This window comes from Pseudophryne corroboree, chromosome 1 (genome assembly GCF_028390025.1).
Source record: "Pseudophryne corroboree isolate aPseCor3 chromosome 1, aPseCor3.hap2, whole genome shotgun sequence".
Lineage (NCBI taxonomy): Eukaryota > Metazoa > Chordata > Amphibia > Anura > Myobatrachidae > Pseudophryne > Pseudophryne corroboree.
This window is the reverse complement of record NC_086444.1, coordinates 648,789,275-648,861,363: the sequence shown is the minus strand read 5'-3', so window position 1 is coordinate 648,861,363 and position 72,089 is coordinate 648,789,275. Positions and strand designations below refer to the sequence as shown.

Here is a 72,089-nt window from a genome sequence, read left to right as displayed (position 1 = left end):
CACGTTGGTGGCTAATTCCACAAATCGACGTGATGGCCTCTCGTCTGAACAAGAAGCTCAGGCGGTATTGTTCCAAGTCGAGAGACCCACAGGCAGGCCTTTACAGGAGGTTGACGTGAAGTTTCTTACATGGAAGACCGTCACACTGTTGGCCTTGGCTTCTGCAAGACGTGTGTCATAATTGGGGGAGTTGTCTCACAAGAGCCCCTTTTTGATTTTTCATGAAGTTAGAGCTGAACTCTGAACTCGTCAGCAATTTCTTCCAAAGGTGGTGTCTGCGTTTCATATCAACCAACCTATTGTGGTCCCAGTGGTTACAGACACCTCTACTACTTCAAAGTCCCTGGCTGTTGTAAGGTCTTTGAAAATCTATGTGAAGCGGACAGTGCGTCACAGAAAATCGGACTCACTGTTTGTGCTCTATGATCCCAATACAATTGGGTGTCCTGCAGTCTATTGCTCGCTGAATCAGACTTTCTATGCAGCATGCTTACTCTATGGCAGGCCCACTCTACTAGGTTGGTGGGTTCTTCCTGGGCAGCTGCCCGGGGTGTTTCGGCTTTACAGCCCTGCCGAGCGGCTACTTGGTCAGGTACGAACACGTTTGCTAAGTTCTACAAGTTCAATACTTTGACCAAACTGAAGGTCCTCAAAGGCCAATCAGTTCTGCAGGAGCCTCAGCACTCTCCCACCCGGTTTGGGTGCTTTGGTATGTCCCCATGGTACTAAATGGACCCCAGTATCCTCTAGGACAGGCCTGGCCAACCTGTGGCTCTCCAGCTGTTGCAAAACTACAAGTCCCATCATGCCTTGCCACAGTTTTGCTATTAGGGAATGCTAAAACGGTGGCAGGGCATGCTGGGATGTGTAGTTTCACAACATCTGGAGAGCCACAGGTTGGCCAGGCCTGCTCTAGGACGTAAGAGAAAATAGGTTTTTAATTACCTACTGATAAATCCTTTTAACGTAGTCCGTAGAGGATTCTGGGAGCCCGCCCAGTGCTTTGTTCTTCCTGCAATGTTACTTGGTTAATTATTGTTGTTGGTTCAGCTGTTGCTGTTCCTCGTCAAGTTTGGTTAGCATGTCTTTCCTCTTGTTTGTGTGTGCTGGTTCGATTCTCACCACTGTCCTTTAAATCCTTCTTTCAAGGTATGTCTGTCTCCTCGGGCACAGTTTCTAGACTGAGTCTGGTAGGAGGGGCATAGAGGGAGGAGCCAGCGCACACTATTGATTTCTTAAAGTGCCCAAGGCTCATAGTGGACCCGTCTATACCCCATGGTACTTAATGGACCCCAGTATCCTCTATGGACTACGAGAAAAAGATTTATCGGTAGGTAATTAAAATCCTATTATTTGTGGTACCGGTGGCAATGTCGCACGGTAATTCAGTGCTTCGCCTTCTGGTGACTAAAAAAATTGATAAATCACACTGAACCCAATTTAAAGGCAAATGAGATTGAATAACAGTATAGAAGGTGTTTAGTGGCCATAAGCAAAGTATCACTGGCGTATCGATAATGGGTGCAGTGTGTGAGGTGCACATGGGCCCCTCACCCATTTCTTCTATACTTACCTTTCCGGCGTCCATCGATGACTGTGTGTGGGCCCCCTCCTCTCCCGTAGCAGTCACTGCCGCTGCTAGCGCACTGAGCACTAGAGACTCTAGCACAGTGCCAGAGTCTACAGCGCATGCGCAGGGCTCCGGAAAAATGGTGTGGCGGCCATTTCTCGGAGTCCTGAGTCCTCCTAACTGGCCTCCCTGACAATTACCTCTCTCCACTCCAATCTATCCTCAATGCTGCTGCCCGGCTCATCTTCCTCACCAAACGCACTACGTCTACTTCCCCTCTCCTACAGGCCCTCCACTGGCTTCCCTTCCCTTTCAGAATCCAATTCAAACATCTCACACTCACTTACAAAGCTCTCACCCACTCCTCTCCCATCTACATCTCTGACCTTATCTCCCTTTACTCTCCCACCCGTCCTCTTCGCTCTGCTAATGCACGCCGACTCTCCTGTCTTCTGATTACTTCCTCCCACTCCTATCTCCAAGATTTTTCACGTGCTGCTCCCTTTCTCTGGAATTCTTTACCTCTCCCCCTCAGACTCTCCACCTCTCCACAAAACTTCAAACGGGCTCTTAAGACCCATTTCTTTACCAAACCTAGCCAAATCTCAACCTAACCCTCTGTTCCACGCTCTCTATGTACCCCATCTGTGTCACCCCTGCCTGTCTACCCCTCCCCTTAGAATGTAAGCTCTCACGAGTAGGGCCCTCTTCCCTCATGTGCTTATACGTTTCTTACTTTAATAATCCTCAACTGCCCAGATCCCGCAGTTTTTTGGCCACCTGGAACTTATCTCTATGTTTACTGGTGTAGTTATGCTTAGTTGCCCTGTACTTGTCCTATATTGTCTTCAACTGTAAGTCACTGTTTTCCTGTTTTGATTATGTGCCACTGTGCCAGAATCTCAGCGCTGAGAGCGCTAGCAGCGGCGGTGACTGCTACAGGAGAGGAGGGGGCCCACACACGGAGTCTGCACTCGGGTTCCCTTTCTAGAAATGCCGCTGCAAAGTATTCTAGGTTCTTAAAAGGTAGAAATCTGCCATCTTACACCTTTTATTAACCATGGAATAATAAAGCCTCTAGATCTTTTTGTGGAGTACAGATAAATACAGTGCTGTAACTATGGGTGTGTGAATGGTTGCCACTACACGGCATCTGCTTGCAGGCTGTCTGGCATGGTAACCCGCAGCCTATGTGCATGGATACTCTGAGCAGACAGCCTGTGAAGCTCCAAGCTAAGCACTAGTATCTATAGCCAGTGGACTCTAAGCACAAGGTTACGGATTCAGTGGGTGCTGCTGGCACAGGGTGCTCTGTCGCCCTGTTGTGGTGCTGAGAAAATGTAATGTGATTTTTAATTGTTTAAGAAAGTTTCAAAAATATTGGGGAAAAACACTCTTGACTCACATCTGCTAGTTTAAAAATCTAATTTACCATCTATGCAATGTCCCAAATAATTGAACCTTTTTTTTGAGCTACTGAAATCACCTGAAAATTACATATCATTATTGACCAAATGTATCTATTTTAAATGCCTTCAAGTGCATGTGTATTCATTGGGATGAATGTACCAGAGGTTCTGCACTGAGGGTCTGGTTCATGTTTGTAAGTAAAGCAAGTAACTTTGAGCCTAATTCAGAGTTGATGGCAGCAGCAAATTTGTTAGCAGTTGGGCAGAACCATGTGCACTGCAGGGGGGGGGGGGGGGGGCAGATATAACATGTGCAGAGAGAGTTAGAATTGGGAGGGGTGTGTTCAAACTGAAATCTAAGTTGCAGTGTAAAAATAAAGCAGCCAGTATTTACTCTGCACAGAAACAAGACACCCCACCCAAATCTAAATCACTTTGTAAATGTTATATCTGCCACACCTGCCCTGAACATGGTTTTGCCCAACTGCTAACAAAATTGCTGCTGCGATCAACTCTGAATTAACCCCTTTGTCTCTAGAAAAAACCTTGTTGCCATCCAAGGGGATCAAATACATTTATATATTTTCTGTGCAGGGTAAATACTTGCTGCTATTGCATGTAGCCCGACAACTTTATTTTTACACTGCAATTTAGATTTCCGTTTGAAAATGGCCTACTTAAATCTAAATCTCTCTGCACATTACATCTGCCCCACCTGCAGTGCAATGTGGTTTTGCCCAGTTGCTTGCTTCTTTGCTTTACTTACAAACATGAATCAGACTTATGTCCTGACATTTACTACCTTGAAATAAAGATTTTTGCCTGCTTTTCACTTCTGCTGTGAACTAAAATCCACGTTAACCTGTTAGCAGGGGTGTCAGAATGATTTCAGGCTGAGGGGGGCGAAGTTAGGATTTCATTCTGGTGCCCCTGCTGTGGTCTCCTCTTCAACCACATACATACACCCCCACCCACCCAGCGCGTACTCCGCATCTGTGTGCAGCTTCACCTGTAAAAGTAGTCTGCTGTTGCAGGGTGCGGTGGGTCCCCCCTTCTGTACTAGGCGGCTGTCACTTCACTGACTGATACATTACTGGGAGGAGGCGTGGCCATGCAAATCCTGGGATCACAGCCATGCCTCCCCCAGTAGTGCATCAGTGAAGAGACAGCTGGCCAAGCTGACTACTTTTAAGGTTGAAACCGCCTGCGGGGATTAGAAAGGCCGCACCTGCACCTAAAGCTGACCCCTTGACACACCCCCCCCCCCCCCCCCTGTTCCGTCGCCTCTGTGTGTTAGCATAACATAGATTCCTAAATAAAAAGGAAAAAGTCTCAGGTGCCTGTGTTTGACCTGTGGTAGTGCGTTATCGGAAGCTGTGGCTATTTGAATTTTTGTGTCTAAAACCCAAGGGGAGTTACAAAATGAAATAGTTGCTCAAAGTAACCAGTCAACTCTTACTGTCCATTGTTGAGCACAGTTTTTAAAATGACTGATAAAAGCAGATTGGTTGCTTTGGGCAACTACAGTACTTGTCTGTATCTGTCTCCATGGCCTGATACTGTACATCTCGTCTGCGACATGTATATATTTAATGATTATAGCTGGACAGGAGTATTTTCACCTTCCTTCTCCACATCAGTAATTCCAGCATTTTAAAAACACTAAGCTATGAAGACAATACAACTGATAATCCTGAAAGAGCCATCTAGAAAGATTACAGCTGAAGGTCCAAATCACAGGACACCACAACAAGGACTACTGACAAAATCCTTTCCCCTCTGACATCAATAGGAAGCCGGACCTGTTCTGTCAAAGATCAATTCGTTTTAGGTATTGGGAGACTGATAAAGCAAAATATTTATCTTATAACATTCACTATATATTGGTAAGAGACTCAATACGCAATGGGCGTACGGGGTACCGTAAGGGTACGCACTTAGCGTAGCAGACGCTAGGCCGTGGTCGAGACGCACGAGCGACACGTTCGCTCACGGCTTACGCTGGGTATCGAGCACGCTATAGGCGGTCCGAGTACCGTAATGCTACGCTACTAGCGTAGCAGACACTGTGCCCACAAGAGGAACACGAGCGGCGCAGACGCTCACAGGATGACACACAGTAAACCTTGTATGCAACACAATGGGGTCGATTCTATTTGGCAACTAATGAATAGCGCCGGGAATTAGCTCCCGACGCTATTCAATTCAGCAACTAGTTACGTCGGCGATGGCCCGTTCTCGCCGACAAAACAGGTTGAATTGTCGGGAGAACGGGCATTCTCCGACTTAACTCCCCGGCGCGAGGCTGATTCCCGACAGAATCAGCCTCGCGCCGGCCGCGAGGCAGCACTTTTGTTGGGTTTCTCTGCTCATCCCCCGGGGATGAGAGAAGAATTCCCGACAATTGCAGGTAATTAGTTGCTGAATTGAATAGCGTCGGGAGCTAATTCCCGGCACTATTCATTAGTTGCCGAATAGAATCGACCCCAATGAAAGGCTGAGCCTATACTGTAAACCTTGGTTTTGTAATGTGAACACAATGCAATGCTAATTAACCTCTATTATATAAAAGCCTCTTGAGCGATTGAGACGCTCTAAATACTCTCAGCAATGTAATAAACACACAATACCTTGCTAAGGTTCCAAAACCTTTACCAACGAGATTTTGTTATGTAAAAAGGGAAAATACAGTTAACATTTTATACACTACAGACTAACATCAATATCTAAACATAATAACTACACATATACAATATACAACAGAGTAACAATAACAGAGAGAGAGAGAGTATGGCAAATACAAACAGAGAACAAGTTGGTTACAGAGAAAAACTTACACACTGGGGAATGATCGCTGCACAGCCCTGGTCACCAGCTCTCAAGTTAGTCAGTGATGAAAACCTTTTGTGGAGAGTAGACTGAGCTGGCCCAAACTGGCTGCCTTATATACACTGCATACAGTACACTACAAAGGGGCCTACAATCTCATTGTTCATTGGACACAGGAATCTGTCTTCACATTATAACAAAAGGTCATAGGTTGATTCAAACAGGTGGGCTGTGACTATTTCATACTAATCAGGTGGGAGGGAATCTCAGGATTCCCGCCGCATGGATAATGAACTGCAAATATAGTAAATGTCCATAAACTTCTTATACACATACCTATTCGCAGGAGCGATTAATTTCTCTCAAACCAATACCGGAATGTTTCTAATAATATACTCTACCGTTGCATACCAAACACCACTGCTCAAAACCTGTCTGACCCTTCGTATCATGTAAAGAGGGATTTCTCTGTCCATAAACCAGTTACACTAAACAAACTTACTGATATTATTAAGGAGACCATAACCTACAAAATGCACTATTTGGATTAACTATGTGACAATTGAGTCGCCCGCCAGACGCACACAAACTCTACCGTAAATGCACATACCACGCGCTTGAGCGCATGTCCGTGGAGGCGCCGTCACGCAACTGCGAATATGCGCACGCACGGGAGAGAATGTGCACGTGCAGCGGGCAAGCGCATGGGGTTAGTACAAGGCATGAGAATAATGATATTTTTCGACTTTGACAGTCCACCCTTTGGCAGTCACCAATAACTGCCACTTCTTAAACAAAACAGAAAAATATATGTCATCATGTAAACACCTTTTTATGATTGGGTAAGGGGAGGAGAGGAGAAGGTAGGAAAAGTATGACCTAGTGAGATAGTGAAAGCATGTGTGTATGAAATCCATGTTTGAGGGGTCATGTATCATCGTGCCGTACGTGTTTTAAATCAAGCTTCGAGGTATTGCGAAGTATACATTTGAATCCTTCTTATCCCGTATCAAGGGTCTGTGGATGGGCTGTCAAACTCTACCGAGCTCTTTTCGGCTTTTGGTTGCAACAAATGGGGAGCACATTTACTTGATGATACATGAAGGGGGGAACATGTGAATGCTGATATATGTGTCTATATTACCTGTCGACTATGTGTGTCATTACCTGGAGGTTGTAGAGATGAAGATAAGAAACCATCATTATAAATGCCGATTGAGGTCTTGTCTGATGTCTTGTCTTGATGTACATGTTGTCTGATGTCTCGGTGCTTTTGCTATAAATAGCGAGCAAAAGCTTTTCCATTGTCCATAAAGTTACAGTCTCTAAAGCAGTGTTTCCCAACCGCGGTCCTCAAGGCACACTAACAGTCCTGGTTTTAGTGATATCCAGGCTTGAACACAGGTGACTTAATTAGTACCTCAGTTATTTTGATTTAACATCTGTGCTGAAGCCTGGATATCACTAAAACCTGCACTGTTGGTGTGCCTTGAGGACCGTGGTTGGAAATGCCTGCTCTAAAGTATTGGGCTATCGTAAAAGTTAAAGTCACTAGGGATATTGGGGGCTTGTAGCATAGTTCATCAATGGTCTGTATAAAAGAGGTTGTCAAAATCTTCTTCCAAGCGGATGTCTTTGTACCTTGGAGGAAAACAAAGGAGAAACAGGTGAAAGAAACGGACCGTGGAATCACATTTTCATCACAACATTGTCTCTATCGTTGGGTCATAAATCAAATTAGTTGTTGTTATTACAGTGTCCTCGCTCCTCAGACTCATCACTCTGGTACTACCTTTACACTTCGTTAAAATCCGAACGCATCTAAATATCAGGCCAACCAATATGACGACTCCCAGAATACACAAGAGAAATTTCCCTACGTCCATTATAATACCTTGGGTCCATTCTCCTAAACCAGAGAACCAATTTCGTGGGTTCAACCATGACACCCAACTGGTCAGCTCATTACCCACAGCAGCGAGTGTGAGATTGTGTTTCCTTCGAAACTCCCACTTCAATTGCAAAATGTCATCCATCTTTTGGTCTATGACCTCGGCCGGGTCCTCAGTGCTGTTTGTAATATACGTGCAGCACTTTACACCATACTGAGTTGCTAGGGTAACACAATACCCGCCTGTCACTGCTGTGAGGTAATTGAGAATCATCCTATGCTGAACCAGCTCTGTTTTGTAGGCTTGTAACTCTTTCCCAGTGTACCTGAACGTGTCGTCATACATTTCGGTGATAATGTTTAACAAGTTCGCTAGCGCAGATATATATTTATAATTTATCACTCCTCTGGCGGTACGAGTGATATCTAACGCGAGTAGGAATTGAATCCCGGTGGATTCATGGATCAGATCAGAGGCCGAGTGCTCTGTCCTCTCTATCAGGTGCCTTTTAACGACGTGCTCGTAATGAGTGTGAGTATAAGGAGCTTGGGCACCGCGGTGAATGTCTTTCATTTTGTTATGGGATACAGTCATTACTTCAGGCAGTACTTTTCCAATGTAACACAATCCCTCTGAGTTTGGGGCAAGCCACTTATACGCCTTTCTCCCGCATATGAAATATGCATCATCGGGGAGAACATATGGGACAGAGTATGACATTACCATGTTACAAGTTTTCCATGTGAAATCTCCTAACCCTAACTCTCCCATCTGTCTAGTACACGTATCAGGTTGTACGATATGTGCACAGTATCCTGGTGATACTTCTCCAACTCGCATGGTCCTACTTCCTAGAGTATACCTATACCGGAAATATTTTCCACTGTTGGCGATCTGGCGTATAAGCTCTGTGTCTATGGGCATTCTATCGGCTCTATATGAAAATGTCATGGTTTGATTACTCCATGACACTTCCCAATTTCCCGGCTTTCGGGGATTGGAAATGTTAAAGCATACTAAGGACTTATCCACGTGATACTGGTGGAGTTTCAAACTAGGAGGACTAGAGATATTAAACCTCTTGTCCACCGGCCTCCCACCACTTAACTCAAGTACCTCTCCTACAGTTAAAGGGAATGGTACTAGTCCTGATTTGCTATGACCTTGAGGTACTTGAGAGCATACCCAACAGTCTGTCTGATTTAACACTTTACCCACTAAGGAGTGATAGTCACTCAATGGAAGCCGGTCCATGTGGACATTAAAACTGGACTGACATTTCTTGATGCACCCATCCTCAACTATATTGTCACAATGCCTACAGATGCAGTTCTCTTCAGCTAACAATCCTTCACAATTCCTTCTATTGTCAATGCTACCAGATCGTTTTCTGATACTCGCCTTTACTCGGTGATTATGTTGCTCTTGGAAATCTACGCCTCCATCCTGGTCATCAGAACCCATTCCAGATCCTTTCTTGACCTCCATGGTACTCTCACCGAAACAGACTGCTCTGGTCAACATCATGGTCAACAGGAAAATCCGGATCACAGTCTCTTGGGGCAAGTCCATCTTTTAGGAGGAAAAGGAGAAAAATAAGAAGGGGGAAGGAGAATAGGAGGGAGATGGGAACTAGAGAAAATAACAAAAGAGAAAAAGAAATCTGGCTCGACAAACGCCTCCGGTCTTATTATTCTCAGCGCTCAGGTGTCGTCTCAACCTTCCCGGAACAGACACTCTAGTGATACAACCTCTACCGTCTGTTCTTTATCACGGGACCTTTCTGGGTCAGCAACCTTTTTACAATGAGACGAATGGACCCAAGTCTCTCTCTCGGCAACCTTCAATGCTGTCGTGCTGGTCAATAAGACTTGATATGGTCCTTCCCATCTGTCAATAAGGCAACCTGAGCGTAGAAAATTCCTTTCATTACATAATCCCTAGGTTCAATGTCATGACAATTACTGTCTGGCAAATCAGGAATCACCAACTTTAGATTATCATTCTGATTCCTCAATTGCTTACTCATTTTGACCAAATACTTTACAGTGACTTCATTGTTACATTTCAAATCATCCTGGGGGTTAATCATAACATGGGGTTGTCGACCAAACAGAATTTCAAAAGGAGACAGATTAAGAGGGGACCTGGGAGTGGTTCTGATGCTGTATAATACGATTGGCAAAGCTTTGGGCCACAACAATCCTGTTTCAGCCATTACCTTGCTTAATTTGTTTTTAATAGTGCTGTTTACTCTTTCCACTTTCGCACTCGCCTGGGGGCGGTACGGAGTGTGCAGCTTACTATTAATTCCCATCAACTTACACATTGCTTGAAAAACTTCACCTGTAAAATGGGTACCCCTATCACTCTCAATGATTCTAGGGATACCGTACCTACACACAAATTCCTGCACAATTTTCTTTGCAGTAAACACAGCGGTATTTGTGGCCGCGGGAAATGCTTCAACCCAATTTGAGAACACGTCAATACAAACCAATACATATTTTAAATTTCTACAAGGTGGCAATTGTATGAAATCAATTTGTATTACCTGGAAAGGACCATCTGTAGGAGGGATATGGGATGGCTCTGTTGGTATTGCCTTTCCGATATTCTTCCTCAAGCAGGTGAGACATGTCATCGCTCTTTTACCCGCATGGGAAGAAAATCCTGGGGCGCACCAATAAGCTCTTACCAACTTACACATTCCTTCTTTGCCTAGATGAGTCAGTCCATGTGCCGCTTCCGCTAGACTTGGAAGGTATGCTCTGGGTGCCACTGGCTTACCCTGTCCATCTGTCCAGAGTCCTGAGGACTCCTGGCCATATCCTTTTGACCTCCACACTGCCTTTTCTTGTGGTGAACACAAATTTTGCATTTCATATCATTTCTGTGTGTTTACAGTATTAAATACCATCAGTTGTGTGTTGTCTGTCTGTATGGGGTTACTGGCTGCTGATTTAGCAGCTTCATCTGCTCGGCTGTTACCAAGTGATACCGGGTCTTGGCTTTACGTGTGAGCTTTGCACTTGATAACAGCCACTCTGTCGGGTTCCTGTATCGCTGTTAGAAGTCTTTTGATGTGGGCTGCATGTGCTACGGGTGTGCCAGCTGCCGTCATGAAATTTCTGAGGCGCCATAGGGCCCCGAAATCATGGACTACTCCGAAGGCGTACCTAGAATCTGTGTAGTTATTGGCTGACTTGCCTTTAGCCAGTTCGCATGCTCTGGTTAGGGCAACCAGTTCAGCAACTTGTGCTGAGTGTGGTGGGCCTAGGGGTTCCGCTTCTATGGTACCTTGGTCATCTACGACTGCGTATCCAGTACACAAGTCTCCCGAGTCCGTCTGTCTGTGACAACTGCCGTCAGTGTAGAAAGTAAAATCTACATCTTCCAGTGGGTTGTCACTGATGTCGGGCCTTGCCGTGAAATTTTGGGTCAAATATTCCATACAATCATGTGTGTCATTTTTCTTACTAAATCCTCCTTCACCATCACTCTCATCCTCCACCCTTTGTGCCTGTCCAGGCACACCTGGGAGATATGTTGCAGGATTTAGTGCGCTGCATCTCCTTATGGTGATGTTTACAGGGGGCCATCAACGCCAATTCCCATCTTGTAAACCGTGCTGATGAGACGTGTCTGGTTTGGGCCGAATTTAGTAAGGCTGACACTGCATGTGGTGTATGAATTGTGAGGTTGTGTCCTAGCACTACATCTTCGCTTTTACTTACTAGCAATGCTATTGCTGCAACACCAAGCATGTGGGGAGGGATCGCGCTACCGTGTCTAGCTGAGCGCTATAGTAGGCTACCGGCCTGCTGGCATCACCATGCTTCTGGGTTAAGACACCTGCCGCGCACCCAGCACTCTCTGTTCCGTACAGCTCAAAGGGTTTTCCATAATCTGGCATGCCTAATGCTGGTGCCTGCGTTAGGCACTGTTTAAGTCTCTCAAATGCCATCTCAGACTCGTCTGTGTGCGAAATCCGATCAGGTTTGTTTGAGGAGACCATCTCCTGTAAAGGCAAGGCCAGTATGGAAAAACCTGGGATCCAGTTACGGCAATACCCACACATTCCTAAAAACGTTCTAATCTGTTGCTGGGTTTGTGGCAGGGTCATGTCACGAATTGCTTGAATTCTATCAGCGGTGAGGTGTCTCAGTCCTTGTGTCAGACAGTGTCCCAAGTATTTTACCCTGGTCTGGCATAATTGTAACTTGTCTTTGGAAACTTTGTGTCCGGTGTTTGAAAGATGAAACAGGAGTTGTTTCGTATCTCTCAGAGATGATTCCAGTGAATCTGAACACAGCAGTAGGTCATCCACGTACTGTATTAATATTGATCCACTCTCAGGTTGAAAAGACTGTAAACAATCATGCAAGGCCTGTGAGAAAATACTTGGACTGTCAATGAAACCTTGTGGTAATCGAGTCCAGGTGTACTGAACTCCTCTGTATGTAAATGCGAATAAGTATTGACTGTCAGGGTGCAGAGGTACCGAGAAGAAGGCGGAGCAGAGGTCAATCACAGTGAAAAATTTGGCAGTGGGAGGGATTTGCATAAGGATGACAGCTGGATTTGGCACTACGGGGAATTGACTCTCAACTATTTTGTTGATCCCTCTTAGATCCTGCACTAATCTGTAACCCCTCCCCCCACTCTTTTTAACAGGGAAGATGGGACTGTTGGCAGTGCTGGACGTCCTTACCAGAATGCCCTGTTGTAGCAAGCGCTCTATTACGGGGTATACTCCTAACTCCACCTCTGGCTTCAGAGGGTATTGTGGGATTTTTGGAGCTATCCTACCATCTTTTACTTGTACAACTACTGGGGCTACGTTTGCCATTAATCCAGTGTCTTGTCCATCCTTGGTCCAAAGTGATTCCGGTATCAGGGAAATCATTTCCTCTACCTTGGACGGACACCTATTTACAATAACAGTGTGTGACATTAATCTTGTTGGGGAGTCTAGCATATCCTGCGCTTCCTGAGCGTGGTTTTCGGGTATGTCCAAGAACACACCTTCAGGAGTACAATATATGACACATTCCATTTTGCACAGTAAATCTCTCGCTAGGAGATTAGTCGGAGCCGATGCAGCCAGCAGAAAAGAATGCTTGGTATGCAAAGGCCCTATCGTAATCTCTGCAGGTTTGCTTAAAGGGTAGTGTTGTACTACTCCTGTTACTCCCATGGCTGGAATTGTTTTACCAGTGGTTCTCATGCCCACGGTCGAATTTATCACTGACTTGGCCGCCCCCGTATCTACAAGGAAATTTAGAGATTTACCAGCTACATCAATTGTGACCTCGGATTCACTTCCAAGGCTCGCAATTAATTTCACTGGCTGCAGATTACAGGTGTGGCCCCACCCCTATTGTATGTGGTGACCTCCCTGCATTGCGCTGGCAGCTATTACCTGTGAAGGGGGTAAATGGGAACTATCAGAGACTTGCCAGTCTCTTCTTGGGGGATACCTTTTTGTTTCCCCTGCGTGTGGCTCATAACTCCGTCTCTGCGGTCCTTGATCCCAATTTCGTGTGTCATGTCGTTGTCTAGGGGGTTGATATGAGTTTTGTGCACTTTTAAATCTACAGTCTCTCGCAAAATGTCCCTCTTTATGACAGTAATAACAAGTTACCACATTTGACTTACCCACAGGGGTCTGAGACTTATGCTGAGTTGGCCTTGTGGTAAGGGCCTGTATACTTACAGCCATCAGCTTATCACTCTGCGACTCCCTGTGTCTGGTGATGTTCCGATCATGATCAATAGCGGCCTCTCTCAAAGTAGCCACCGACAAACCTCGCCAACATGGTTGGGTGGTCTGTACCCTCGTCCTCAATACTTCCTTTAAACCATCCATTAACACAGATACTGCTACTTCTCTATGATTCACATTTGTCTTAATGTCTTCTATCCCTGTATACTTAGCCATTTCCTGTAGTGCCCGATGAAAATAATCAGCAGCTGTTTCTCCCTCCTTTTGCTTGATGGAGAAAATTTTGTTCCATTTAGCAACAGCTGGGAAATATACTCCCAGCTGCAAGTTAATTCTTTTCACATTATCTTGATTGTACTCCTCCAGTAAGGGGTACTTCTTCGTCTAGTCTACAGTCAGTTATAAAACTCGCTGAGTCGACATTGGAGGGTAAACATGCCCTCAGCAATGTCCGCCAATCTTTGTTATTGGGCTCTACAGTATGTCCTAGCTCTCTAATGTACTTCTGGCTTGCAACTAGATGTTTCCTAGGATCAGGGAATTCAGACACCATTGATCTTAATTCCGTTCGGGAACAGGGGCAGTGCATGGCGATGTTTCTGACAGGAGTGACTCCTGAAGTGTCAGTTTTCCCATTTGGTACTGCAATTACCCTAATGGGATTAAGTTCAATAACATCATTCTGAGTAGATTCTACAACATGTGGTGTAATGGTTTCAGCATAGTGTACAGTGCCGTACTTACCAGTTGATACAACCTCACCTGTCCCTCCACTAGGGGCCTTTGATACTGCTCTTACTGGTTGGGACGTGCCCACTGTTGTTTCTGCTATGGTGGCTGCTAGAGAGAGTGCCGATATTGTTGTGGGTTCATCCTCTTGGTCACAATCCTGGGGAAAGTTTAAAACAGGGTACAGCTTGCACGAGTTAGTATTAGCATCAACAATCTTAGTTACATTATTCTTAACATCTATACAGTTACTAAGTGCATGTTTATCATACACCAGTGTGCCATTCTCTGTAACCACTTTCTCTCCCGTTATGTATGGTGGTGGTGGAGCGGTGGCTATCAGTTTTCTGATAGGGTTAGATCCAGCCGCTTGAGCCAATCCTCTCTGTATTTCACCTTCCTGTTGCCATAATTGTAAATAATCATAATGTTTGATCCGTCTCTTTGCAGATTTAATGAGACATATCCTTCTCCTTAGATTTTGTAACACCTCGGGGCTAAAACTGCCTACCCGTGGGAACTTTTCCCCGTCATGCACAGTCATTCTTTCCCATTCATCGCACAAAACCTCTGTGTGTGTGAACCGTATTTCTCACACATGATATACCTTGCCGACCCGATTGGTCGGTTTACTGAATTAACTTGGACCAGGGTTGATCGCCCCCTACCTGAACAACTGGCCCCCATCTTTGCAGGTGTTGCTTTCGCTACCTCTGACCTTCAAGTCAGGGTCTTCAGCGAACCCTTACAAAAACCAAGATGTCCGGGGTAGACTGACGGTGAAAGTTTACCGAGTACCTCCACTCACTCGCCCACGTCGACCAATACGCCCACACACTGCCTTAGCGCTGGCGTACTCAACCTAGGGCCCCTGCGACCTGAACCTCTATTTACTGGAACATGTGGGTGTGATCCGAAGAGCACTTAACCCTTCCCAGTAAACATCAGTTGCTGGAGAATTCCTGAGTGACCAGCGAACCTCCCTTAAAATAAAAAAAATTACACAAATCACGTTAGAATGTACAAATAGCGTTTATGACACCTCTAGCGTACGCAAATGGTACTGGGTCAAGTTACTAACTAATGCACACAATTACATGCGGTACAATCGTTCTGCACATAAGCAACTAATCTTATGTGCGGAACGACCAGTGGAATCGAAAATTGTGGCTGCGAATTCCTTCAGCCGGAGCTTAATGGCCTATATGGGTATTGCACCAACCCTCCTGGTGTTGTGCTTCTTGACTCTATCTGTAGCGGACTTCCTAGTCCGCTGTACCTAGATCTCCTGGTCTGTCTCTGGACCTCCTGGTCCGTTATCTCTAATGCTCTTATTTTAATATGTTAACAAGGGATGCCTCCCAAGCAACCGTGCTGTCACTTTCACGTATGTACCTCACGAGAACTCGATTTCCTGTGGTTCCACCCAAAAATGAGAAACTTATATATATGTATACACACTCTTTCACCTCATATACTCTTTACTTTCGTTTCTGCGCAGAAATCCCTTTCATTCAGTATCACAGTCTAGTCCCGAAAGGAGTTACAACTAGAGAAGGATTATTTACGCAAAAATTTAGGACACTGAGATTGACTTGCGCTATTATCGCGTTGCCTCCGTATTGCCTACTAAAACAATACTATCGTGTGATTTGTATTACGTGGGCGTACCCATACGCTCCGTTGCGTAATATACGCTACGTGCGTAAGCCCTTGCGTCGCGTACGCTTGTCCCGCCCTTTGTTAGGGACACGTGTACACAGGTCAGACACGTCCACAGTAACACAAGTAACACGTTTATATCAATGTAAATGATCTTTAACTGTAATCATTTACTGAACACCACACAGAACTTCCTTGTATCTTAAGCAAGCCGTGTGCGTGTTTTACAAATTACTCCCTTACGTATTAATTTTACTTTTAACTACCAATAGCAACAAATCTTTCTCAGCACGTTATCAATGATAAATGGCAAAACAGGAAGGCGAGATGTGAAAATTGCACAAATGACAAATGCAGGTGTGTGCGTGTGTTGCGTACGCAATGCGTATCAAACAGAAATAAAACCGTTTTAAAAGACAATAGCGTACTGTTCTTACCTTCCGGTTCCGGATTCCACCAGCACTCCTACAGCGTAGCGATGCAGATGCTTATCTAGTCAGCACTACCGTATCCCTCACCACCAACACGGATACAAAGGGATACGCCTTCCCGCCCTTTGCTGACAGATAAAGTCTGCTTGTTTTCGCTAGAGCGGATATGTGGAGGACGGACGAGCCGCCAATTGATAAAGCAAAATATTTATCTTATAACATTCACTATATATTGGTAAGAGACTCAGTACGCAATGGGCGTACGGGGTACCGTAAGGGTACGCACTTAGCGTAGCAGACGCTAGGCCGTGGTCGAGACGCACGAGCGACACGTTCGCTCACGGCTTACGCTGGGTATCGAGCACACTATAGGCGGTCCGAGTACCGTAATGCTACGCTACTAGCGTAGCAGACACTGTGCCCACAAGAGGAACACGAGCGGCGCAGACGCTCACAGGATGACACACAGTAAACCTTGTATGCAACACAATGAAAGGCTGAGCCTATACTGTAAACCTTGGTTTTGTAATGTGAACACAATGCAATGCTAATTAACCTCTATTATATAAAAGCCTCTTGAGCGATTGAGACGCTCTGAATACTCTCAGCAATGTAATAAACACACAATACCTTGCTAAGGTTCCAAAACCTTTACTAACGAGATTTAGTTATGTAAAAAGGGAAAATACAGTTAACATTTTTTACACTACAGACTAACATCAATATCTAAGCATAAAAACTACACATATACAATATACAACAGCGTAACAATAACAGAGAGAGAGAGAAAGTATGGCAAATACAAACAGAGAACAAGTTGGTTACAGAGAAAAACTTACACACTGGGGAATGATCGCTGCGCAGCCCTGGTCACCAGCTCTCAAGTTAGTCAGTGATGAAAACCTTTTGTGGAGAGTAGACTGAGCTGGCCCAAACTGGCTGCCTTATATACACTTCATACAGTACACTACAAAGGGGCCTACAATCTCATTGTTCATTGGACACAGGAATCTGTCTTCACATTATAACAAAAGGTCATAGGTTGATTCAAACAGGTGGGCTGTGACTATTTCATACTGCTCAGGTGGGAGGGAATCTCAGGATTCCCGCCGCATGGATAATGAACTGCAAATATAGTAAATGTCCATAAACTTCTTATAGACATAACTATTCGCAGGAGCGATTAATTCTCTCAAACCAATACCGGAATGTTTCTAATAATATACTCTACCGTTGCATACCAAACACCACTGCTCAAAACCTGTCTGACCCTTCGTATCATGTAAAGAGGGATTTCTCTGTCCATAAACCAGTTACACTAAACAAACTTACTGATATTATTAAGGAGACCATAACCTACAAAATGCACTATTTGGATTAACTATGTGACAATTGAGTCGCCCGCCAGACGCACACAAACTCTACCGTAAATGCACATACCACGCGCTTGAGCGCATGTCCGTGGAGGCGCCGTCACGCAACTGCGAATATGCGCACGCACGGGAGAGAATGTGCACGTGCAGCGGGCAAGCGCATGGGGTTAGTACAAGGCATGAGAATAACGATATTTTTCGACTTTGACAAGACATGGATATAGTATAGAGTTCCAGCAATACTCAAGGGCAAATGTCTTGGCCATGACTCCATTAGAGTTTAAGGACTTGTGTGACAATGTACAGACCTTAAGCAAGGGCTGAGATAATCACTAGTTCTTTCATTCCTTTCCTTGGGATCAGTACTAAATGCGCCGGCCGGAATCCCGGCGGTCGAAATACCGACGCCGGAATCCCGACCACACAATCCCGACAGGGGTGGACACCCACGGAAGGAGAATATGTCGGGATTGTGGCGGTCGGGATTCCGGCGTCGGTATTTCGACCGCCGGGATTCCGTCCGGCGGCATCTTGACCGCATCCCCTTTCCTTGTCAGAAAATCTGAACTGCTTTTTGCATATATTCTGGATCTAAAGCGATTAAATAAATTTGTTGGTGCCAGACAGTATTATATGGATTCTGTGCATTCATCTCAACCATCAGCAAAGGAGATTGTTGTTGGGGTTTTGTCACATCCATATATGTCCAAGGCATACCTCCCAACATGACCCTCTCCAGGAGGGACAGAATGCTCCGCTCCTGGACTTTCCTCTTAATTTATGATTGCCATCACCTGTGCTGAAACACCTTTCTTATCCATTCACCTGTTTGACACAGGTGCTGGTAATCATAAATAATGAGAAAAGTCCAGAAACAGAGCACTGTGTCCCTCCTGGAGAGGGTCATGTTGGGAGGTATGCCAAGGTAATTTGTTTTGTGTTTCTGTGGCAGATCAACACTCAGAAGTGTGTCAGGTTCTGAATCATGGGCCAACATGATTTGTCTGCCTTTCAAACTGATAATATGCAGAAACCTTTACAAAACTACTAGTGATGTGTAGAATTAAGAAAACGTGGTCAATATATGGCCATATTTGGATAACCGTCTGCTGATAGGAATATAAAAGAACCCAAAAACAGGACATGCAGAAACCACATATAAAACAAAATCCATCATTACATGAAAACAATAGCAACATCTGTCAAAATAAGCCAGATTTGCTATTAATCAAAACAGCAGCCCTCACTAGTCTCCTCTTCCAAAAAAATTGAGAACATTCATGATCATAAAAAACAGCTGAGATTTTTTAAAAACCCACGGATTCGAACACTGTGCTTTTGGCAGATAGTTTTCAACCGAATCCACTTAAAAAAGGACTTCATTTCTCACAACTAGTACGGGTGGATTTTGTTTTATATGTTGTTTCTGCATGTCTTGTTTTTGGGTCGTTTTATTGTTTGCACTAATGTGTTAGTATGAGGGAAGCGCCTGCCAGACAGATGAATAATCACACACAGGATTCTTTGCAGGGACAGTTTGATTTATGTTACTTTCCTGTATATTTACAATGGAAGCTGTTTGAGTCTATTACCATGACAACCGCAATTCTCAGTAGATGATAGGTCGGGAACGCGGCCCGGCTAGCCGGCCGGAAGTGATGTTTCTTCCGGAGGCATGCTGGGACCGGATGTGCGTTCCACCGTGTGCTGGATGCGTTTCACAGAGGGGAGCTCCATGAACGGGACGCGGGTATGTCCGTATACAGGTGAGCAGTGTTTGTACACAGGTGTTGTGATTTAGGAGACTGTTGGCGGGCGCTCCTGCATATATAAGCAGGTATGTTCAATTTATTATGGTTGCCCCAGAGGAAGGTGCTGTCACCGAAAGGTTGATTCTATATCGGAGTGGGAGAAGGGACCTTCTGACGTACCTTTGCTTCGCTCGCCACGCTTTGGGCTCGGTGGCTCGCTTCGCTCGCCACCTGATTGCTAAAGCTAATAGTTGGTGGCGTGGATAGTAGAAGAACTATCCCGCTGGCCTAGCTCCTCCCCTTGTGTCGTGACTCCTCCCCCAGACGGAAAAGGTCCCTTAGCCCACTTGATTCTATCATCTACCGTCACCGAAATGGCCGTTGGGCACATGACTGATTCAACCGCAGGGACATGTAATGTACCATATGAGACGCATGCTATTCCCAGCTGGAACATGTAATGATTTTTGACACATGCTGCTATTGTCATCAGTTTTGAAATATATGCAATTTATGGTCATTTATACTGGTGGTGTGCTGATTTATTCACTAAGCTGAGAGACTTGTTCCAAAGCAGTGGAAGCAAATGTGTGAAAATATATATATATACATACATATACAGGCTTGGACTAGCCCACACAGGTACAGGGGAAACCACCGGTGGGCCCCACTGCCTGGGGGCCCACCTCCTGCTCTAAAAATCAGGTTCTAGACTGTGCACTTGAATATACATTATACATATGTTACCTTATACTGGACTATTGTGTATTTTCTACAGTGCATTGCTGTTATTAATTTGTTATTTATCTGGTACATTATTATGCATGCAGCTGAATTTACTGTATATATTTATGAAGGGCCCCAGACGTTGCACTCCCTAATGGTTAGTCAAACCAATGAGGTGGCAGGCCACACCCCCTCAGCTGACTGGCCACACCCCTAAACATGGGCCCCTACCACTGCATCCCCCCAGTGGGCCCTACATGCCCCAGTCTGACACTGTATGTATATGTGTGTGTGTATATATATATATATATATATATATATATATATACACTGCTCAAACAAATAAAGGGAACACTTAAACAACACAATGTAACTCCAAGTCAATCACACTTCTGTGAAATCAAACTGTCCACTTAGTAAGCAACACTGATTGACAATCAATTTCCCATGCTGTTGTGCAAATGGAATAGACAACAGGTGGAAATTATAGGCAATTAGCAAGACACCCCCAATAAAGGAGTTGTTCTGCAGGTGGTGACCACAGACCACTTCTCAACTCAAATGCTTTCTGGCTGATGTTTTGGTCACTTTTGAAAGCTGGCGGTGCTTTCACTCTAATGGTAGCATGAGACGGAGTCTACAACCCACACAAGTGGCTCAGGTAGTGCAGCTCATCCAGGAAAGCACATCAATGCGAGCTGTGGCAAGAAGGTTTGCTGTGTCTGTCAGCGTAGTGTGCAGAGCATGGAGGCGCTACCAGGAGACAGGCCAGTACATCAGGAGACGTGGAGGAGGGCAACAACCCAGCAGCAGGACCGCTACCTCCGCCTTTGTGCAAGGAGGAACAGGAGCACTGCCAGAGCCCTGCAAAATGACCTCCAGCAAGCCACAAATGTGCATGTGTCTTCTCAAATGATCAGAAACAGACTTAGAGGGTGGTATGAGGGCCCGACGTCCACAGGTGGGGGTTGTGCTTACAGCCCAACACCGTGCAGGACGTTTGGCATTTGCCAGAGAACACCAAGATTGGCAAATTCGCCACTGGCGCCCTGTGCTCTTCACAGATGAAAGCAGATTCTCACTGAGCACATGTGACAGACATGACAGAGTCTGGAGACGACAAGGAGAACGTTCTGCTGCCTGCAACATCCTCCAGCATGACCGGTTTGGCAGTGGGTCAGTAATGATGTGGGGTGGCATTTCTTTGGGGGGGACACACAGCCCTCCATGTGCTCGCCAGAGGTAGCCTGACTGCCATTAGGTACCGAGATGAGATCCTCAGACCCCTTGTGAGACCATATGCTGGTGCGATTGGCCCTGGGTTCCTCCTAATGCAAGACAATGCTAGACCTCATGTGGCTGGAGTGTGTCAGCAGTTCCTGCAAGACGAAGGCATTGGTGCTATGGACTGGCCCGCCCGTTCCCCAGACCTGAATCTAATTGAGCACATCTGGGACATCATGTCTCGCTCCATCCACCAATGCCACGTTGCACCACAAACTGTCCAGGAGTTGACGGATGCTTTAGTCCAGGTCTGGGAGGAGATCCCTCAGGAGACCATCCGCCACCTCATCAAGAGCATGCCCAGGCGTTGTAGGGAGGTCATACAGGCACGTGGAGGCCACACACACTACTGAGCCACATTTTGACTTGTTTTAAGGACATTACATCAAAGTTGGATCAGCCTGCAGTGTGTTTTTCCACTTTAATTTTGAGTGTGACTCCAAATCCAGACCTCCATGGGTTAATAAATTTGATTTCCATTGATAATTTTTGTGATTTTGTTGTCAGCACATTCAACTATGTAAAGAACAAAGTATTTAATAAGAATATTTCATTCATTCAGATCTAGGATGTGTTATTTTAGTGTTCCCTTTATTTTTTTGAGCAGTGTGTATATATATATATATATATATATATATATATATATATATATATATATATATTGTGGCTCTTGTCCTTGTGGTAAACCTGTTTATGAATCAGAGTTTCCCAGACTCTGCTATTACAGTATTAGGGCGGGATGTAGTAAGATACATCGCCGCTTATCGCAGCGATGTTGATCGCATATGTACTAACATATGCGATCAGTATCGCAATGCGGTGACGGAGGCCCCTCGCGATACCTGTGAGGTGGTCTGCGGGGGGTCTCCGTCACCTCCCCGGGATCTTCACACTGCCTATGCGCCGGGAAGCAGCAGCAGGCTGCCCCCAGCAGATTACCTTTCCGGTACCAGGGCAGCCTGGAGGAAGGTATGCCGGGGGGAGGGGGGTCGGCGTCTGCAGCGGGTTGCGGCGGTCAGCGATAAGAAGCCCATAGGCTTCTATAGGGTATCGCCATCCAGAGATGGGGATACCCTCAAGGGCGAAAACGCAGCGGTAGGGTCTTAGTACATTTGAAAATGCGGTAAATTTAGTACATCTCGCCCTTACAGTCCAGGTTTTAAGGATATCCATGTTTAAGTCTAGATGGTTATATCGAAATTGGCAAAATAAGTCAACTGTGCTGGAGCATGGATATCCTTAAAACCTGAAATGTATCGGCAGCATTCTGTAACATAAACCATGTCTAACACTATTCATATTCCACTACTTAATTTTATCATGCATTATTATTGCATTTTTCATAAAAACTTATCAAAGATTTCCTAGCTAAACACTCCAGGGTTTTTCTGGTTATTGGGTTATCACTGTCTGACTCCACAATATATACACATAACCGGGGACAAAGTTCCTTGTAATCACACAGTTTTGCAACCTTGTTATAACCTCACCAGTCCCTGTCTCCTGTAATCTCTGTTGAGCCTCCTCTGCTTTTTCTTTCCCTAATTGTCTATCTTCCTCCTACACAATCTAATGGGCCCTACACACTGGCAGATATAACAGAACGATATGAACGTTCTCGTTCATAAATGAACGAGAATGCGTTCATATCGTTCTGTGTGTAGGCACCAACGATTAACGAAGCGCGGCCCCGCGCTCATTAATCGTTGGTGCCCTGCCGCTTATGCATGCAGGCCAGGGGCAAACTTGTGGAGGTTTCCGGATATATTTTATATATTTATATATATATATATATATATATCAAGATGTATGTTGGCGGCACTCAGCAGACTTAATGCAAACTAATTATGCAAACATAAGTTTATTAGCTGACATGTTTCGGGGAACACTGCCCGTCCTCAGGGCCAGACGTTTTGTCTGGCTCTGAGGACACGGAGTGTTCCCCGAAACATGTCGGCTAATAAACTTATGTTTGCATAATTAGTTTGCAATAAGTCTGCTGAGTGCCGCCAACATACATCTTGATCATACAGTGGAGGATTACCCCACGAGGAGGGCACCAGAGCAAATACTAATCTTAAGCATAGAGTGCTGGACGTATTGGAAGTTTTATATATATATATATATATATATATATATATATATATATATATATATATATATATATATATATATATATGCAAATGGATTGCACGTGTGTGTGTGTGTGTGTGTGTGTGTGTGTGTGTATATAAAAAAATCTGTATACAGTGACACACACATACCACAACACACACACTGTACATACATATAAACACACACATACACATGGACACATACCCCAGGCTGAGAGGAGGACTAGTGGCCGCCTAGTCACTGTCGGTGTAATGTGGCCATGAACAACAGGTCCCGGGAATATTCTGTGCAGAGAGCTCTGATGATGACTAGAGCTCCCTGTAGCAGCAGAAGATATGATCGCGATCACGGTTTGTATTGAGACCGAGACCCAGCTGTCTCCGTCTCTGACGGGGGGAGTGAAGAAACTTCACTGCCCCCCCCACCGCCGGGTCGTCCATATCCGCCGTCGGGCATCTTGGCGGCGGATCGGTATGTGTGTAGGGCCCATAACCCTCTCTTCAGATCCTCTACAAAAAAAAAAAAAAAAAAAAAGTCATTTTTGGTTTGACTGAATTTACGTTCCAGCTTCTCAGTGATATTGGCAGGCATGTACTGTACGTACCAACCATCTGCCAAACACCTCTCTATTATCACTTTGGTCAGTGACCGGCGACACGTGGCCCTATGCAGCCTCCCCCCCCCCCACCCCTCCAAATGTAAGCTTTTCTGGGGTTCATTGCATTGTGTGGGGGGGATAAATAGCAAAAAAAATTGGGGTCTAATTTTTCTCTATGTAAACAGATTAACCCAGGTCCAGTGATATTTATTTATTTATTATTTATTTATTAACAGTTTCTTATATAGCGCAGCATATTCCGTTGCGCTTTACAATTAGAACAACAGTAATAGAACAAAACTGGGTAAAAACAGACAGACAGAGGTAGGAAGGCCCTGCTCGCAAGCTTACAATCTATAGGGAAATAGGCATAGATACACAAGGATAGATGCTACCTATTGCATAATGGTCCACCAGATTGCTAGGTTCTTAATGGGTTGTATGATGATACCCCACAAAGTTATCCAAGTGTCAGGAGGGTGTGAGACTAAAGAAAGACAAGATATGTGATGTTATGAATACTCTACAGAGGATGTAATTAGATAGGGAAGCACTGAAGGTTATGTGGGTGGGTCTGGAATTTGATAGGCTTGTCTGAAGAGGTGAGTTTTCAGGGAACATTTAAAGGTTTGGAGACTAGAGGCGAGTCTTACTGTGCGTGGGAGGGCATTCCACAGAGTGGGTGAAGCCCGGATAAAGTCCTGTAATTTTGAGTGTGAACAAGTAATGCGTGTGGATGAGAGACGTAGATCTTGTGCAGAGCGGAGAGGTCGGGTAGGGAGATATTTTGAGATGAGTGAAGAGATGTATGTTGGTGCAGTTTGGTTAATAGCCTTGTATGTGAGTAAAAGTATTTTATATTTAATACGGTAGAATACCGGTAACCAATGGAGGGACTGACAGAGCGGATCTGCAGACGATGAACGTCTGGCAAGGAAGATTAGCCTCGCAGCTGCATTCAAAATGGATTGTAGTGGTGAGAGCCTATGTTTGGGAAACCAACCCGGGTAGCTTGCAACATTGGTCCTGGGAAGGACCCCGGTTAGGTGGCAGTGTGAACAGGTAACCCTGGTCATCTGATCCGGGTCCAGTTCACAGCATAGGAAGAGCCACATTCCCTGCACAAGGAGATGATGTTATCTCCAAGCATGGCACTGCACCCATGTGCAGTGAGAACAGCGCCGACATAGGAGTAACCCAGATGAGCACCACGGTGTGAAAGGGGTCTGTTCCGGTTTGGAACTGTATTCAGATTGGGACTTTGGTGTAAAAGGGGCAGGGCTTGATAAAATATATGCACCAGGATGAAAGTGTAAGAGCCACACCATTAACTGAAACTCCCCTCCCCTGCCACATTGCTGAGCAACTCCTACCCAGGCAAACCAGCCACACTGCTGTGCAGCTACCCCCTGGGCAATCAGCAACCCCCAATGCCCCCCCCCCCCCCAGCCATATTAATAAGCAGCTAAAAGTGGCGCATGCAGGGGAGGTTTCCGAGTAGCCAGAAATCCCCCCCCCCCCTGATGGACTAAATTCTCTTTTAAGAGGAGACAAACTGGTCTCCGTCTCTGCACCAGCCGCACACCTTCACACCAGTGCTGCTGCCCGGCCACCGCAGTGCTGGGTGGCGCAGAGAAACTCTTCCTGTCAGCCCTGTACTCGTGCCGTGCTGCCCGGCCACCGCCGGTTCAGCTGTCAGGCGCTTCCGCGTCAGGTGGCTTTTATATTCATTCCACCTGACGTGGAAGCGCTGACAGCTGATCCAGCGGTGGCCGGGCAGCATGGCACGAGTACAGAGCTGACAGGAAGAGTTTCTCTGCGCCGCCCAGCACTGCGGTGGCCGGGCAGCAGCACTGGCATGAGGAAGAGTTTCTGCGCCGCCCATCACTGCCAGGCAGTCACAAGGAGCTACTGTGGCAGAAAACCACGTCTGAAGTATGGGAGAAAGGGGAGGGGGGGGGTGCGTGTATGCCCTGTGTGTTTTAAAACTGCTGTGTGTGTAAGAAGTACAGTATGCACTGTGTGTATGTGCTCTGTTGTTTTTTTTAAGCATGCTGTGTGTGTGCATGCTACATGTATGTGTGCGCGTGTGCATATGCTGCTTGTTTGTAAGTATGCTGTGTGTGTATTGCATGTAAGCTGTGTGCCACACATATACTCACTCTCGCTCTATATATATATATATATATATATGCATAGATGTGTGTGTGTATGTGTGTGTGTATATATATATATATATATATATATATATATATATATATATATATATTATAAGGTCGTGCCCTTATATTAAGGCTGAATCGAACAAACGGAATTCTCCCATAGGGAACTTCTGAGATGGGGGCATGATGTTTGAGGGGCTACACCTCGAAAGTGATTGGACGTACTGAGCTGAAATTTGGCATGGACGCATAGAATCGTCACCCGGTGCTGCCTGCCAAATTTCAGGGCAAAATAGTAAAAAAATGAGGAATTGGGAGTAACCTAAAGTTTCAACTGTCAGTTTTTTTCTGCGACTTCCTGTTTGGCTTTTGAGGTTGGTTTTCCCATATAGTCTATAATAAATTTTTTGGGAAGGCATAACTCATGATAGAGGACGAATTAAGACTTGGTGGTATATTTACTAAAATTCGTATTTTCCCGACTGAGGTTAAAGTTCAATCACGAATGACATCGAAAGTGTAAAGTTGCAACTTTTTGAATTCATTACGACTAATTTACTAAGCTGTCGTATTCTGCATTTTCGTATTTACCGATGTCGATGTCATTCGGTTTTTTTTGCAGTGTTTTACGTGAGTGACTTGTAAAACACTGCCGACTTTAACACAATGAATCTCGGGCGGATCTGAGAGATCCGTGCTGGGCTTCATTGTGCACCTTTATTAAAATAAAAATCATTGTTAAAATAAAAAAAATGCGTGGGGTCCCCCCTCCTAAGCCAAACCAGCCTCGGGCTCTTTGAGCCGGTCCTGGTTGAAAAAATATGGGGAAAAAAATGACAGGGGTTCCCCCATATTTAAACAACCAGCACCGGGCTCTGCGCCTGGTCCTGGTTCCAAAAATATGGGGGACAAAAAGCGTAGGGGTCCCCCGTATTTCTGAAACCAGCACCGGGCTCCACTAGCCAGATACATAATGCCACAGCCGGGGGACACTTTTATCTAGGTCCCTGCGGCCCTGGCATTACATACCCAACTAGTCACTCCTGGCCGGGGTACCCTGGAAGAGTGGGGACCCCTTCAATCAAGGGGTCCCCCCCCCCTCCAGCCACCCAAGGGCCAGGGGTGAAGCCCGAGGCTGTCCCCCCCATCCAAGGGCCGCGGATGGAGGGCTGATAGCCTTTTTGTCAAAAAATGAATATTGTTTTTAGTAGCAGTACTACAAGTCCCAGCAAGCCTCCCCCGCAAGCTGGTACTTGGAAAACCACAAGTACCAGCATGCGGTGGAAAACCGGGCCCGCTGGTACCTGTAGTACTACTACTAAAAAAATACCCAAATAAAAACAGAAGACACACACCTTGAAAGTAAAAGTTTAATACATACATCCACACCTCCATATACACATACTTACCTATGTTCACACGAGGGTCGGTCCTCTTCTCCATGTAGAATCCATGGGGTACCTGTTGAAAAAAATTATACTCCCAAAATCCAGTGTAGATGGCTCCTCTTCTTTTCTATTTGTAATCCTGGTACTTTGCAAAATAACAAAACGGACACCCGACCACGCACTGAAAGGTGCCCCATGTTTTCACATGGGACCCCTTTCCCCGAATGCCAGGAACCCCCCCTGACTTCTGTCTAAGAGGGTTCCATCAGCCAATCAGGGAGCGCCACGTTGTGGCACCCTCCTGATTGGCTGTGTGCTCCTGTAGTGTATGACAGGCAGCACACGGCAGTGTTACAATGTAGCGCCTATGCTCTCCATTGTAACCAATGGTGGGAACTTTGTGGTCAGCGGTTGACCGAAAGTAACCTCACCGCTGACCACAAAGACCGATTTCTACCAAATTCCTGGCGTATTTGACCGATGGTGTATTGATTCGTAATTATTTCCTAGGACTTCCAAAAAAATACGAATGCCCTCATCACTGCCGTGACTTGAGTTTAGTAAATTCCCGAGATGACACTTTGAAGAAAAAACACCATCTCGGTCAAATCGGGTTCGTAGTAAATATACCCCTTGGGGTTTGTTTTATTAGATAGAGCATGTCCCAGTGTAGTGCCTTTTGGGGTTGTGGTTTTTCAGAACGTTAGTTTTTTTTTTATTAAGTAAAATATGCCCCATTATAGAGATAGGGCATTTCAATTTGTTGCGCCCTGCGCAGTGGCCACCAGGAGAGCGAGAGTGAGGGAAGGGGTCTCGTGCAGGCTGAGGAAAGGTTATAAAAGTAGCTGCTGGCGGCGGGAGGAGAGCCAGTGGTACCCTGGGTGTGTGCTTACTGCGTTCTCCTCAAGTCCCTACAGAGCGGTGAGGAGCAGCAGCAGGAGGAATGGCCGGAGCTGCGCCGCAGGAGGAGGAGACATCTGGTGCAGCGCTGAGTAAGGTCCTGACTGACAGCGTTTCCCCCCTTACCCGAAGCGGGATCCGTGGCAGGAGAGGAGGTACCTGGAGCTGCGCCGCACGGAGGAAGACATCCGGATCAGTGCACAGGAGGACAGCACGGCCTCAGCACGGTAACGGGGGGCGGGGAGATAGGAAGAAAGAGCGGGCAGCTAGTCCCGCTGTGTCCCCCACCACCACCCCACCCAGCTGCTGTGTGTCCAGATACCCAGCCGTCCGCCGGGACCGTCCCTAGCGGCTGCCTGCTTCTCCTCCCCGGGTCTTTGGTGCCGTGGGCTGACAGGGTGCGGCTGGGAGTAGGAGGCGCCTCGGACAGCCGCTGACCGCTGGGCTCCGTTCCTCTCCTCACGGCCCGACAGGGTGCTCCTGCTGTGTCTCTATGTCTCCTGCTGCAGGCTGTCTGCCTGAGTGCTGGGACGCACTGAACACCTCACATCTCACAATATTATTTTTAGTCCTAAAATTTGCACCGAGGTCGCTGGATGGCTAAGCTAAGCGACCCAAGTGGCCGACACAAACACCTGGCCCATCTAGGAGTGGCACTGCAGTGTCAGACAGGATGGCCCTTCAAAAAAATTGTCCCCAAACAGCACATGATGCAAAGAAAAAAGAGGCGCAATGAGGTAGCTGTGTGACTAAGATAAGCGACCCAAGTGGCCGACACAAACATCTGGCCCATCTAGGAGTGGCACTGCAGTGTCACGCAGGATGGCCCTTCAAAAAAATACTCCCCAAACAGCACATGACGCAAAGAAAAAAAGAGGCGCAATGAGGTAGCTGTGTGACTAAGATAAGCGACCCAAGTGGCCGACACAAACATCTGGCCCATCTAGGAGTGGCACTGCAGTGTCACGCAGGATGGCCCTTCAAAAAATACTCCCCAAACAGCACATGATGCAAAGAAAAATGAAAGAAAAAAAGAGGTGCAAGATGGAATTGTCCTTGGGCCCTCCCACCCACCCTTATGTTGTATAAACAGGACATGCACACTTTAACGAACCCATCATTTCAGTGACAGGGTCTGCCACACGACTGTGACTGAAATGACTGGTTGGTTTGGGCCCCCACCAAAAAAGAAGCAATCAATCTCTCCTTGCACAAACTGGCTCTACAGAGGCAAGATGTCCACCTCTTCCTCATCGTCCGATTCATCACCCCTTTCACTGTGTACATCCCCCTCCTCACAGATTATTAATTCGTCCCCACTGGAATCCACCATCTCAGGTCCCCGTGTACTTTCTGGAGGCAATTGCTGCTGGTGAATGTCTCCACGGAGGAATTGATTATAATTCATTTTAATGAACATCATCTTCTCCACATTTTCTGGAAGTAACCTCGTACGCCGATTGCTGACAAGGTGAGAGGCTGCACTAAACACTCTTTCGGAGTACACACTGGAGGGAGGGCAACTTAGGTAGAATAAAGCCAGTTTCTGCAAGGGCCTCCAAATTGCCTCTTTTTTCCTGCCAGTATACGTACGGACTGTCTGACGTGCCTACTTGGATGCGGTCATTCATATAATCCTCCGCCATTCTTTCAATGGTGAGAGAATCATATGCAGTGACAGTAGACGACATGTCAGTAATCGTTGGCAGGTCCTTCAGTCCGGACCAGATGTCAGCACTCGCTCCAGACTGCCCTGCATCACCGCCAGCGGGTGGGCTCGGAATTCTTAGCCTTTTCCTCGCACCCCCAGTTGCGGGAGAATGTGAAGGAGGAGCTGTTGACGGGTCATGTTCCGCTTGACTTGACAATTTTCTCACCAGCAGGTCTTTGAACCCCTGCAGACTTGTGTCTGCCGGAAAGAGAGATACAACGTAGGTTTTAAATCTAGGATCGAGCACGGTGGCCAAAATGTAGTGCTCTGATTTCAACAGATTGACCACCCGTGAATCCTGGTTAAGCGAATGAAGGGCTCCATCCACAAGTCCCACATGCCTAGGGGAATCGCTCTGTTTTAGCTCCTCCTTCAATGTCTCCAGCTTCTTCTGCAAAAGCCTGATGAGGGGAATGACCTGACTCAGGCTGGCAGTGTCTGAACTGACTTCACGTGTGGCAAGTTCAAAGGGTTGCAGAACCTTGCACAACGTTGAAATCATTCTCCACTGCGCTTGACACAGGTGCATTCCACCTCCTTTGCCTATATCGTGGGCAGATGTATAGGCTTGAATGGCCTTTTGCTGCTCCTCCATCCTCTGAAGCATATAGAGGGTTGAATTCCACCTCGTTACCACCTCCTGCTTCAGATGATGGCAGGGCAGGTTCAGGTATTTTTGGTGGTGCTCCAGTCTTCTGTACGCGGTGCCTGAACGCCGAAAGTGGCCCGCAATTCTTCGGGCCACCAACAGCATCTCTTGCACGCCCCTGTCGTTTTTTAAATAATTCTGCACCACCAAATTCAAGGTATGTGCAAAACATGGGACGTGCAGGAATTTACCCAGATGTAATGCACGCACAATATTGCTGGCGTTGTCCGATGTCACAAATCCCCAGGAGAGTCCAATTGGGGTAAGCCATTCTGCGATGATCTTCCTCAGTTGCCGTAAGAGGTTTTCAGCTGTGTGCGTATTCTGGAAAGCGGTGATACAAAGCGTAGCCTGCCTAGGAACGATTTGGCGTTTGCGAGATGCTGCTACTGGTGCCACCGCTGCTGTTCTTGCAGCGGGAGGCAATACATCTACCCAGTGGGCTGTCACAGTCATATAGTCCTGAGTCTGCCCTGCTCCACTTGTCCACATGTCCGTGGTTAAGTGGACATTGGGTACAACTGCATTTTTTAGGACACTGGTGAGTCTTTTTCTGAGGTCTGTGTACATTTTCGGTATCGCCTGCCTAGAGAAATGGAACCTAGATGGTATTTGGTACCGGGGACACAGTACCTCAATCAAGTCTATAGTTGGCTCTGAATTAACGATGGATACCGGAACCACGTTTCTCACCGCCCAAGCTGCCAAGGCCTCAGTTATCCGCTTTGCAGCAGGATGACTGCTGTGATATTTCATCTTCCTCGCAAAGGACTGTTGGACAGTCAATTGCTTACTGGAAGTAGTACAAGTGGTCTTCCGACTTCCCCTCTGGGATGACGATCGACTCCCAGCAGCAGCGCCAGCAGCAGTAGGCGTTACACTCAAGGATGCATCGGCGGAATCCCAGGCAGGAGAGGACTCGTCAGACTTGACAGTGACATGGCCTGCAGGACTATTGGCTTTCCTGGGTAAGGAGGAAATTGACACTGAGGGAGTTGGTGGTGTGGTTTGCAGGAGCTTGGTTACAAGAGGAAGGGATTTACTGGTCAGTGGACTGCTTCCGCTGTCGCCCAAAGTTTTGAACTTGTCACTGACTTATGATGAATGCGCTGCAGGTGACGTATAAGGGAGGATGTTCCGAAGTGGTTAACGTCCTTACCCCTACTTATTACAGCTTGACAAAGGCAACACACGGCTTGACACCTGTTGTCCGCATTTGTGTTGAAATAATTCCACACCGAAGAACTGATTTTTTTTGTATTTTGACCAGGCATGTCAATGGCCATATTCCTCCCACGGACAACAGGCGTCTCCCCGGGTGCCTGACTTAAACAAATCACCTCACCATCAGAATCCTCCTTGTCAATTTCCTCCCCAGCGCCAGCAACACCCATATCCTCATCCTGGTGTACTTCAACACTGACATCTTCAATTTGACTATCAGGAACTGGACTGCGGGTGCTCCTTCCAGCACTTGCAGGGGGCGTGCAAATGGTGGAAGGCGCAAGCTCTTCCCGTCCAGTGTTGGGAAGGTCAGGCATCGCAACCGACACAATTGGACTCTCCTTGGGGATTTGTGATTTCGAAGAACGCACAGTTCTTTGCTGTGCTTTTGCCAGCTTAAGTCTTTTCTTTTTTCTAGCGAGAGGATGAGTGCTTCCATCCTCATGTGAAGCTGAACCACTAGCCATGAACATAGGCCAGGGCCTCAGCCGTTCCTTGCCACTCTGTGTCGTAAATGGCATATTGGCAAGTTTACGCTTCTCCTCAGACTCTTTTAATTTAGCTTTTTGGGTCATTTTACTGATCTTTTGTGTTTTGGATTTTACATGCTCTGTACTATGACATTGGGTATCGGCCTTGGCAGACGACGTTGATGGCATTTAATCGTCTCGGCCATGACTAGTGGCAGCAGCTTCAGCACGAGGTGGAAGTGGATCTTGATCTTTCCCTATTTTTTTAACCTCCACATTTTTGTTGTCCATATTTTAATGCGCACAACTAAAAGGGACCACAGGTATACAATGTAGATGGATGGATAGTATACTTATGGACGACGAGTGACGACACAGAGGTAGGTACAGCAGTGGCCTACCGTACTGCTATATACAGTATAATAAATGGACCTGGTGGACACTGTCAGTAAACTGCTAAACTAGTATAAAGAAAAAAAGCCACCACAGGTATACAATGTAGATGGATGGATAGTATACTTATGGACGCTATTATACAGGTATAATAAATGAGACCTGGAGGACACTGTCTAGCAAACTGCTAACTCCTAGTATAGAAGAAAAAAAGCCACCATCGAGGTATACAATGTAGATGGATGGATAGTATACTTATGGACGACCGAGTGACGACACAGAGGTAGGTACAGCAGTGGCCTACCGTCTGCTGAATATACAGTATAATGGACCTGGTGGACACTGTCAGCAGACTGCTAAACTTAGTACTACTAGTATAAAAAAAAAGCCACCAGAGGTATACAATGTAGATGGATGGATAGTATACTTAAGGACGAGTGACTTGATGACACAGAGGTAGGTACAGCAGTGGCCTACCAGTACTGCTATATACAGTATAATGGACCTGGTGGACACTGTCAGCAGACTGCTAAACTAGTACTACTAGTATATAAAAAAAAGCCACCACAGGTATAACATGAGTAATGGATTGTAGTAATAACTAATGGACAGACGATGACGACACAGAGGTAGTGTACAGCAGTGGCCTACCGTACTGCTATATACAGTATAATGGACCTGGTGGACACTGTCAGCAGACTGCATACTAACTAGTACTACTAGTATAAAGAAAAAAAGCCACCACAGGTATACAATGTAGATGGATGGAATAGTATACTTATTATTATTATGGATGACGAGTGACTGACGACACAGAGGTAGGTACAGCAGTGGCCTACCTTTCTGCTATATACAGTATAATGGACCTGGTGACACTGTCAGCAGACTGCTAACTAGTACTACTAGTATAAAAAAAAAGCCACCACACGGTATACAATGTAGATGGATCGGATAGTAATTACTTATGGACGAGTGACTGACGACTCAGAGGTAGGTACAGCAGTGGCCTAACCGTACTTCTATAATACAGTATAAATGGACCTGGTGGACACTGCTCAGCAGACTGAGCTAAACTAGTACTACTAGTATAACAAAAAAAACCACCACCAGGTATACAATGATTGATGAGGATAGTATACTTATTATATTAAAGGATGACGAGTGACTGATGACACAGAGATAGGTACAGCAGTGGCCTACAGTACTGCTATATACAGTATAATGGACCTGGTGAGCACACTGTCAGCAGACTGCTAAACTACTCTAAGTACTACTAGTATTAAAAAAAAGCCACCCACAGGTATACAATGTAGATGGATTCGTAGTATACTTATAGGGACGACGACGTGACGACACAGAGGTAGGTACAGCAGTGGCCTACCGTACTGCTATATACAGTATAATGGACCTGGTGGACACTGTCAGCAGACTGCTAAACTAGTTACTACTACATAGTAAAAAAAAAAGCCACCACAGTATACAATGTAAATGGATGGTAGTATACTTATGGACGACGAGTTGACGACACAGAGGTAGGATCAGCAGTGGCCTACCGTACTGCTATATACAGATATAGATGGACCTGGTGGACACTGTCAGCAGACTGCTAAACTAGTATACTAGTATAAAGAAAAAAGCCACCACAGGTATACAATGTAGATGGATGGATAGTATACTTATTATTATATGGACGACGAGTGACTGACGACACAGAGGTAGGTACAGCAGTGGGCCTACCGTACTGCTATATACAGTATAATGGACCTGGTGGAACACTGTCAGCAGACTGCTAAACTAGTACTACTAGTATAAAAAAAAAAAGCCACCACAGGTATACAATGTAGATGGATGGATAGTATACTTATTATTATTAATGGATGACGAGTGACTGACGACACAGAGGTAGGTACAGCAGTGGCCTACCGTACTGCTATATACAGTATAATGGACCTGGTGGACACTGTCAGCAGACTGCTAAACTACTCTAGTAACTACTAGTATAAAAAAAAAAAGCTCCACCACAGGTATAACAATGTAGATGGATGTAGTATACTTATGGACGACGAGTGACGACACAGAGGTAGGTACAGCAGTGGCCTACCGTACTGCTATATACAGTATAATGGACCTGGTGGACACTGTCAGCAGACTGCTAAACTAGTACTACTAGTATAAAAAAAAGCCACCACAGGTATACAATGTAGATGGATGGATAGTATACTATGGACGACGAGTGACGACACAGAGGTAGGTACAGCAGATGGCCTACCGTACTGCTATATACAGTATAATGGACCTGGTGGACACTGTCAGCAGACTGCTAAACTAGTACTACTAGTATTAAAAAAAAAAAGCCACCACAGGTATACAATGTAGATGGATGGATAGTATACTTATTAATTATTAATGGACGACGAGTGACTGACGACACAGAGGTAGGTACAGCAGTGGCCTACCGTACTGCTATATACAGTATAATGGACCTGGTGGACACTGTCAGCAGACTGCTAAAACTAGTACTTACTAGTATTATAAAAAAAAGCCACCACAGGTATACAATGTAGATGGATGGATAGTATACTTATGGACGAGTGACTGACGACACAGAGGTAGGTTACAGCAGTGGCCTACCGTACTGCTATATACAGTATAATGGACCTGGTGGACACTGTCAGCAGACTGCTAAACTAGTACTACTAGTATAAAGAAAAAAAGCCACCACAGGTATACAATGTAGATGGATAGTATACTTATTATTATTAATGGATGACGAGTGACTGACGACACAGAGGTAGGTACAGCAGTGGCCTACCGTACTGCTATATACAGTATAATGGACCTGGTGGACACTGTCAGCAGACTGCTAAACTAGTACTACAAGTATAAAAAAAAAAAGCACCACAGGTATACAATGTAGATGGATGGATAGTATACTTATGGACGAGTGACTGACGACACAGAGGTAGGTAAAGCAGTGGCCTTACCGTACTGTTATATACAGTATAATGGACCTGGTGGACACTGTCAGCAGACTGCTAAACTACTCTAGTACTACTAGTATAAAAAAAAAAAGCCACCACAGGTATACAATGTAGATGGATGGTAGTATACTTATGGACGACGAGTGACGACACAGAGGTAGGTACAGCAGTGGCCTACCGTACTGCTATATACAGTATAATGGACCTGGTGGACACTGTCAGCAGACTGCTAAACTAGTACTACTAGTATAAAAAAAAAAGCCACCACAGGTATACAATGTAGATGGATGGATAGTATACTTATGGACGACGAGTGACGACACAGAGGTAGGTACAGCAGTGGCCTACCGTACTGCTATATACAGTATAATGGACCTGGTGGACACTGTCAGCAGACTGCTAAACTAGTACTACTAGTATAAAGAAAAAAAACCACCACAGGTATACAATGTAGATGGATGGATAGTATACTTATTATTATTAATGGATGACGAGTGACTGACGACACAGAGGTAGGTACAGCAGTGGCCTACCGTACTGCTATATACAGTATAATGGACCTGGTAGACACTGTCAGCAGACTGCTAAACTAGTACTACTAGTATTAAAAAAAAAAGCCACCACAGGTATACAATGTAGATGGATGGATAGTATACTTGTGGACGAGTGACTGACGACACAGAGGTAGGTACAGCAGTGGCCTACCGTACTGCTATATACAGTATAATGGACCTGGTGGACACTGTCAGCAGACTGCTAAACTAGTACTACTAGTATAAAAAAAAAGCCACCACAGGTATACAATGTAGATGGTGTCAAAGTCAGAAAAATATCACGCTGCACGTTGCCATATATGCACTTCATGTGTGTGTGCACGCGGCATATTTAAATCAAAATAATGTATTTTATAAGTTAATATTCCCCTGAGTTCAGCAAAGTATGGTATATTAAAGATGGCTCTTTGACCTTAGAGACTCCCCAAACAATAGCTTGCATATTGGGAGGGCTTCACATGTTCATATGCATAGTTAAGCACAGGAATAGTAATTGAAGATTAATTGTATTCCAAATCAGTATCTTTCCCGCAGACGGAGTACAATAGCCTTTAATTACACTGAGCTTTGAGACTCAATGAGGAGGGCCAACACCTGTGTTTACGAAATGGGGCTGGATTTGTCTCCAGAAGAATGATTGCTGAGATGTCATTGTCTCAACTGAAAGTGGACATCATGAATATCGAACAAAACCCAGAGACAGGGTTTTGTTTTGTATTCGCCAAACAATAGCTTCCCACAAGACAGGAATGTGTTAGTCATCACCCAACATTTTGCATAACCAAGCTCACATGCTCAGCTCACTGATACAAGACAGACCACATACTGTGAAAGACACACTTCCTGTGGTTGACACACCCCCACAGCTGGAATGCAGGTATGATATTATCCACTGGAAATCACAGGGCTCACTCACTCACACAGCTACCTGGCACCCAGCAGCATGGCTGCTTCATCCCTAGGACTGACCTCCAAGCGGAAGGCTAAGTATAGAATTCACATGGCTAGATAAGGAAATATAGACAGATTGCTTTAAGGTCAATGGTGCTGGTTTAAATAGGATATTGTAACTTGTTTGTGTGATAGATCTGGGAATCTGTGATGGTAGCTGGGACATTAGACAACCTGTAGCATAGCATTTGTGGTATTTGTTTGCCTATGGTGATTTAAAATAGATTGTGCTGGTTTGTTATAATATATCTTGTCAATCATGAATACCGCCATGCAGTTACTTGTGAATATGGGTTCTGTAGCAATGGCATGCTGGGATGTGTGGTTACATTGTGATCTGGTGATTCATATAACATGGACTGTATGCAATAAGATGGTTCTAGGAAGTTGGATTGGAATGTGGAATAAGATTAGTTGGTTTGAGTAAAATGGCTGCTGCTGGGTGTTTTCCCCTCCCCCTTTCAGCCATGTGGTGCAGTCTTTGGAATCATGGGAGTTTTCCCAAAATGGAGTCTAGCTTCTGTCCCATGCGGTATTGTAGGGTTGTGTATATAGGGACAGCCAGTATGGGTAAGCTCAAGTATTTTCTCCACAAAGATTCCCAGCATTGACTAACTGCGCAGCGATTGTTCCTCACATGTGTAAGCTTCTCTGCAACCATATTGTCTTATTGTTATTGTTAGCCATTCTCTCTCCCCCTCTCTCTCCCCTCCCCCTTAAATGTACTTGTGTCTTTATTGTATAATATGTTAGTTACTTGGTTAGATATTCTATGTTATTTTGGTAGTGTATAGCTTGTATTGTATTATTCTTTTTGAACGTTCATTCTCTCACTAAAGGCGTTAGAACCTTAGACCGGTATTTGATTGATTATTATAAATGCATAAAGGTTCTCAGAGCGTCATAGTCGCTCATACAGCTTTTAAGCTAACAAGGTTACACTGCATTACATCTACACATTGTCACTGCACAAATGTTTACAGTATAAGTACATTCCTTAAGGTATAGTTAAGGGAGTACCCTTGCGGTACTTTTTGCGCCAATTGCGTACTGTGTTCTTTAACCTTTAACGTGTTTTTAATAGGACAAATATTATAGACATTGTCAATGGATGGATAGTATACTTATTATTATTAATGGATGACGAGTGACTGACGACACAGAGGTAGGTACAGCAGTGGCCTACCATACTATTATATACAGTATAATGGACCTGGTGGACACTGTCAGCAGACTGCTAAACTAGTACTACTAGTATAAAAAAAAAAGCCACCACAGGTATACAATGTAGATGGATGGTAGTATACTTATGGACGACGAGTGACGACACAGAGGTAGGTACAGCAGTGGCCTACCGTACTGCTATATACAGTATGATGGACCTGGTGGACACTGTCAGCAGACTGCTAAACTAGTACTACTAGTATAAAAAAAAAAAGCCACCACAGGTATACAATGTAGATGGATGGATAGTATACTTATGGACGACGAGTGACGACACAGAGATAGGTACAGCAGTGGCCTACCGTACTGCTATATACAGTATAATGGACCTGGTGGACACTGTCAGCAGACTGCTAAACTAGTATAAAAAAAAGCCACCACAGGAGTGTTTTTCAGGCAGACAAACGTATACTGGTGGTCACTGTCAGCAAAACTGTGCACTGTACTCCTGCTATAGCTGCTCCCCAGTCCCCACAATTAAGCAGTGTGAGCACTCAGCACAGATATATCATGCAGCACACTGAGCACAGATATGGTATGGAGCGTTTTTTTCAGGCAGAGAACGGATAAAAAAACTGGTGGTCACTATCAGCAAAACTCTGCACTCTACTCCGAGTCCTAACAGCTGCTCCCCAATCCTCCCCACAATTAGTAATAAAACAAGCAATCAACTGTCTCTTCTACAATTATAAACGGAGAGGACGCCAGCCACGTCCTCTCCCTATCAATCTCAATGCACATGTGAAAATGGCGGCGACGCGCGGCTGCTTATATAGAATCCGAATCTCGCGAGAATCCGACAGCAGGATGATGATGTTCGGGCGCGCTCAGGTTAACCGAGCCATACGGGAGAATCCGAGTATGGCTCGGACCCGTGTAAAAAGGGTGAAGTTCGGGGGGGTTCGGTTTCCGAGAAACCGAACCCGCTCATCACTAGCCATGATGTGGCGCTCTCTGATTGGCTACAGGGACCTTCAGTGACAGAAGTCACGGGGAGTCCCGAAATTCGGGAAAAGGGGTTCCATGTGTAAACATGGTACCCCTTTAGTCGCATGGATCGGGTTTCCGTTTTTTTATTTTAATCAAGTTCGTGGATTACGTCGGAAAAGAAGAGGACAGAACTACGCAAGGATTGTTTGTAAGTATGATTTTTATTTACAGGTACCCCGTGGATTCTACTGGAGAAGAGGACCGAGGGGCTTCCTGTCAACATAGGTAAGTATGTGTGTATGTAGGTGTGCATGTATGTAATAAAGTTGTACTTTCACGGTGTGTGCGTTGTGTTTTTTTGGGGGTATTTTTTTTGTAGTAGAACTACAGGTACCAGCGGGCCCGTTATTTCCCCGCATGCTGGTACTTGTGGTTCTCCAAGTACCAGCTTGCGGGGGAGGCTTGCTCGGATTTGTAGTTCTACCACAAAACACAATATTCTATTTTTTACACAAAGGCTATCAGCCTCCCATCCACCACCCACGGATGGGGGGGGACAGCCTCGGGCTTCACCCCTGGCCCTTGGGTGCCTGGAGGGGGGGGGACCCCTTGTTTGAAGGGATTCCCCCTCCTCCAAGGAACCCCAGCTAGGGGTGACTAGTTGGGGGGGGGGGGTAATGCCACGGCCACAGGGACCTATATAAAAGTGTCCCCCGGCTGTGGCATTATCTCTCTGGCTAGTGGAGCCCGGTGCTGGTTTTAAAAATACGGGGGACCCTTACATCTTTTGTTTCCCGTATTTTTGGAACCAGGACCAGGCGCAGAGCCCGGTGCTGGTTGTTTTAATATGGGTGAACCCTACGTAATTTTTCCCTGTATTTTTACAACCAGGATCGGCTCAAGGAGCCCGAGGCTGGTCATGCTTAGGAGGGGGAACCCCACTCAATTTTTTATTTTTTTTCATTTAACTATGTGTGTTGTGTACAAGCTTACCGGTGTTTCAGTCTCAAGAGGTTTTGGCAGCTGCCTCTTCTCCGGCGGCATCCAGCGGCTTCTCCATCCAGGGGGTCAGATGAATTACTGCATTATCTCAGTTAAAAATATTAATCGCCGTTATTGTCTTATGGAGTTAACGCGTTAATAACGCGTTAACTTGCCCAGCACTTATATAAATATATTAGAAATGGTGACAGATATTTTTTGTCATATATTTCTCATAGCTCCTCGGTTCCCCTCTCCCGCTGTGTGCCTGGCTCCCCTTCCCTCCACTCCCACTGTGTGCACGCCCCCCCTGCTGTGTGTCTGCCCCCCCCTCCTGCTGTGTGGCCAGCTCCCCCTTCCTCCCCCCTGTGCTGTATGCCTGGCTCCCTCTCCCCCCCCCGTGTTGTGTGCCCAGCTCCCCCACTCCTCTCCCGTGCAGTGTTCCTGGTTCTCCCGCTCCTCCCCCCTGCGCTGTGTTCCCGGAAACACCCCCCCCCCAGTTCTGTGTGCCTGGCTCCCCCGCCCACCCCTCCCCCTTCCCCCGTTCTGTGTGCCCAGCTTCCCACCCCATTCTGTGTGCCCGTCTCCCCCTCTCCTCCCTCCGTTCTGTGTGCCTGGCTCCCCCGCTCCTCCCCTCCTGTGCTGTGTGCCCCCCACCCCTGTTCTGTGTGCCTAGCTCACCCGCCCCCCCCCCCGTTCTGTGTGCCTGGCTCCCTCGCCCCCACCCCCATCCTGTGTGCCTGGCCCTCCCCCATCCACCCCCGTTCTGTGTGCCTGGCTCTCCCCCGCCCACCCTTGTTCTGTGTGCCTGGCCCACCCCCATTCTTTGTGCCTGGCTCCCACACTCCTTTCCCCGTGCTGTGTGCCTGGCTCCCCGCTCCTCCCCCCTGTGCTGCGTGCCCATCAAAAAATAACCCCCCCCCCTCCCTGCTGTGTGCCTGGATCCCCCGCTCCTCTCCCCGTGCTGTGTGAACGGAAACACCCCCACCCCACCCCCGTTCTGTGTGCCTGGCTCCCCAACCCCCATTCTGTGTGCCTGGCTCTCCCGCCTGCCCCCCACCCCCGTTCTTTGTGCCTGGCTCCCCCCTGCTGTGTGCCTGGCTCCACCTCCCCATTCTGTGTGCCTAGCTACCCCCCCCCCTTCGTTCCTCCGTTCTGTGTGTCCGGCTCCTTTGTTCCGTTCTGTGTGCCTGCCTTCCCCGATCCTCCACCCATGCTGTGTGCCCGGCTCCCTCCCCCACGTTCTGTGTGCCTGGCTACCCCCTTCCCCCTTCTATGTGCTTGGCCCCTCCCCACCCACGATGTGTGCCTGGCTCCCCCGCTCCTCCTCCTGAGCTGTGTGCCTGTAAAACCCCTCCCCCCCATTCTGTGTGTATGGCTAACCCCTGCTCCTCCCTCCGTTCTGTGTGGCAGGCTCCCCCCTCTGTTCTGTGTGCTGGCTCCCCCTCTCCTCCCCCAGTGCTGCGTGCCCGTCTCCCATGTTCCCCCCCTTCTGCGTGCCTGCCTCCCCTGCTCCTTCTCTCGTTCTTTGTGCCCGGCTCCCCTGCCTCCCACGTGCTGTGTGCCTGGCTCCCCTGTGCTGTGTGTGCCCAGCCCCCCCCACACATATATACACACATAAATACGCGCGGCATCTGACACACACACATATATACGTGCGGCACCTGACACACACACACACACACACACACACACACACATATATACGTGCGGCACCTGACACACGCACCTATATACAGTGGTACCTGACACACACATATATGTGCGGCACCTGACATACACACACATATATATGCCTGGCACCTGACACACACACATCTATACGCGCGGCACCTGACACACACACATATATACACGCGGCACCTGACACACACACATATATATATATATATATATATATATACGCGGCACCTGACACACACACATATACATGCGCGGCACCTGACACACACACACACACACACACATATATACGCGGGGCACCTGACACACACACATATATACGCGGGGCACCTGATACACACACATATATATGCGCAACACCTGACACACACACACACACACATATATGTATATATATATATATGCGGGGCACCTGACACACACACACACACACACACACATATATACGCGGGGCACCTGACACACACATATATATGCGCGGCACCTGACACTTATATATGCGCGGCGCCTGACACACACATATATATGCGCGGCACCTGACACACACATATATACGCGCGGCACCTGACACACACATATATACGCGCGGCACCTGACACACACATATATATATACGCGCGGCACCTGACACACACATATATACACATAGCACCTGACAAAACACATATATACACGGCACCTAGCACACTTCTGTTCCCCCATCCACACCGCTCTGTCTCCTTCCTCCAATCAACAACACTCTTACCTCATCTGAGCAGCTTTGTCTTCCGCTCAGACCTTCAGTTGCATAGACTGCATGTGTGTATTCCAATGAGCACACAAATCTGTAAATTAGCGGCTCCACCATTGTGTGAGTGACAGCAATCTCACTCTGTGAGAGTGCTGAATCTGCACTTACCCACAGGCTGTGATGGCATACCATATCGGTATTGCGCAAGGAACACGTCCATTAAGGCGTCAGCCTTAATGATCGGAATTTCATTGCTTTTTGCAGTTTGAGTGGAAGAGTTACAACAGGTTTCTGAAATTTCGATCATGTCTAAGAAGCCTTAATGGGACATGTGAAACCGTAAGGTTTTTTGTCTATGGAATATATATATATATATATATATATATATATATATATATATATATATATATATATATATATATATATATATATATATACTGCTCAAAAAAATAAAGGGAACACTAAAATAACACATCCTAGATCTGAATGAATGAAATATTCTTATTAAATACTTTGTTCTTTACATAGTTGAATGTGCTGACAACAGACTCACACAAAAATTATCAATGGAAATCAAATTTATTAACCCATGGAGGTCTGGATTTGGAGTCACACTCAAAATTAAAGTGGAAAAACACACTACAGGCTGATCCAACTTTGATGTAATGTCCTTAAAACAAGTCAAAATGATGCTCAGTAGTGTGTGTGGCCTCCACGTGCCTGTATGACCTCCCTACAACCCACACAAGTGGCTCAGGTAGTGCAGCTCATCCAGGATGGCACATCAATGCGAGCTGTGGCAAGAAGGTTTGCTGTGTCTGTCAGCGTAGTGTGCAGAGCATGGAGGCGCTACCAGGAGACAGGCCAGTACATCAGGAGACGTGGAGGAGGCCGTAGGAGGGCAACAACCCAGCAGCAGGACCTCTACCTCCGCCTTTGTGCAAGGAGGAACAGGAGGAGCACTGCCAGAGCCCTGCAAAATGACCTCCAGCAAGCCACAAATGTGCATGTGTCTACTCAAACGATCAGAAACAGACTCCATGAGGGTGGTATGAGGGCATGACGTCCACAGGTGGGGGTTGTGCTTACAGCCCAACACAGTGCAGGATGTTTGGCATTTGCCAGAGAACACCAAGATTGGCAAATTCGCCACTGGCGCCCTGTGCTCTTCACAGATGAAAGCAGGTTCTCAATGAGCACATGTGACAGACGTGACAGAGTCTGGAGACGCCAAGGAGAACGTTCTGCTGCCTGCAACATCCTCCAGCATGACCAGTTTGGCAGTGGGTCAGTAATGGTGTGGGGTGGCATTTCTTTGGGGGGCCGCACAGCCCTCCATGTGCTCCCCAGAGGTAGCCTGACTGCCATTATGTACCGAAATGAGATCCTCAGACCCCTTGTGAGACCATATGCTGGTGCGGTTGGCCCTGGGTTCCTCCTAATGTAAGACAATGCTAGACCTCATGTGGCTGGAGTGTGTCAGCAGTTCCTGCAAGACGAAGGCATTGATGTTATGGACTGGCCCGCCCGTTCCCCAGACCTGAATCCAATTGAGCACATCTGGGACATCATGTCTCGCTCCATCCACCAACGCCACGTTGCACCACAGACTGTCCAGGAGTTGGCGGATGCTTTAGTCCAGGTCTGGGAGGAGATCCCTCAGGAGTCCATCCGCCACCTCATCAGGAGCATGCCCAGGCGTTGTAGGGAGGTCATACAGGCACGTGGAGGCCACACACACTACTGAGCCTCATTTTGACTTGTTTAAGGACATTACATCAACGTTGGATCAGCCTGTAGTGTGTTTTCCCACTTTAATTTTGAGTGTGACTCCAAATCCAGACCTCCATGGGTTAATAGATTTGATTTCCATTGATAATTTTTGTGTGATTTTGTTGTCAGCACATTCAACTATGTAAAGAACAAAGCATTTAATAAGAATATTTCATTCATTCAGATCTAGGATGTGTTATTTTAGTGTTCCCTTTATTTTTTTTGAGCAGTGTGTGTGTGTGTATATATAGATAGATAGATAGATAGATAGATCGATAGATATTTATACGGAAATTCACCCTCAAAATCCTGCGTTTGCCCCTGGCTAACCCCCCTGGGCAACCAACCCCCACAGCCACACGTCTAAGGGGGTATCCCCAGGTAAACCACCCCTCTGCAGCCACCCCAGGGCAAACAACCCCCCCCCCCCCCCGTCCTGTGGCCACATCACTACCCCATCCAAAGTCGAAATCCCTGGCCATGTGGGTGTTGGAACGCTTAGCCACGGCCCCATCCCACTAAGTATTTTTCTCTTATAAAAGAACTCTGTGCAGCCAGAGTTTGGAGACAACAGTCAGCGCAGGCCAGGACAGACACTCACCACATGCACTCCTGTGCTTGAAATAGCTAATGCAATACAGAAGCACCCATGATTCTCTGCTGGGGCTGAAGAAAATATGCTTCCTCCCTCTCTGTATAACCTAGGGCGCATGGCAACCTGGCCCTTGGGATATTACTTTATTTTCCTCTCTATTGATTATTCCCTGCAAACAGCAGTCCCTATCAGCCTCAAACCACCTCGAGCCACAAAGGGGGTGCAGCCATTACTCGGGTGTCACGCTCCGAGGGATGACACCAAAGTTCCGGCTCCTGCTAAGTGACAGGAGCCGGGTGCTGAACAATAGCATTACGTGCAGCAACCTGGCTCCTGTCACCGTGTAGAAGCTGGCACTGCAGTCACAGCAGTCTCTGGAGGCAGCCCCAGTGGTGCATGTATGCGGGTACGCTCGCGTACGGAGTACCCTTAAGAATTTGGCAGCGGGTACACAGTACCACCTGCCACACACTTTGCCATTACGTACTACAATTATAATGTGCCACAAAGCAACAAGACCATGGTGCTTGGTAGCTACTCCCACTGTGTCAGGGTTACTGGGAGTGCGACAGTGGCTGTATTTTCCTGTTATAATGGAGGTATTACTATATATTGTTATTAAATTGGGGGCATTACTATATATTTCTATTACACTGGAGGTATCACTATATATTTCTATTACACTGGTGGCATTACTATATATTTTTAGCCTTGACTCCAGATCCCCCGTCAAAAAGGGGCTGTCGTGTGGCCACGCCGCTAGCAGCAAGTGGCCACCCCCCCCTCACAACACATAACCACACCCATTTTTCAGCACTCAGTACCACTAAGAAAATATTTCTGCTTGCACCACTGGGCAGCCCGTATCTCCCACACCTCTGAAGTGAAGAAAGTGGGGGTTGGGATGTTTAGCCACGGCCCCATCCCACTATTTTTGTGAATGTACCTTTCGGCGCAGGTTCTATTAATTGAAGAGTCAGTGTCATTTATTTGAAATTGGCTTCTAGGTTTATTAGAAATTCATCATGAATCCAGTCTCACAAACAATGGAAAATTCATCTGTAGAACATGGAATGAATTCATATAAACTTGTGATGTGTTTCATGGGTACACAGCCCGCTTCCTCAGACTCTTTATGCCAGTATCTAGACATAATTACAACTAATCAATATTATTTCAAATAGTTAATAAGATAATTAAAAAGACAATATAAACCGTTAAAAACTCTTGAAATTAGCCATATGGAGTGTTGGAGTTCAACCTGCGGGCCTCCAACTGTTGTGGAACTACACATCCCAGCATGCCCTGCCTCAGTTTTAGCATACCTTAGTAGCAAACCTGTGGCAGGGCATGCTGGGATGTGTAGTTTCACAGCAGCTGGAGGGCCACAGGTTGAAAACCCATGCCATAAATGATAATGACACAAAGTTTCATATAAATAATAATAATAATTTTATTTAGAAAGTACTTGTCTCCAACAGGACTCAAGGTGCTTAACCAATAGAATGGACATAATACAGAGGTTTAGATTTTCAAAAACTACAGAAAGCATGAACATACTGTATTTTGTATCACCTGAATGTATTAAAGAGCGTTTGGAGCAGTTTTCGTAAAAAATAAATAAAAAAAAACTGCTACAAACCCTTTAATTCTTTTTAGTAAAAATATCGCATTCCCCATACTTATAATAGGAAATATGATCTGGCCAAATTTAATAAAAAAAAAAAAAAAGTGTAAAAAAAATACAGCAGTGAGCCCTGTGATAATAACGATATGCTGAGACAGCGTTATCAGAGGGCTCACTGCGATATGCTTCCTCCTGCTCAGCTTTTTTTTGCCCTTAGGACACACAAGCTGATCACTGTGTAAAAAAATGTGTGTGTGTGTCTGTCTGTGTATATATATATATATATATATATATATATATATATATATGTTGTAACACTGTAGGGGTGCAAGGTGCCTTTTCCTGGGGAATATGGCAGCACGCAGCAGCTGAGGAACAACACAAGTCCAGTTTCTGGTACAACTGACCCCGGCCAGTTTTATTGAAACAGAAAATAAAACAAACCCCAAAATAAAAATACCTTGCCTGTCCGGCACTAACTAAACATAAGATGTTCCTAACTGTCACTAAACAAAACACAGAGTTCTTCAGTACATACTGTATAGCTTACTTGCATCAGAAAGCGTGTCTCTCACACACAGATCCTGCAGCCTTCCCAGGCAGTCTGCCCATACTAATCAGGTTAGAAGCACTATATCACTCTTACACAGCTGAAACCCTGATTAGCCCTCTGTGAGGCCAAAGACCCGAACTGGGCCCAATGTCTAGAACTCGCCTTATCTCTCTCTCAGAGCCTTTACCCAGCTTTTACAGCAAACTGAAAAGGTTCAGACAAAACAAAAAGCATTTTTCCTAGAAGTTAACATTTTCTAAAACATGTAAGACAAGAACCTGGGACAAATATACCTGCCCTCAAACACTATCCCAGTGTTCTTGTCACATATCCCCCTCCCCTGTTCCGACCTAGGGGCCGGAACACTTGTAGCCCCCAAACAGAAGATGCGAGACAATGCATCTGCGTTGGCCAATTGTGTTCCCGGTCTATGTTCGACCGTAAACTTAAAGTCCTGCAACGCTAGAAACCATCTAGTTACACGAGCATTCTTGCCTCTATTTACATACATCCATTTTAAAGGGGCATGGTCTGTCACTAGTCTGAATTGTCTACCCAAGAGGTAATATCTCAAGGTATCTAGTGCCCACTTAATGGCCAAAGCCTCCTTTTCCACAATGGCATACCTTTTTTCATGCTCATTGAGTTTCCTACTCAAATAAATGATAGGGTGTTCGTCCCCATCTCTGGTTTGGGACAGCACAGCACCTATCCCAACCTCTGAGGCATCTGTCTGTACCACAAATTCTTTTGAAAAATCTGGTGTTATCAACACCGGTTGTGAACACAAAGCCACTTTTAACGCTTGGAACGCCTTTTCTGCATCAGGGTTCCATTTCACCACATTTGACTGCTTCCCTTTGGTAAGGTCTGACAACGGCACCGCTGTTGTCGCAAAATTAGGAATAAACCGTCTATAGTACCCAGTAATTCCCAAAAAAGCCCTTACCTGTTTTTTATTCACTGGACGAGGCCAGTTTTGAATAGCATCAACTTTATTCAATTGGGGCCTAATCAGACCTCTGCCTATGGTGAAGCCCAAGTATTTGACCTCCTCCATTGCGAGGCAGCACTTCTTTGGGTTAGTAGTTAACCCTGCCTCTCTGATTGAGTCCAGTACTGCTTGTACTTTAACCAAATGTGACCCCCAGTCTGTACTGTGAATTACCACATCATCCAAATAGGCAGCTGCATATTTTCTATGGGGCCTCAAAATTTTATCCATCGCCCGTTGAAAGGTTGCTGGAGCCCCATGCAACCCAAAGGGTAACATCTTATACTGGTACAGCCCCTCCGGAACCGAAAAGGCTGTTTTTTCTTTGGCGCTATCAGATAAAGGTATTTGCCAGTAACCTTTGGTCAGGTCCAATGTGGTGAGAAACCTGGCTGTTCCCAGCCTTTCTACAAGCTCATCCACACGGGGCATGGGGTATGCGTCAAACTTGGACACCTCATTTAACTTACGAAAGTCATTACAGAAGCGTATGCTACCGTCGGGCTTCGGGATGAGCACTATGGGACTGGACCACTCACTGTTAGACTCCTCTATGACTCCAAGTTCTAACATGGTTTTAACTTCCTTAGAAATAGCTGCTCGCTGAGCTTCAGGAATCCTATATGGCTTTAAATGAACCCTGACCCCTGGTTCTGTGACAATGTCATGTTTTATTATGGTCGTTCGGCCAGGCAGCTCTGAAAATACCTCCCTATTTTGGATGAGAAATTCTTTAACCTGATTGTTCTGATCAGCTGATAATGTCTCTGACACCTTCACTGCGGGAAGCAACCGGGGTGAAGACACCGAAGGGCAAGGCTCCGCTGACAGAGACAACCTATCTTTCCAGGGTTTGATTAAGTTAACATGGTAGATCTGTTCGGGTTTTCTCTTTCCCGGCTGGTATACTTTGTAATTAACCTCATTCACTTTTTCCCTAATCTCAAATGGACCCTGCCATTTAGCTAGGAATTTGCTTTCCACAGTGGGTACCAAAACAAGAACTCTATCTCCAGGAGCAAATTCCCGTATCTTGGCACTCCGGTTATAGACCCTCTGTTGAGCACTTTGGGCCTGTTCCATGTGCTCTCTGACAACAGGTACCACGGCTGCAATCCTATCCTGCATTTGTGTTACATGCTCAATAACGCTTCTATAAGGAGTGGGCTGTCCTTCCCACGTCTCTTTGGCAACATCCAACAGCCCTCTGGGGTGTCTACCATACAACAAATCAAATGGAGAAAACCCCGTAGAGGACTGAGGAACTTCTCTGATGGCCATTAACAAGTAGGGCAACAAACAATCCCAGTTTTTCCCATCTCTCTCAACAACCTTTTTTAACATACTTTTTAATGTTTTATTAAACCTTTCCACCAACCCGTCAGTTTGGGGATGGTAGATGGACGTCCTGAGGTGAGTGACCTTAAATAACTTGCACAATTCTTTCATGATCCTTGACATAAATGGAGTACCTTGGTCAGTCAAAATTTCTTTTGGTATTCCCACTCTACTAAATACCTGCACCAGCTCCCTAGCTATCGCCTTGGTTGTGATAGTGCGTAAAGGGACAGCCTCAGGATATCGAGTGGCATAGTCCATAATTACCAGGATATACTGATGGCCCCGAGCAGACTTTAACAAGGGCCCCACGAGATCCATGGCTATTCTGTCAAACGGGACCTCTATAATAGGCATGGGAACTAGTGGGCTCCTGAAATGGGGTCTAGGGGCATGATACTGGCATTCAGGACAGGAAGAACAATATTCAGACACTTCTTTATAAACCCCTGGCCAAAAGAACCTTTGTAAAACTCTTTCAGTGGTTTTTTCTGCCCCTAAATGTCCTGCGGTAACGTGACTATGAGCTAAATCTAGTACCGTTCTCCGATAAGGCTGGGGAACTACCAGCTGTTCCACCACATCCTCACCCCTTTTGACAATGTGGTACAAGAGCTCATTACAGATGGCCATGTGGGGATACGTAACCCTGTCACCTGGTACCACAGGTTCCCCATTAACAATTTTAACATTCTCTCTAGCCTTTATTAAGGTAGGATCCTTTAACTGTTCAGACGCAAACAGATCCTTCTTTACCTCCAGGTCAGGCACGCTTTCAGTTCTAACTACTATGTCTCTGTTCCCGGCAAGAGGGTCCTCACTGGACTCCCCATCTGTCACTTCCCCAGCCAAACTAGCAAAAGGCAAAGGGCCAGAAAGTTCCGAAGACCCACGTACATCCATAAAATCACCGGTATTATCAACTGGCTTTTTACTTCTCACATCTGTTGATAACCGTGATTCCCACAGTTTCCAAAAATGAGGAAAATCCCTCCCTATTATGGCCTCATGCACCAAGGTAGGGACCAGTCCCACTTTAACCATTGCTGACCCACAACAAGTTTCTATATTCACCTCAGCAGTGGCATAATATTGGGTATCCCCATGTATGCAAGTTACCCCAATAGGTATTTGCTGGACCTTTAAGGGGTTCACTAACCCAGCTTTCACGAGGGTAACTAAACTTCCTGAATCTAGCAAGGCCTCTACCCGGTTACCTTCTAAGAACACATCACACATTTGTTTTTCCAGCTCAGGTGAAGGTACCACAGTACAGGCTAACCTAGCAAAGAAAGACATTCTGCGACATTCAAAGGCAGCATCACATTGCATGGGTTCTTGCGTGACTGGGCAATTGGCAATAACATGACCTGGCATACCACACCTAAAACATTTAACCACACGATTATCAACCCATTTGGGCAGCATAGACCGTTCTAGCCCCATTGGCCTGTTTCCAGGGCCAGTGTTTACAGTCTCTCCAGCCTTGCGTTCTCTTAACCGCCCAGCAACGTTTTCCCACGGAACAGTCTTACCAGTCTTTACTGAAGGGCGCTGTCGAGGATCTATGGGTTGCTGGGTGGTCATCAGTAGTTCCTCTGCTGCCAAATACCTCTCTACCATGTCCACTAATTGGTCAGCAGTACCCGGGTTTCCATGGCTCACCCACTTGCGCAGGACCATGGGCAAAGATCTCAAGTAGCGGTCCATGACGACTCTTTCCACCATCTGGGGACCAGTTAATGTCTCTGGCTGCAGCCATTTTTTTGTTAGCTGAATAAGGTCGTGCATCTGGGAGCGCGGAGGCTTCTCCATGGCGTACAGCCAACGGTGCACCCGTTGTGCTCGTACTGACAGCGTGACTCCCAGGCGGGTCAGGATCTCAGTCTTTAGTTTATCATAGTCCCGAGCCTCAGCAGGGCTTAAATCAAAGTAAGCTTTTTGGGGCTCACCTGACAGGAAAGGTGCCAGCAGACTGGCCCACTGTGCTTTCGGCCAGTTCTCACGCTCGGCAGTCCTTTCAAACGTGGTCAGATAGGCCTCCACATCATCAGCCTCTGTCATTTTCTGCAGGAAGTGACTGGCTCGTATAGAACTAGAGCTGGTTGGAGCACTGACGGCCACATCTCCAACCCGAGCTGCAAGTCTCTGCACCACTTCTGCTAAGGCCTCTCTATCCTGACGCTGTTGCCTGTAAAGTTCATCAACAACTGCCTGCTGTTGTCTCTTATTTTCCTCCATTGCCACCTGCTGCTGTCTGTTGGCCTCCTGCTGTAGTCTCCAATTTTCCTCCATTGCCACCTGCTGTTGTCTCCTATTTTCCTCCATTGCCACCTGCTGCTGTCGGTTGGCCTCCTGCTGAGCCGCTGTAGCTTGCAGCAAGGCTTTAAGCAGATCCTCCATGTCAACAGATTTTTCAGGCGGCTTTGCAGCTGCTTTCACCCAGGACATATATCAAACCCTCAGGGGTGAGTCTCAGTAACTTCACACTGGGCTGTATCTGCATAAACCACCGTTTTCTGCAGACCTCACAAAGCTGCTGCTTTCACTTATGCGCAGAATGGCCTGCTCGCATTCTCCACCAAGTTGTAACACTGTAGGGGTGCAAGGTGCCTTTTCCTGGGGAATATGGCAGCACGCAGCAGCTGAGGAACAACACAAGTCCAGTTTCTGGTACAACTGACCCCGGCCAGTTTTATTGAAACAGAAAATAAAACAAACCCCAAAATAAAAATACCTTGCCTGTCCGGCACTAACTAAACATAAGATGTTCCTAACTGTCACTAAACAAAACACAGAGTTCTTCAGTACATACTGTATAGCTTACTTGCATCAGAAAGCGTGTCTCTCACACACAGATCCTGCAGCCTTCCCAGGCAGTCTGCCCATACTAATCAGGTTAGAAGCACTATATCACTCTTACACAGCTGAAACCCTGATTAGCCCTCTGTGAGGCCAAAGACCCGAACTGGGCCCAATGTCTAGAACTCGCCTTATCTCTCTCTCAGAGCCTTTACCCAGCTTTTACAGCAAACTGAAAAGGTTCAGACAAAACAAAAAGCATTTTTCCTAGAAGTTAACATTTTCTAAAACATGTAAGACAAGAACCTGGGACAAATATACCTGCCCTCAAACACTATCCCAGTGTTCTTGTCACAATATATATATATATATATATATATATATATATATGTGTATCTCTCTCTCTCTCATTCTCTCTCTCTCTCTCTCTCTATATATATATATATATATATATATATATATATATATATATATATATATATATATATATATATTTATATATATAGTGGGGCAAAAAAGTATTTGGACAGCCACCGATTGTGCAAGTTGACCAACTTAAAAAATGAGAGAGGTCTTTAATTTCCATCATAGGTACACTTCAACTGTGAGAGACAGAATCTGAAAGAAAAAACTAGGAAATCACATTGTATGATTTTTAAACAATTTATTTTTATATTCTTGCGGAAAATAAATATTTGGACAATCAAAAAGTTTAACTCAATACCTTGTAATATAACCTTGGTTGGCAATTACAGAGTTCAAACGTTTCCTGTAGTACTTGACCAGGTTTGCACACACTGTAGCAGGTATTGTGGCCCACTCTTCCATGCAGATCTTCTCTAGATCTGTCATGATTTGGGGCTGTCACCGGGCAACACGGACTTTCAACTCCCTCCACAGATTTTCTATTGGGTTGAGGTCTGGAGACTGGCTAGGCCACTCCAGGACCTTGAAATGCTTCTTACGGAGCCACTCCTTAGTTGCCCGGGTGGTGTCTTTGGTGTCATTGTCATGCTGGAAGACCCAGCCACGTTCCATCTTCAATGTCTTACTGAGGGAAGGAGGTTTTTACCCAAAATCTCATGATACATGGCCCCATTCATCTTCTCCTTAATACGGATCAGTCGTCCTGTCCCCTTTGCAGAAAAGCAGCCCCAAAGCATGATGTTTCCACACCATGCTTCACAGTGGGTATGGTGTTCTTGGGATGCCATTCATCATTCTTCTCCCTCCAAACATGGCGAGTGGAGTTTATACCAAAAAGTTTGATTTTGCTCTCATCTGACCACATTACATTCTCCCAATCCTCCTCTGGATCACCCAGATGGTCACTGGCAAACTTTACATGGGCCTGAACATGTGCTGGCTTAAGCAGGGGGACCTTTCGGGCACTGCAGGATTTCAATCCATGACGACGTAGTGTATTACCAATGGTAACCTTTGTGACTGTGGTCCCAGCTCTCTTGAGGTCATTGACCAGGATACCCCCCCCCCCCCCCCCCTTCCTCCATGTAGTTCTGGGCTGATTCCTCACCGTTCTCAAGATCATTGATACCCCATAAGGTGAGATCTTGCATGGAACCCCAGGTCAAGGGAGACTGTCAGTGATCTTGTATTTCTTCCATTTTTTAATAATTACGCCAACAGTTGATCTCTTCTCACCAAGCTGCTTGCCTATTGTCAAATAGCTCATCCCAGCCTTGTGGAGCTCTACAATTTTGTCCCTGGTGTCCTTAGACAGCTCTCTGGTCTTGGCCATGGTGGAGAGGTAGCAGTCTGACTGTTTGAGGGTGTGGACAGGTGTTTTTTATACAGATAACCAGTTCAAACAGGTGCCATTAATACAGGTAACGAGTGGGGGATAGAAGAGCTTCTTAAAGAAGAAGTAACAGATCTGCGAGAGCCAGAAATCTTGCTGCTTGATAATGTGTCCAAATATTTATTTTCCACATGAATATACACGTAAATTGTTTAAAAATCATACAATGTGATTTCCTGGTTTTTTTTTTTTTTTTAGATACTGCTTCTCACAGTTGAAGTGTACCTATGATGGAAATTACAGACCTCTCATCTTTTTAAGTGGGTCAGCTTGCACAATCGGTGGCTGTCCAAATACTTTTTTGCCCCACTGTATGTATGTACGTATGTGTATATATATATATATATATATATATACATACACACACACACTTTTTTTCTTTTTTTTAAATATACTTACAGACCCCAGTGCTCTTCTCTGGCTCCAGTCTTCTGATCTCCGGCTCCTGCACTGTGACAAAGAGACATAGAATTTGACGGCAGATAAGAACCACTTGGCCCATCTAGTCTGGCCCCTTTTTTTACCATATTTTTACTCCAAACCTGGGGGCAGATGTATTAACCCGGAGTAGGCATAAGGAAGTGATAAACCAGTGATATGTGCAAGGTGAAAAAGGCACCTGCCAATCAGCTCCTATATGTAAATTAACAGTTAGAATCTGATTGGCTGGTGTGTTTATCACCTTGCACATATCACTGGTTTATCACTTCCGTATGCCTTCTCCAGGTTAATACATCTGCCCCCTTATTTGATCCTTATTTCTTTGTAAGGATATCCTTATGTCTATCCCATGCATGTTTAAATTGCTGTACTGTCTTCGCCTCTGCTACCTCTGATGGGAGGCTATTCCACTTGTTCACTAATCTTTCTGTGAAGTAATTTTTCCTCAAAGTTTCCCTGAACCTACCTCCCTCCAGTTCCAGTGCATGTCCTCGTGTTCTAATACTTCTCTTCATTTGAAGAGTGTTTCCTTCCTGGACTTTGTTAAAACCCTTGATATATTTTAAAGTTTCTGTCATGTCCCCCTTTCCCTTCTCTGCTCCAAACTATACATTTTGAGATTTTTTAGTTTTTCTGGGTATGTTTTGTGATGTAGGCCATGCACCATATTAGTTGCCCTTCTTTGTACAGTCTCTAATGTATTAGTACAAATGGGGTTGTTCTGCACTGGTTAGGTATTACAGACAAAACCTCTTCGAGGATTTCTGTCCGAAACTGACAATTAAATAATTATACATTATGGCCAGTATTTACTAATATTCGTGTTTGAGTCGGTTTGTGTAGTGTTTAAACTCGTTTTGTATCGGGTGCATTTTCATGCAACTTTTTGAATCCATATACGCAAAGTTACGAAGCAGTCGACTTTATGGTTGTCGTGTTTTCCGATGTCGATGCCAGTCGTGTTTTTTTTGGCACATTTACGGCCGTCATTGTCGTTTGCGTACGTGTTTTTGTTGTATTTGCTGTTTTTTTTCCTAAGTTAAACGCGGCAGGGTTTTTTTTTCCCGCGGCCGCATTTTCACTTTGTTTCGATTTTCATCCCCGTTCGGGATTGGTTGTGTTTCAGATGGTAGGAGTGTCTGTGCGCAACCATATAAATACGCCCCAAACCGTCCGCACCTCGTGGGTTTAGTTAGTGGTGAGGAGGAGGGAGGTTGTGCTGTGGAGGTAGGTGAATTTGTGGTTTGGTGAGGAGTGTTGGTAGCGATTTCTGAGTGTGGTATTGTGTTTGAAAGTCGTCTTGTCATTCTTGTTGTCTTGTATTTTGTGGTTTTGTCTCATTTTTAGTCCAAGTTATTTTTCTTTATAGTCCCTTGTCAGTGTTTGTTTGTGTGTGTGTGTGTGTGTGTGTGTGTGTGTGTGTGTGAGTTGTGTAGTGGTAGTGGAGGAGTGTTGTTTGTATTTTTTTCCCTGTGTTAACTGTTTACACACACAATTATGTGTGACTCAGAGGTGGAGGGTGTGAGTGAGGGGGAGGAGGTTGGTCAGGTGGAGTAGGTGAGGGTTAGTGAGGTGGAGGAGGTGGGTGAGGTTGCTGCAGCAGCCTCAAGTGATAGTGACAGTCAGAGTGCTCCGCAGCCACGCACCACTACTAAGACTGGGCGGAATGTAAAGTTTAGTTTTGCAGAAAATGTGGCATTGGTGCGTGAGCTGATGAAGTATCAGAGGCAGCTATTTGGCCCTGAGTCCGCCAAGGTGCCAACACGGAGGAAGACTGTGTTGTGGGCGAAAGTTGTTGCTGCTGTCAATAGTGAGGGGGTGGTCAAGCGGACGGAGGACACGTGCCGCAAACGGTACTATGACATAAAGCGACGTGTCAAGTCCAAAATGGCCAAGGAGGCCAAGTCGGCTCGGAAAACCGGTGGTGGGCAGCCCTATATTGCAAGTTATCTGGAGTATGAGGAGCCCATGCGGAGTGTAATCCCTCCAGAAGTTGTCTTTGCAACCCATGTCCGGGATTCAGATCGGCCCAGGAAGAATGGTGAGCATGTGTATTTGCATTTACATTCTATGGGGGTTTTTTTTTAAATGTGTGTCATGTGACATTGCATATTACTCCCATCTTCAAGTGTGTGTCAGAAAATACATTGTTTTGTGTAATGTTTTATACAATAGCCAATGTAACATCTTACTTTATTGTATGTCATGTGTTTTTCTGACAGATATTTTGCAAGTGTAGTTTGGACTTGGTGTGTCTCTGAATTGTCCTGCAATAATGTTTTCCTTTTGGCCGTTTGTTTTTAAAAAATTGTGACTATGTTTTATATTTAAGTGATCCATGTGAAATGTTTAAAAAACAGTGGTTGTCATGTTAGAGGCTGGAGTACTGGAAAGTGGTTTTGAAACCACTTACATGTATAGTGTCATTATTAGATAATGTTAATTTTTAATTTAAATTAACACTTTTTATTTTTTGGGTTTTTTTGCTTGTATTTGTACCGTGACACCACACTGCAGTGTAATTTTTGGGAAAAATTGCTACATTTTGTTTTGGCACATATAGTGGTAATGTGTCTTTGGAGTGCCACATCACAGAGCAATTTATATATTGCATCTGTAATATTTATCCTTTCAATACAAAATGAAGATGTGTTTTTTTTTTTCTTTAACTTGTGGCCTATGTCTGTGTCCTGGACATGTTTTCCTGTGTTGATGTTGCCATAGTGCATATGTGTTTTGGTCAATGTTTTTTTTTTTTGTTTTTTTTTATTTCCGGCCCTTATGTTTTTTATAAATAAAAACCAAGCATTTCGTAAAGAATAAATGTTTATAAGCATAATGGGTGGATGGATACACAATAGCATGCTAAAAATTTAAAAATTTCTTTTATACAGTGTTAGAAAAAAGCAGCACTACTCGTCGGCCAGTAACTCCTATCACATCTGATGATGATGATGACGCTGCGGAAGCAGGTAAAGTGTCCATTGTAGTATAGGGTATGCTTATAGAATACAAAAAAAGAGAGAAACCCAGTGGCGCAAAAGTGAATTACAAACAACGATAAACAAACGTCTTTCCTGTATAATGTCCTCAATGAATTTCTTCAACCTTTGTGGTTTTCTATTTTGACGATCCACTCCGGTAGGAATTATACCTCGGACAGAAAAGTAATATCCTTAGTGCAACACTATTTTTACATAAAAGAATGGCACTCCTTAGAAACGTATACTGTTGCACTCACATTTAATCAATATTATAAATGCTCATCATCCTCCACAATTGAATGGTACTCCTTTACACTTCCTTCATCCAATATGTGACTCAAAAGGCAAAGGGAGAAAGGGATTTAGTGCAACACCGTTTTTTTTAAAACCAATCTGATTTATTCAAGGTTACACTTACAAGATTAAAAATCCACAAAAACATATAATAAACTCCCCAGGGAAAGGTTGATTCTCACGGTAGATGAAATCCGAGCCAGCCGGACCACATCGCCGAAGAGAAGCAGTTCTTTCACCGTCACAATGAATGGAAATGTCCAAAAACGTCCACCTGCTTAACGCGTATCGGACTATAAAAAGTCCTTCATCAGAAGCATGGTGGTTGGCAGCACAGTTCAGATATTTATACCCCAGTCTTAATGGGACACACCTTTAGATCCACCCCCTCCCGAGTGACAAATGGGCGCCAAAATTTAAATGAGCCAATCATAATAACCCGACAAAGGAAACTCCCGATACGAGAGTAGCGATACGTCACTTCCGGTATTACCGGAGGTGACGAGCGTGCATTTCACCGCATTCCACTCGCGGCCCTGATAGATTCCAATGCCGTCACTTTACAGTAGTACTCCGTGCGCTCACATATGCGTTTCAAAATCCCGGAAATAAGATCAGTTTAAACACTTTTCCATGGTAACACTTGGTTGATATTGAAACGCAAACGGAATCCATTTTCCTAGGGAGAGGGTGACCTTAAGAATACCAAAATAAATAACAACAATTAGTACACAAAAAATGATTTTAAAAAGATATTAAAAGGATTTTTTAGACCAAAAAGGAAGAAAAAAAAATTATAAAAAATGTTTCAACTCAAAATCCCCATTCAGACCTCGGGGGACAAGGGTTTTTAACTGATAGATCCATTTCATTTCTGCCCTAGAAAGCCTAAGATCTATATCTCCTGTTTTCAAATGAGGTGGTATGACTTGTATGCCCCAAAAAGATTTTATAAAGCATTCCTTTGAATGGTGTTTTTCTTTAAAGTGGGCCGACAACATATGCGATTCTAATCCCTTTTTTATATTGTATACATGTTCCGCTAATCTGGTTTTTAAGTTTCTTGTGGTTTTTCCCACATATACCAAATTACACGTACATTGTATAGCATAGACCACATTTTTCGAACAGCATGTGATAAAAGCCCTTATGGGGTATGTTCTCCCATTTATAACAAAATCTTTAATTTTTGAAGAGTTATTTTTAGTTGTGGTTCTACACATTAAACACAATCCGCATCGATAAAACCCTTGTATTCTCAAACTAGTACGTTTTTCCTCCTCAACACTACTTCGTACTAATTTGTTTTTAAGGTTTGGAGCTCTTCTGTAAATAAAGGGCGGTTTATTGGGCAGTTCTTTCCCAATTATACAAGGGTATGCTTGTAAAGGAATGGCCATAACAAAATTGCACTTTCATTAAAAGGTCCATCAAAAGAAGTATGGAGCAGCAAAGACATCACCACAAAAAAACTGTGGCCGAAAAGAAAGCAAGGTCGTATGTCCCGGCCCAAACACAGCAGGCTACCCCGCCACGAAGATTATCGTCCGTATGTTCTGTACCCCCACTCCAAATTTTGGACACACCTCCAAGACGTCATCCACACTCCCCTCATCTTGATTGTGAGTATCAAACTGAAAAAAATGTGAACAAATCCGAACGTAATCCAAAAATTTCATAACCGCATTAAGTCAAAACACATCAAAAACTTAAATACTTACCGCAGTAAGTAAAAGCAGAAATGGAATCCAAGCTAAATGGCCTTGCCCACATTCAGTAAAGATATGTATGTCCACTTGAGCCATACAGTATGACATTGTGTGTATGATGCTGCAACAAAAAAGCATGTTGGTTTTTATGCAAAAAGTAAGGTTGTTTTTCAAAATTTAACATGTGTGTTTGAGGTAACATTGCAAAATACATCTAAAAACATTACTATGTTTGTTTGAACAAAGCTAAAAGGTAACACATTATGTATTCCAATGTATTTTTATGGTGGAGTATGTGTGAGCTATAATAAAACTAAAGTGTTTGCTTTCACAATTAAGTAACCAGACACATTTGCCACAAACAGGCATATGTATGTATTTAAGCTATGAGTGATGATGTTGCTAGGCAGAATAGTTGTAAGCAACAGTGAATGACATGTGTTCCATGTGTAGTGATTTGTTTACATTTATGAAACATATGGATAGCTAACGGAGATTTGTTTAACATTTCAGTTTCGAGTCCTGGGAACAGCATCCCTCCGCAACAACAGCAACACAGTGACATGGAGGAGACAAACATCTTAGAAATGCAGCCATTAATGCAAGGAATGAGCCTCCCAGCACCTGTGAGTACACCACCACAGCAAAGTACACCACCACCACAACACAGCCCAACAACACCAGGAACACAAGGCCCTGATCAGGTGTTTTGGTCTATTTGGGCTAGACAGCAGGCCACTTATGAAGATTGTCTGCGTAAGCAGACACAAATGTTTGCAAGCCTACCATCTCACCTCAGAAGAATCTCAAGAAATCTGAGTAGACAAAATGAACAAACAACCAGAATAGGCAATACCATGGAACGCATGCGTACAGACATTACACAGGTCATGGGCAACTTACAGCGCATAATGGAAGAACAGCACAGACAACAGCAAAGTTATATGAGCATTTTTCAAAACAATCAAAAGATTAATGAAAGTTTATTCCGAATAGTAGACAATCAAAATGCTGCTACACGTGAACTCAATGCCACCCTCACTAACCTGAATGAAACACTCAGATGCATGCACCAACAGCAAACAAGCAGCAGTTCTGGTACTACTCCAAATATCACGCCAGGCTCATCACCACAAAGACGCTCCACCAGAGCACCACAACATGACAGTGCTAAAGGCAAAGGGCAGGACAAGCAGCCACCCAAAAAAGCCTGAAAAAATAACAAGTTAGACATTTGTGATAAGTAACTCAAAATAGTTAGTAAGTGTATTTTTTGGCAAAAATATAGAACATTGACACTTGACTCCTTGACACTTTTTTCAACATCATTAATTATAAGTGGTACAAACAAACAAAAATGTGCGCACATTTATTCTTTACCATTTTTTTAAGGTATTGGAGGAGGGAAATGTTGATGGAGCCACACATACATGTTAGCAGAAAGTAAACTGACCACTTGATTTTTTTCTAATCATTTCTCTTTCTAGATTCCAATCATTCTCTTTTCCTGCAGACACAATAATTGCCAGCCAGCCAGTATGTCTTTAGCAGGAAGTAAACTGACCACTTGATTTTTTTCTAATCATTTCTCTTTCTAGATTCCAGTCATTCTCTTTTCATGCAGACACAATAATTGTCAGCCAGCCAGTATGTCTTTAGCAGGAAGTAAACTGACCACTAGATTTTTTTCTAATCATTACTCTTTCTAGATTCCAATCATTCTCTTTTCCTGCAGACAATCCAAATTTCAATGTTATTGATACATATTTTAGCTTTCTTCTCTATACAACATTACAAGAAAAACACAATTGAGTTGTGAAAAAAGCTTGTAATATGTTTGCTTTGTTTTGTTGTAAAAACATTGACAAAATGAATGTCAGTATTATTGGGACATGTTTGTGTGTGTTAAAAATGATTAATAATGTTTTTACACATGATGCTGAAACAAACAAATATGTACTTTTACTACAAAAATCAAAGAATGTGTTTAATAATGTATATGTGTGGCAAACTGTGTATTTACTTACACATCATCAAGTTTACAGCATCAAACATTAGGAAATAAATTATTCCTGATTACAGTAAGTTTGTGTGTCTTAAATATGATGGTGCATCACACATAGGGACACATGTATTCCTCAAGGCTCACATATTATATGTTGAGGAGTGTTTTTTGGGAACACAGGTTTTCAAACTTAGCCCTCAGAAACACACACAGTGCATGTTTTGCAGGTCTCCTCACAGAATCACAAGTGACATAATTAGCTCCACCTGTGAACCTTTTAACATATGTGTGTGAGAAATTCATACACCTGTGCTTCTACTGGGTTACGTGAAAAACATGCACTGTGTGTGGTCCTGCGGGCCGAATTTGTGAACCTGTGCATTAGGACGTCACACACAATGATAAAGTTAAATACTAAATGGATTATGTGGGCTTGTAAGAAATTAGCACTGCAAGTTTACGATCACTTCTCCAGACTTAATGCATGCCACTCATAATCTGTTGTTTTGAGTTTAAAAATACACACAAGACACGTGCAACATTTGTTTTTCATAAAGCGAGGGTATGTTTGTATGTGTCAAGGAGACAGACACATTCTGAGTAATGGTTTTGGAGAAAAAAAACAAAACATCTATTTATGATTACACAACAAATGAAATAAGCAAACCAAACTTACCTTAGAAATAGCGATTGATGATCTCTTGCCTAACCTGCCTCCCTACATCTGTACTCCAAGTATCACCAGATGTCTCTAATTCCTCTGCTTGCTGGCTGCTTTCTTCCTCCTCCTCCTCCTCCTCAACATGTGGCAGATGTTGTTGCAAACACATGTTATGAAGAAAGCAGCAGAAGAACACAATTTGAGTCACCTTGGAGGGACTATACAACAAAAGGCCACCAGACTTATCCAGACACCGAAACCTAGATTTCAGCACACCAAAACATCTTTCTATCACATTCTGCGTGGACTTATGTGCATGATTGTAATTGTGTTCAGCAGGGGTATCAGGTCGGGACAATGGAGTTAGAAGCCAAGAGAAACAGCCATATCCTCCATCACCTAAAAGACAGATATAGTAAGGTGATTCATGTTAAGATACAGCAACACATAAGTAACACACTGTGGAGCAGATGTATTAACCTGTAGAAGGCATAAGGAAGTGAAAAACCAGTGATATGTGCAAGGTAATAAAGGCAACAGACAATCTGTTCCTAAATGTTCATTTACATATTGGAGCTGATTGGCTGGTGCCTTTATCACCTTGCACATATCACTGGTTTCTCACTTCCTTATGCCTTCTACAGGTTAGTACATCTGCACCTGTCTTTGGACAAAGTATACGCAGGCCTACACATATCAAATTACATACCCAGCAGCCATCCATCTGGCATTTGTCCATCCTCAAACTTATCAAAGAGGGATGACTGACTGAGGATGAAGGAGTCATGGCAGCCCCCAGGGTAACCAGCAACAACACTCATTATTTTGAGATTTGCATCACAAACCACCTGCACATTTGTGGAGTGTTCAAAATGGCGGTTTGTATATATGTGCTGCCTGCCCCTAGGTGGTCTCAGCTGAATATGTGTGCAATCTATGGCTCCAAGCACATTGGGCATGCCAGCCAGATCATAGAAATCTACCCTGACGGCATGCCACTGAGACTCCTGGGTAGGGAAGCAGATTGAGGCCTCGATGTGGGGCTGCAAAACAGCCAACACCTGTGTGTATATTTTAAAGAACAATAAACATGAGATTTTAGGACAGAACTGGCCACCGAGAAATTAAAACAAACACAAAACAGAAGAGGTAGTTGGGTATACATCACCTGGGTTAAAATTCTGGAAAATTAGGGCTGTGAGATTCCTATGACATCCCCAGAAACAGCCTGAAAGCTGCCAGTAGCCATAAAGTGCAACACAGCCAGGAGTTTGTGCAGGCCTGAGACAGAGCGAGAGCGTGCTGTCTCAGGGTCTAGGCCCAGTTTGACAAGGTCGTACAGACGGAAAATGTTGTTACGATTTAGACGGAACATCTGTATGACCTTATCATCGGACAATGCGTTCAAGTTTAAACGCCCCCTAAAAAAACGAGGCCTGCGCAGCCTCCGCGGAACCTGTACAACCTGCTGACCATGTTCAGTTTCTTGGCCCTGGTTACTTACAGGCTGATGTCTGAGTCTGAGGAATCCCACAGCACACAAAAGATCACTGGCCCACAGTCCTGCTGCCATTTCTGAGTGTAGGTGTATTGAAATGGGCCTAACATCCTTTTATAGGCATCCTAATTCAGGTTTGAGTGATTTTTTTATTTGCAACACATGTAAACACGACTGAAAAAAGCAGGTCTTTTTTTTTGCCGCTTTTTTTAACGAATCGAAAAAAAATACGACCGCATTTGAGCACTCAGACTAACACCCAAATACAAATGAATAGTAAATTCCCGTATTCTATGTAATAACAGCCGCTTTTGACCGATGGTCTATTCATTCGTATTTATGAACGTTGTCATTCAAACCATTACGAATAGTACAAACACTGCCGAGATTGGTGCTTAGTGAATTCCCGGATTGGGACTTAGAAAAAAAAACACAAATCGGACAAACCCGATTTTTTAGTAAATACTGGCCTATGTGTTAATACACGGTCGGTGGTGCTCCCAGAGTCAGTGAAAGTTAAAGAAAGACTAGATTAATAGACAACATTTTACATTGAAAACCTATTAAAATAATTGCGACAAACGATAAGCTAAATAATGATAGACAGTAAATAATACCTTGGTGAAAATGTATATTATTATTACTTTATATAATGTGATGGGAAAAAGCCTGTCCGTTTATACATATAATTTTGACAGGCTTACTACTCACATAGTGGTATCCTATATGGTGGCCTTTATGCTGTTGACTCTTATTTTGTATATATTACAATTAATAAAATATTGTTTTGTTGCCTTGTGTGGTGATTGCTCACCATCTGTTCTTATGTTTGACAGAGGTGTCACCATAGGGCTCTTTATTCAGCAGAATTTTCAATGACTACTATTCTGCTAGAGATAATGGGGGTCATTCCGAGTTCGCACGCAAGCTGCTTTTAGCAGCTTTACACACGCTAAGCCGCCGCCTACTGGGAGTGAATCTTAGCTTCTTAAAATTGCGAACGAAAGATTCTCTAAATTGCGACCACACACCTCTTAGCAGTTTCTGAGTAGCTCCAGACTTACTCGGCATCTGCGATCAGTTCAGTGCTTGTCGTTCCTGGTTTGACGTCACAAACACACCCAGCGTTCGCCCAGACACTCCTCCGTTTCTCCAGCCACTCCCGCGTTTTTCCCAGAAACGGTAGCGTTTTTTCGCACACACCCATAAAATGGCCTGTTTCCGCCCAGAAACACCCACTTCCTGTCAATCACACTCCGATCACCAGAACGAAGAAAAAACCTCGTAATGCCGTGAGTAAAATTCTTAACTGCATAGCAAATTTACTTGGCGCAGTCGCACTGCGGACATTGCGCATGCGCATTAGCGACTAATCGCTCCGTTGCGAGAAAAAAATACAGAGCGAACAACTCGGAATGACCACCAATATCTCAAGCAGAAATTGACCAATGAAACAAGTATGCAAGAGTTTTAATGCCCATTTGTTCCTGAGCTGCTCTTACTGATTTATCACCTCCTTATATTTGCCACACAAAAAATTATTTTAATAGCGTGAACATGATTTTGGCACCTAATTGCCTATTGTGTTTACAAATACCAAAATGAAATCTTTGATAGGTATAGATAGAGAAATATGAAGAAAAAGGAACTATTCCTTCTGCTGTTCAGGAAGTGTGTTTACTGCACCTGGTATTCCTTGGTAGTCTCCCAAATAAGTACAAACCAGGCCTACCAAAGATTTGCCTCCAAGATCAAACAAGATTAGGCATATCCTGTGGAGTATGGCAGTAATCTGCTGAATGAGAGAGTACTTGTTCCTTAAGAAAAGAAAGTGTACTTCTGCTGTCCAGGTAGACCTGTACAGTTATTTGTCTCTACTGTAGAGAGACAAACCCTGGATGAGAGAGTACACATGCACAGGTGTGCTTGAATAGTATAAGATAAGAGTGTAGTTCTGGGCAGATTGCAGATTTATCAATAAGAAAATCCGTCAGAGGATCCAAATGAATAGATCTCCAACTTAAAAAAAGATGCAAAGTTATTAATATGATTTCAGTATAGTAGCATTATAGTAGCAAGGTGCAGTAAACACACTTGCTGAACCGCGGAAGGAATAGTTCCTTTTTCTTCATATTTTCTCCATCTATACCTATAAAATAATTCATTTTTGGTATTTGTAAACACAATAGGCAATTAGGTGCCAAAATCATGTTCACGCTATTAAAATAATTTTTTGTGTGGCAAATATAAGGAGGTTATAAATCAGTAAGAGCAGCTCAGGAACAAATGGGCATACTTGTTTCATTGGTCATTTTCTGCTTGAGATATTATCTCTAGCAGAATAGTAGTCATTGAATATTCTGCTGCATAAAGAGCCCTATGGTGACACCTCTGTCAAACATAAGAACAGATGGTGAGCAATCACCACACAAGGCAACAAAACAATATTTCTCTGACGTCCTAGTGGATGCTGGGTACTCCGTAAGGACCATGGGGAATAGACGGGCTCCGCAGGAGACTGGGTACTCTAAAAGAAAGATTAGGTACTATCTGGTGTGCACTGGCTCCTCCCTCTATGCCCCTCCTCCAGACCTCAGTTAGAATCTGTGCCCGGCTCGAGCTGATTGCACACTAGGGGCTCTCCTGAGCTTCTAGTAAAGAAAGTATTTGTTAGGTTTTTTATTTTCAGTGAGATCTGCTGGCAACAGACTCACTGCTACGAGGGACTTAGGGGAGAGAAGCGAACCTACCTGCTTGCAGCTAGCTTGGGCTTCTAGGCTACTGGACACCATTAGCTCCAGAGGGATCGAACACAGGCCCAGCCTCGGTCGTCCGGTCCCGGAGCCGCGCCGCCGTCCCCCTTGCAGAGCCAGAAGCAAGAAGACATCCTGGAAATCGGCGGCTGAAGACTCCGGTCTTCATTAAGGTAGCGCACAGCACTGCAGCAGTGCGCCATTGCTCCCTATGCACACCACATACTCCGGTCACTGATGGGTGCAGGGCGCTGGGGGGGCGCCCTGGGCTGCAATTAGAGTACCTTACATTGGCAAACAGCACATAATATAGTCTAAAAAACTATATATGTGCAAAAATCCCCCGCCATAATATAAATATAAGAGCGGGAGAAGTCCGCCGAGAAGGGGGCGGGGCTATCTCCCTCAGCACACTGGCGCCATTTCCTCTTCACAGACAGCTCCCCAGGCTCTCCCCTGCAGTTTCCAGGCTCAAAGGGTAAAAAAGAGAGGGGGGGCACTAAATTTAGGCGCAAACTGTATATGTAAAGCAGCTATAGGGAAAAATCACTTTGTGTTAGTGTAAATCCCTGATTATATAGCGCTGTGGTGTGTGCTGGCATACTCTCTCTCTGTCTCCCCAAAGGACTTTGTGGGGTCCTGTCCTCAGTCAGAGCATTCCCTGTGTGTGTGCGGTGTGTCGGTACGGCTGTGTCGACATGTTTGATGAGGAGGCTTATGTGGAGGCGGAGCAGGTGCCGATAAGTGTGATGTCACCCCCTGCGGGGTCGACACCAGAGTGGATGGATATGTGGAAGGTTTTACACGACAGTGTCAACTCCTTGCATAAAAGGTTCGATGACATAACAGCTGTGGGACAGCCGGCTTCTCAGCCAGTGCCTGCCCAGGCGTCTCAAAGGCCATCAGGGACTCAAAAACGCCCGCTACCTCAGATGGCAGACACATATGTCGACACAGAGTCTGACTCCAGTGTCGACGAGGACGAGACTAATGTACATTCCACTAGGGCCATCCGTTGCATGATTACGGCAATGAAAAATGTGTTGCACATTTCTGACATTAACCCAGGTACCACTAAAAAGGGTATTATGTTTGGGGAGAAAAAGCAACCAGTGGTTTTTCCCCCATCAGATGAGTTGAATGAAGTGTGTGAAGAAGCGTGGGCTTCCCCCGATAAGAAACTAGTGATTTCTAAAAAGTTACTGATGGCGTACCCTTTCCCGCCAGAGGACAGGTTACGTTGGGAGACATCCCCGAGGGTGGATAAGGCGCTCACACGCTTGTCAAAAAAGGTGGCACTGCCGTCTCAGGATACGGCCGCCTTAAAGGAGCCTGCGGATAGAAAGCAGGAGGCTATCCTGAAGTCTGTATATACACACTCAGGTACTATACTGAGACCTGCAATTGCTTCAGCTTGGATGTGTAGTGCTGCAGCAGCTTGGTCCGATACCCTGTCAGAAAATATTGATACCCTCGACAGGGATACGATTTTGCTAACCATAGAGCATATTAAAGACGTCGTCTTATATATGAGAGATGCACAGAGGGATATTTGCCGGCAATGTCCATTTCTGCCAGGAGAGTATTATGGACTCGGCAGTGGACAGGTGATGCGGATTCTAAAAGGCACATGGAGGTTTTGCCTTACAAGGGTGAGGAATTGTTTGGGGATGGTCTCTCGGACCTCGTTTCCACAGCAACAGCTGGGAAGTCGACATTTTTACCTCAGGTTCCCTCACAGTCTAAGAAAGCACCGTATTATCAGGTACAGTCCTTTCGGCCCCAGAAAGGCAAGCGGGTTAAAGGCGCGTCCTTTCTGCCCAGAGGCAGGGGTAGAGGGAAAAAGCTGCACCATACAGCCAGTTCCCAAGAACAAAAATCCTCCCCTGCTTCCACTAAGTCCACAGCATGACGCTGGGGCTCCACTGGTGGAGCCAGGTGCGGTGGGGGCCCGTCTCCGGAACTTCAGCGACCAGTGGGTTCGCTCACAGGTGGATCTCTGGGTTCTACAAGTGGTATCTCAGAGATACAAGCTGGAGTTCGAGACGTCTCCCCCTCGCCGTTACCTCAAATCAGCCTTACCAGCTACTCCCCAGGACAGGGAGGTAGTACTGGCGGCAATTCACAAGCTGTACCTCCAGCAGGTGATAATAAAAGTTCCCCTCCTTCAACAAGGACGGGGTTACTATTCCACAATGTTTGTGGTACTGAAACCAGACGGTTCGGTGAGACCCATTCTAAATTTGAAATCCTTGAACACTTATATAAGGAAGTTCAAGTTCAAAATGGAATCGCTCAGGGCGGTTATTGCAAGCCTGGAAGAGGGGGATTACAATTCTGGACACAGAACAGAAGAAGGTGTTTCTCCCGGAGGAGAAGGCCAAGGAGTTGTCATCTCTGGTCAGAGACCTCCTAAAACCAAAACAGGTGTCGGTGCATCACTGCACGCGAGTCCTGGGAAAGATGGTAGCTTCTTACGAGGCAATTCCATTCGGCAGATTCCATGCACGGATCTTTCAGTGGGATCTGTAAGACAAGTGGTCCGGATCGCATCTTCAGATGCATCGGCTGATCACCCTGTCCCCGAGGGCCAGGGTGTCTCTGCTGTGGTGGCTGCAGAGTGCTCATCTACTTGAGGGCCGCAGATTCGGCATACAGGACTGGGTCCTGGTGACCACGGATGCAAGCCTCCGAGGTTGGAGGGCAGTCACTCAGGGAAGAAACTTTCAAGGACAATGGTCGAGTCAGGAAGCTTCCCTACACATAAATATTCTGGAACTAAGGGCCATTTACAATGCCCTAGGTCAGGCAAGACCCATGCTTCAAAACCAGCCAGTGCTGATTCAGTCCGACAACATCACGGCGGTCGCCCATGTAAACCGACAGGGCGGCACAAGAAGCAGGATGGCGATGGCAGAAGCCACAAGGATTCTCCGATGGGCGGAAAATCACGTGATAGCACTGTCAGCAGTGTTCATTCCGGGAGTGGACAACTGGGAAGCAGACTTCCTCAGCAGGCACAACCTCCACCTGGGAGAGTGGGGACTTCATCCAGAAGTCTTCCAGCTGATTGTAAATCGTTGGGAAAGGCCACAGGTGGACATGATGGCGTCCCGCCTCAACAAAAAGCTAAAAAGATATTGCGCCAGGTCAAGGGACCCTCAGGCGATAGCTGTGGACGCTCTAGTGACACCGTGGGTGTACCAGTCGGTTTATGTGTTCCCTCCTCTTCCTCTCATACCAAAGGTACTGAGGACAATAAGAAAGAGAGGAGTAAGAACTATACTCGTCGTTCCGGATTGGCCAAGAAGGACTTGGTACCTGGAACTACAAGAAATGATCTCAGAGGACCCTTGGCCTCTGCCTCTCAGACAGGACCTGCTACAGCAGGGGCCCTGTCTGTTCCAAGACTTACCGCGGCTGCGTTTGACGGCATGGCAGTTGAACGCCGGATCCTGATGGAAAAGGGCATTCTGGTTGAAGTCATTCCTACGCTGATAAAAGCTAGGAAGGATGTGACAGCAAAACATTATCACCACATATGGCGAAAATATGTTGCTTGGTGTGAGGCTATGAAGGCCCCAACAGAAGAATTTCAGCTGGGTCGATTTCTGCACTTCCTACAGTCAGGAGTGACTATGGGCCTAAAATTGGGATCCATTAAAGTCCAGATTTCGGCCCTGTCTATTTTCTTTCAAAAAGAACTGGCTTCACTGCCTGAAGTTCAGACGTTTGTTAAGGGAGTGCTGCATATTCAGCCCCCTTTTGAGCCCCCAGTGGCACCTTGGGATCTCAACGTTGTGTTGGATTTCCTAAAATCACATTGGTTTGAGCCACTTCAGACCGTGGAGTTGAAATATCTCACGTGGAAAGTGATCATGCTTTTGGCCTTGGCTTCAGCTAGGCGTGTGTCAGAATTGGCGGCTTTGTCATGTAAAAGCCCCTATCTGATCTTCCATATGGACAGGGCAGAATTGAGGACTCGTCCCCAATTTCTCCCTAAGGTGGTATCAGCGTTTCATTTGAACCAACCTATTGTGGTGCCTGCGGCTACTCGGGACTTGGAGGCTTCCAAGTTGCTGGACGTAGTCCGGGCCCTGAAAATCCATGTTTCCAGGACGGCTAGAGTCAGAAAAACTGACTCGCTGTTTATCCTGTATGCACCCAACAAGCTGGGTGCTCCTGCTTCTAAGCAGACTATTGCTCGCTGGATCTGTTGCACGATTCAACTTGCACATTCTGCGGCTGGACTGCCGCATCCTAAATCAGTCAAAGCCCATTCCACGAGGAAGGTGGGCTCTTCTAGGGCGGCTGCCCGAGGGGTCTCGGCTTTACAACTTTGCCGAGCTGCTACCTGGTCGGGATCAAACACGTTTGCAAAATTCTACAAGTTTGATACCCTGGCTGAGGAGGACCATGAGTTTGCTCAATCGGTGCTGCAGAGTCATCCGCACTCTCCCGCCCGTTTGGGAGCTTTGGTATAATCCCCATGGTCCTTACGGAGTACCCAGCATCCACTAGGACGTCAGAGAAAATAAGAATTTACTCACCGGTAATTCTATTTCTCGTAGTCCGTAGTGGATGCTGGGAGCCCGTCCCAAGTGCGGACTGTCTGCAATACTTGTATATAGTTATTGCTTAACTAAAGGGTTATTGTTATGAGCCATCTGTTCAGTGAGGCTCAGTTGTTATTCATACTGTTAACTGGGTATAGTTATCACGAGTTGTACGGTGTGATGGGTGTGGCTGGTATGAGTCTTACCCTGGATTCCAAATCCTTTCCTTGTAGTGTCAGCTCTTCCGGGCACAGTTTCCCTAACTGAGGTCTGGAGGAGGGGAATAGAGGGAGGAGCCAGTGCACACCAGATAGTACCTAATCTTTCTTTTAGAGTGCCCAGTCTCCTGCGGAGCCCGTCTATTCCCCATGGTCCTTACGGAGTACCCAGCATCCACTACGGACTACGAGAAATAGAATTACCGGTGAGTAAATTCTTATTTTTATTAATTGCAATATATACAAAATAAGAGCCAACAGCATAAAAACCCCCATAAAGGATACCACTATGGGAGTAGTAAGCCTGTCAAAATTATATGTATAAACGGACAGGCTTTTTCCCATCACATTATATAAAGTAATAATAATATAAATTGTCACCAAGGCATTATTTACTGTCTATCATTATTTAGCTTATTGTTTGTCGCAATTATTTTAATA

General features: G+C 45.2%; 1 protein-coding gene across 1 annotated transcript; it reads left to right on the top strand.

The window, feature by feature from the left end:
- The first annotated feature begins 19,306 nt into the window (after nt 1-19,306).
- Nucleotides 19,307-62,038, top strand: LOC134905486 (uncharacterized). Its single transcript, XM_063914634.1, has 4 exons — nt 19,307-19,389; nt 57,865-57,942; nt 59,674-59,870; nt 60,471-62,038. Exons 3-4 carry the CDS (start codon nt 59,690-59,692, stop codon nt 61,169-61,171), a joined length of 882 nt encoding a protein of 293 aa, XP_063770704.1. The 5' UTR covers nt 19,307-19,389; nt 57,865-57,942; nt 59,674-59,689; the 3' UTR covers nt 61,172-62,038.
- The last annotated feature ends 10,051 nt before the right edge of the window (nt 62,039-72,089 follow it).

Coding starts and splice junctions, on each gene's coding strand:
- LOC134905486 (XM_063914634.1), top strand. CDS start 59,690: ATGGAGCAGCAAAGACATCACCACAAAAAAACTGTGGCCGAAAAGAAA. Junction 59,871..60,470: donor ACACTCCCCTCATCTTGATT/GTGAGTATCAAA, acceptor TTAACATTTCAG/TTTCGAGTCCTGGGAACAGC.